This window comes from Lactuca sativa, chromosome 6, assembly GCF_002870075.4.
Source record: "Lactuca sativa cultivar Salinas chromosome 6, Lsat_Salinas_v11, whole genome shotgun sequence".
Taxonomy (NCBI): Eukaryota; Viridiplantae; Streptophyta; class Magnoliopsida; order Asterales; family Asteraceae; genus Lactuca; species Lactuca sativa.
In genome coordinates, this window is record NC_056628.2 from 42,549,866 (window position 1) to 42,621,954 (window position 72,089).

A 72,089-nucleotide genomic window follows, 5' to 3' on the forward strand; every position below is an offset into this window, starting at 1 on the left:
TTATATGTGCTATGTATGATATGTGGGCCGGAAGGCAATATGTTATGGGCCGGAAGGCGATTATGTTATGGGTCGGAAGGCGTTGTAATGAGGACCAGGAGGTCAGGGCCTGGAAAGGCGTATGTGTGTAAGTGTATATTGGGGAACTCACTAAGCAATTATGCTTACAGTTGTTGTGTATGTATGTATTTCAGGTACTAGCGAGGACCGTGGGAAGGCGCCGGCATGATCGATACACACTGAAGATTGTTTTAGGATCTTGGGAGTTTGAATAATTGTATTGACCGAATAATTAAACTATTTATGCCTTGTTTTAATGGAAAATATTATGTTTTAAAAATGAAAAATTTGTCTGAAAAATTTGAGTTGTTACATAAACTGTATATGAACTTTTTACCTATAAATATGTTGGGTAAAGATGGGTAGATGAAAGATGATATATATATATATGATGAGAGATGAAAGATGAAATATGAAATAGATGATAAGAGGCCTTGACTTTAAATATGATCCAGTCGTCTATCAGAGTATAGACGACAACCACAGACTATTCTAGACAGTCCAGTGGAACATTGGTAGACTAACAACCTGTAGGTATTTTTGAATGAAGTGCTACCAGGTGCACTACAACCCCTCATGGTTGTCTTACTGGCATATATTGCTAAGGAATCCCTTGAGCATTATTATCTATCCCGAAGATGATCCTCAGGATAGGTCCCTTGAATTAGATGCTTTAGGGACAGAGAGTGTGGATAACGGGAACGGGTATTCGTGTTGAATGATTTGATGAAAATAAAGAATTTGATTATTGTGGGTTGAAAACCCTATGTGCTCACCAGACTCCCAAGCCTGACCCACTCAATTTCTTGTATTACAGGTAGTGGCACAAGAGCATATGTGTGATGATTATACGAGAGATTTATCAATTATAGGCCATTAGAATAATAGATGTTTGTAAGACTTATGTTATTTCCGTTTATGCTTATGTATTGTATTGACGATAAAATCCCAACGTTTTTAATATAGTTAAAGTACATTTCTTCGGAAACACTTTGATAATATCGTTATCATATTTTGGGAACAAATTCCGCAATATTATTCTTCAAAAGGATACTCTGATTTTTAAATACACCATAAACAAATCGGTCTTTTTTGGCCGTGAAATTAGGGATGTCATAGACGTCGTTCCTCCGGTTGTTTGCCACGTGTCTGGTGCAGAATGGCCAACGCCCCCCCCCCCCCCTTTAGAAGGTATACACGTTTTGATGTTCTTTATATCCACACATAACTATCGATGAGCACTACAACTTTCATTTAGACTCCGTCGGTTAATTCTCACTTTACTTTAATTTTATACTTTTAAAGGGCTTAGACTATTAAAACCCGTATAAAAATCATAACTCTTTCATATGAACTCCGTTTTCGACTTTCTTTATATCGATGGGTTCATATTTACGAGATCTTCAACTCTCGTTTACATTGCTTTGACTAAAACTCAACCGATTTAAATTTTGATTTTGTGTCGCACATTGTTATACTAAAACTTCGAACAATCATAACTTCCTCATACAAAGTCAGATTTAAGTGTTCTATATATGCACGCTCTTGCTTTTACATTTACTACCACTTTCGTTTGAATTACTTAGGCTAATAATCAACATATCTGTGATTCGTATTTTACGACATACTTTTCCATATAGGACTGAACGCAAACCTTCAAACAATCGTAACTTCTTCACGCGAAGTCATATTTGAGCATTCCTTACACCTATGGAATCATCATTGTGACTACTACAACTTTATCAAGATTATATATCATGAATAATATTTTAACGAAAATGTTATTTCTATTGCTTAGTGAAAAATGATCTTTATAGTCTTGTAACGCGCACGGCTAACAATTATCCTATTCGATGATTAAATTATTCAATAACATGAATAAATTTTATTATAATTACTCAAATAATCTAGCGCTAACTTACAGACATTACTCATTTGACACGACATCATCCTTTTTATTGAGAAGACTTAGTATGGTACCCTCACTATAGTGTTGTGTAGGAATGCAATGCATCCAAACATTTTCCATAAGAAATTCAACGGGAACGCAAAAACATCTTAAAAAATATGGGGAAAAAAATAATAAGCACTTTAAAAAACAACAATAAACAAACGTTGTGACGGTAGACAACACCAGTTGGACAAGAAAACATCATTATCAGGCAAAACACACACACTGGGAAAATAATCACTTCATCCTTGATACGAACCTACCATTTTCGATCCCAAAACCACATGTATACAAAAATAAACCCTATAAACATAAGGAGTTATCTCATACAGAGGTAACCTCTTTTCAGACTATATCTACCTAAATTTTCCATATCTATCTCATCATATACTAACTTGACCGACAATATATTTCCACGATGTTTCTTGGAGTATGATGAACCTTGTTTTTTTTTTTCTTTAAGTGTTCTCAACTTCTGTTTAGGTTTATATCACCCAAAGACCTGGTCAAACCTTGTATTCCCTACCCGATTGCATCGTATGATATTAATTAGTTTGTTTTAATCTAGTTTTATTTGTTTATTCATATATAGTGTTGATTGTAATTAAACAAATATTTAAAACTTAATGATTCATTTAAATAATTTTTTGAGGAAGAAACTGCAATACAACAAAGATTTGGGTGTGATTCATTAGTATATAAAGTCCAAGGGTCAAACTTGTAAGAAGCAAACAAAGACGCAACTAAACAGAAACCATATAGATCGCCTAGGACTCTCCGTAACGCGTTTTCAAGATATCGATCTCACCAAATCGCACTTTCTCTCGCTCCATCTTCAAATCCGTTTTGATGGACCAAGAATCGGTTAGTTTTTCTTCTCTTTTCATTTTCAGATCTCGTAACAATTTTCATTCTTTCAACCATCTGAGATGATTTTTCAAAACTTTCTTAGATCTGCGTATGTTAGTTTTGATCCATTAGGTTTCTCGTGCTCTAATCTAGGGTTCTAAGCATGTTTTAACCGATGACTACACTCATGCTGAACATTCGTTTGTTTATCTCCAAATTGAGTTGATTTTATGTACTTAACCGATTCCCATCTTCTGCGATGCGTAATCGTTTCTGATTTAGCTAATTGATCTGTTGAAGCTGTGAGCCCTGTACTTGTAATGAATGCGAGCTCGAATAGTTCAATAGGGAGTAAAATTTGAGGTATTTTAAGTTGAAATGAAACTCCGATTTGCTATATCAATTCATTCGCATTATAATTGGAACCTGATAAGTGTGTTCTTGTTTAGATATTCAACGCTTTTAATTCAATTAAGTCTGGAACTTCTTCTGAATCTGTGATTATGCTTAATTCATGTTATATCCTGTTTCTTCCCTTCTTTCTTCTCATTTCTCCATCATAACAAGTGAATCTGCCTGTGCTAATCATTTTCTGGAGCTCTGATTCGCTGCTAAAACATCATAAAAACTGATGCTTGATCATTGTTTTCTCAAGGTTGTGGAAGCGAAGGGATTCAACCCAGGATTGATCGTTTTGCTTGTTGTGGGAGGACTACTGATAACGTTTCTTGTTGGAAACTATGTGCTTTACATGTATGCGCAGAAGACTTTACCTCCAAGAAAAAAGAAGCCAGTCTCCAAGAAGAAGTTGAAGAGGGAGAAACTGAAGCAAGGTGTTGCAGTTCCTGGAGAATAGATTATGAAAAGATTCGAACTATAATATGATCATGTTAGTGTCCAGTATCTTCTTCTTTGTTGTGAGATGTTTGCACTATTGTTAGTTTTGTTTGTGCTTTTCTAATGGTAATAATCACTTTATTACTTCTTTTTGTTTTGCCTCCTATTTTCCTTTCTCCTACATTTGAAAACTCAAATGTCATTACAAAATGGGTTTGGAAAGTGAGAATTGTTAAGTCAAAAGCATCTAAAAAGGTACCCTTTTGGGGACTTAGTTTTATGGTTGCCCAAAAAAAACCCTTTTATAACCATTGTTATGCTTTTAGTTTTTTGGACATACCTAAAATGGGTACCCAAAAAGTTTACCCTTTTAGTACTTAACTTAACTTTTGCTTAAATTGGGTTGAGTCTTGACACTAAGAAACAAAAAACAAATTCTGAAGATACCAATGAAACTTGAACAATTAGTTAAATAACAGGCTATGGAATTGGAAATTGTGGCTCGTTTGAAGATATTTTCGGTTCAAATATCTTCAAACGGGTTGGTAGTTAATGCAACGCTCTAAGTAAATTGGTCCTTAGCAAGATAAAGTAAAAGTGAAATACAAATTAAACAAATTTGTTTTCTTGAATCAAATAAAATTTGATTTGATTTGATTTTAAACTACGAAAAAATGAGTATTAAGAGCTAATTGCCTAAAAATACAAAATGATATCCGTGACTATGTGTTGGTTGTAATATCGTATTCATGTTTTATGTTGTGTTGTCAAATTTGTTGGGGTCATTTTCGGCTTACTAGTTGTACTACAATATGGTATTCATGGTTTATGTTGTCTTGTCATATTTGTCGGGGTCATTTTCGGCTTAGTAGTTATACTAGAAGGCATTGATAAATCTTGTGCTAATTCTTGTTATAATGTTTCCTTTTAGAAAAATTAAATATCGTTTTATTTTTCTTCTTGCTTATAAGTGTCTTAAAATATTATTAATTTTATCAAACTGTGACATTTGTTATCATTTATTTTACATAAAATAATGCAAACAATATTTCAATTCTAACATGCTAACATGCATCAGATTTACAACAAAAAAAAAAAAAACAAAGTATATTGTTTTTATAAGTCCATACATAGTTACGCAGCTAGTTCTTTATGGATGACAAAACTAATTCTTTTGAAAACAATATTCGTGGATCTAGGGGATATAACATTAACCCGTTGGACTCTATTGGGAGTTTCATTGCCTATAGTGCGAGACAACCAGATATATCAAATGCGAAAGGTATAAAACACATGTTGATTTTCAATGCATGCATTTTCGTATTTTGTCACTTTGCACGCGATGACTTTCAAAGCAGCATGTCTCGCTGTGAAACCCTAACTCCGCAAACCCATGAGAGGGGAGACCCCAGTAAGACCCACACAAGCGTGCTTCCCTCCCACCCATTCGAAGAGCAAAATGTCAGTCAACCTTGTGTGGATCTTCCATTGAACGGGTTAGTCAAAAAGTTCACAGCTGCTTCTTTCTTAACGGAAATATCGGCAAGCCAACAAACATCAAAGAGAACATCCGTAACCATATCATGTCGGTATTTGAAGTCTGGGAGCTCTCTACAATGAATCACATGTTCCCCAAAGGTGTTCAAACATGCCTTGCAGAAAACTAGACATATCTCGTCAAACGGGAATAGAGGAATCATGAGGCAATATTGAAGGATAGTATAGTATTCCACATGATACATATGATGTCCAAGACCATCAATAGGGATAGTTAGCAAGAAAATCCTAAGCATGAGGTGTTTGAAGACACTCAAAAACCGCTTTATGGGTAACAGACATGTCTAAGTCGACTTCCACATCCTTGACGATTTTGTTAAAAATGGCACACGTCAATGCTTTTTGGGATTTAGGGGGTGTCCTTATTAGTGAAATCTCTACAATTGAATCTTGGAATCGTATCACGAAGACGAGCCAAAGCACAAAGGTAATCAGAGTCCATCCATACATGCTATTGTCACATAAGATGTGATCTTGTAATGTCCAAGATTAGACCCCTCGAGGCTACAAATACATAGGAGGAAACCTCATTTAGTGAGTACAAACCCAAAACACCGAATCAAATAGGTAAAGAAGCCAATCCTCAATGGATGTCTACAAAGAAATGGCCACTACAAACCACAATATCCTTGATAGACCTGTGTAATCCTTTGTTAAAGAACAAAGTTGCCTCATCTATATGCTTAGGTTGGCATCTCCTTAAACAAAATAAATGTTTTGCAGTGTCCATACCTGATCAAAACTAAAGGAGCTTACTATGTGGGTCACATAGTTGTGGAAGAAGACTCATCAAATCAACAACATTGACAACTCTCTTCATGTCCATCTCACTAATAAACCTCGTGTCTCTACTACCGACCCCCTGTAACACTTGGTTCTTTGTGCTTTTCGATCTAGACCCTTGGGGAGTGGAAGATTTGGTGGATTTGGTCCTTAGGGGGCAAAAGTTTCAATTTTGGAAAAGATGGAGTACGATGGGCGTCCTCATGAAGAAGGATCGTGCATCTCTCCATGTATGCTAGGCGTACGTGGAGTATGCTTAGCGTATGTGGGCCGATTGGAAACCCTACTTTTAGGGGTTATACCCTATATAAGCCATAAGTTAGCCTCTTTTGGCTTTGGTTAACCAGCCTCCATACCCTTTCAAACCCTAATTCGTTCTTTGGCCTTTTGTGATGCTTTTAATCTCTTGAGAAGCTTTTGGTGGGTGTTGTGCATCTTGATGTAGTAGAAGAAGAAGCTTGAAGACTTTCTTTAGAAGAGAGCCTTGAGATCCAACTTAAGCACCTTCATTTCGTAGCTTGTGAGGTATAAAGTTCAAAGCTTGTCATCTTATTTCTTAGATCTAGTCTTTGGCTCATTTTTTTGTCATTTTAGGTCTCTTTGGTTGGTGGTTGTGTGATAAGGTCGTTTTTGGAGCTTATCCTTGTAGATCTGGACATATGAAGGATTTCTAAAGCATAAAGGTGCATACATTATGGTGTTTTTGGTCTCATGCATGTATTAAGTCATTTATTAAGCTCTTTTGAGCTCTAGAGACCCCATTAAGCAATGCATGCACATAAATTTGGCAACTTTATGTGATTAACCAACTTAAGGAAGTCAAATCTGAGCGTGGGTCGTGGTCTTAATCGATTAAGAGCTAAATTGGAAAAGTTAGCATAGCTGGTGAGTACACAGGATGTACAAGTATGTACGTTGCACGTACAATCCCTTTAAGATGTACGTTGAGCGTACAAGATGAGTATGCCCCGCGTACTCAACAGGTTGGATTTGGTTTGTTTTGGGCTTCGGTTTTGGGATAGGGTGGCCTTGGTTGTCTTGGGCCATTTTGGGCCTTCAGAATTCTATGGTTGGGTTGTTTAGATTTTGTTGGACTCCCTTGGGAGAAGGCCCATGAAAGGGATTGGGCCTAATTTCAAAAATTGGGTCATATTTGGGCTTTGGATGATTATTTTAGATTTTGGGCTTTTTGGATAATTGGATTGGGCCTTGGCCTTGGGCCAAGTTAAAGGAAGGGTAAAAAGGTCTTTTACCCTAATTTGGACTCCTAGTGTGAGTCAGGACCCAATTATTAATTTGATGTTATTTTGGTAATGGACAGTGCGGGACTTTTAGTCGATCCGCAGTCAGAGATTATCAATGGGTTTTAGCTGTCTGAGGTAAGTCTCCTTACTATATTATAGGTTGAAGGCACCAATGCTGGTCTATTGGCTTATTTATTATTGAAAGACCAAGGGGTGGTCCTTGGCACTGTATGAAAGACCCGGAGATGGCTCCTAGCAACTATGTATGCAAGACCAGGGTTCGGACATTGGCTGTTAAGTAGATAGTTAGTTGTAGATTGTATGCTAGTTGTCTTTGTGATGCTTGTATGGAAGACCGGGAGGTAGCTCCTAACACTTATTTGTAAGACCCAGGGTATTGACCCCGACTTGGCATTGAAAGACCATGATACGGCTCATGGCATAATGGCAAGACTATGGCTGGCAGATAACACTATCTCTATTACATGCATGTTATGTATGATATGTGGTATTTTGGGGAACTCACTAAGCTTGTGCTTACAATATGTTGTTTATGGTTTCAGGTACTTCCAGTTCAAAAGGGAAGGGCCCGACTTGATCGCAATGTATACACCATGTATTCCACAACTTAGTGATTTTGGGATTGTACTCTCATAACTATTTAATTATGATATATTTTTAAATGTTTGAGTAAAAGATAATTGATGTTTTGATCATATTGAAAATGAAAATTACTGTTGGATTAGTGTCTAAGTCCATAACTGTTTTGGTATGTACTTGACCCGATTATGAGCATGGTCCTTTTGGGTTGCCTTCACTATAGCAATATGTAGGATGATTTAAGGAGAGAAAGGTTTAAATATGATTTATTAATATATTATGAGAATAATATATATTAAAGGAGAAATCATATTGTTTAATTAATATTAGTCAAGAATTAATTGTTAATTAATTTTGTGGCTAAAAGAGATTAATTAAACTTAGGGGACTGAAGTTGTAATTATAAGATAATTATAATTGGGCTATGGATCACCAAATAATATATAGGTTGGACGAATTCTATGGGTAGCCCATTAGAAATCGTCCAAGGGATATGTTTAAGGAGTCCATGGGCTGCTTAGGGCCTAAGCAGTCAAATTAGGGTTTCCTAGTTGTAAACCCTAATAGCCTACATGTATATAAAGGGCCCCTATGCCCCAAAAACGTGAATAAGTCTTCCATTAGGGTTTCCAGCCGTTTTTGGTGCCTCCTTTTCTTCTCCTCTTCATCCAAGTTGCATATGGTGTTTGTGACTCCATTAGAGGTACTACACTTGTGGTACTTGCTTTCAAGAGCTAAGGAAATTCAAGGAACTAGTTGTTATTGCTATATAACAACAAAAGGTATGTATTCTAGCTTTATATATGAATTTCGAAAATTATAGTAGCATGCCAGGTTTCTTTTTGTGTTCATAAAGCTGTATAACTAATAGTGAAAACATAGATCCAATACTAGGGTTGCATGCACACATAGGATTGTTTGTATTAAACCCATCAGTGGTATCAGAGACATTGGTTTTTGTTTTCAATTAGCTTTTATTCAAATTTATGAACTTGACATATTAGGGTTTATGGCTAATGAACCCTAAAGGCTAGGTATTTTTCGCAATTAGGGTTGCTAAACCCTAGATGGCGATTTTTGCTAGGGTTTCCCAAATCCTTTCCTTAGCCTCCAAGATTTTGAAATCTAGGGTTTTCCAACCCTTGGATTTCGAAATTACCTCCTTCCCCAAGGTTAGATCCTAAATTTTAGGGATTTGGATAATCCCATATCTTGTAATTATCTTTTAATTGTTAAATATGGTAATTAAAGATCTTGAATTATCCCATCCCTTATTTTCGATATTTAGAGAAGGATTCAAGGGATTTGGATATCTTAGATGTATAATTGGTAATTATCCTCATGATCTAGATAATCCCTTGTGATTTAATAATTTAAATTAATTGTTTAATTTATGGTAATTATTAAATCAACAGTTTTAATATTTAAAATTTTAATTTTAATGTCTCAAATTCAAAAATTTTAAGTGAGATTAAAACCTAATTGTTTTGAAGAGTTTCAAAACTTGCCCTCAAGTTTTGGAATTTAAATTGTTGATTAAAAGTTAATTTTGAAAGTCTAAAATCCAAAACCCTGATTTTGAAAAGTTCAAATTAAACCCTTATGGTTTTATTAAATTAATTAAGTGTATAATTAAAAGAGATTTAATAAATCCATAATGATTTTGGTTAATTAAAAGTATAATTTAAACCACCTAGTATTTTAAAAGTGTAAAATACACCCTTATACTATATATAACATTAAAAGTTTAATATTATATATGTATAACAAAAAATTCAGTCTTACCGTTAGTAGGCCTCATTCACGAAGCTAGTCTATAAGGGGTGTTTAAGGAAATTGCCTATAAAATGGTGATTGAATGGGTATCCACTCTTACCCACCGCACTCTTGACTAGTGGAGGGTCGTTAGCCGAATGGGTAGGATAGGACAGAAACCTTCCATTATAAGTATAATGAAGTACAAAGTAACTAAATGCTTTTTCAAATTCCCAAATCATAGTTACTTTAGGCAAAAGGTGAAATTGTATGCTAACCCATGGAATTACACTTCGTACCCTTGTCAAACGTTAGTGGAGCGTGTGTGGTTAACCGGCACACTAATTTGGGGATGACATTAGTAGCGAAGGGTGACTCGATGTTTGTTATAGATCAATGGAGCGTGTGTGGCTAACCGGCACATTGATTAGGTGATAGTAACATTGGGTGCACCACGTGATTCGTATGGTTATTCACACCTTGTTTGTGATCCTCGGCATCCCAGTCACGAATAGTAGGGCATAATCGAGATTAAACATGCCATTGAAGAGTTCAATGAGTCTCAAAAGATCTAGGAGTTTCAATTCATTTAAAACTTAAACTTCTTTTTCGTTTTTCATGGTGGAAATTGGTAAATCGTCATTTACCTACCTTCAAATATTCTGCAACTAGATTATGGCATCCCTCTTCTAGGTTGTAGAGTATTGTGTTGGATCCTAGCTTGATGTTTCATTTGGGTGTTGCATCAAGAATTCTAATCAACTTAACTTGAATTTTCTCCCGTTTTGTAGATGTCTGAATCTTACAATAGTCTTCCCAAATCCTTTGGAACAAGCTTTCCAAATGAAGATGACGTTCCGAGATACGATCAAGGAAATGAGAGTCATACTTCACTTCCTCCACCTCCTCCAATTGTTCTCCCTGACCCACAAGTTCAAAGGCTTGAAAAGTTCAAGCTCACTCAATCCCTTTTGGCAAGTAAACACGAAGATGGGAAACCTGTGTGTGCGCACGTCTTAGAGATGAAAACACACATTGATAGGTTAAACATGTTGGGTGTCGAGATTTCAAGTGGGTTGGATTTTGACTGGGTTCTTCAGTCACTTCCTGAATCATATAGTAAGTTCGTTAGAAAGTACTATATGATGGACCACGACGTGACCCTAATTGATCTCACCTATTTGCTTATAGCTGCTGAATCAACAATGATTTGGCGTGCTGTTCAAGCAAATTTGTCTAGTGAATCAAACTCCCAAACTTCTATGGACACTGGCAACATTGGAAGTGCAGAAAGAACTAAGTCTGTGATTGTCCGATGTGCTGTGCCAAAGGAGTCCATTTGCTTTTATTGCCAAGAGAAGGGGCATTGGAGACGAAGCTGCCCAAAATTACCTGAGAGATCTAAGAGATGGGAGAGTCAAGTCGTTTGGCTCCACTTCAGGTAAAATCCATTATCTAACTCTTTTAAGTTCCTATTCTAGATTCTTAATGCATGATGTGATAAGATTGCATTTTGATGTTTTGTATGATCGAAGAAAAGAGAGGAAGCTTAAGGGAAGAAGTGAGCTGAATCTGATCGTGAAGAAATGGATTTCGATCGCATTACTTGAAGATTGGATTCTTGAGCTACTACTTGGAGTTAGAATAGATTGTTAAGAAATATGTAATAACATAGTTTTTCAATTGAGTTGAATTGTAAGGACAAAATTTTTCCGCAATAAAATGAATTTTGACTTTATCTTATTTATTTATCCTTGCAATGGCATGTATGAAAGAATTAATGTTTGAATGTTTCTATTATTAGCAATAATGGATTTGATTCTTAACTGTGTTATTTGTGGAAATGTCAAAATTTTACCAAATAGGGAGAGTTTCTCATCACCCAAGTTTCAATTGGACAGAAACTTGGAATCATGCAATGTGCATTGTATGAAGAATGAAAAACTTTCACATTTGGGAACCTTAGACTAATTCTTTGGCAAAGTGTCAATTGAAGGACTAGGAGATCGAGTACACTAGGTCGTACGTTGATCAAGTCTACCACAAGAGTGACAAAGATATTCGTCATGATTTACTAAAGTTTAGTAAATATGGTTATACTTATAAGATTAAGTATAATTCTAAGTTGATTGAAAGAGTTTCAATGAATAGTAGAACGAATAAAGAAGAATCAAGTAGGCAGAAAGATAAAAGTTTCTCTATTCTAAGAAGAAGGGAGAGTACCTTTTATTGTGTTTTATGATAAGTCTTTATGATTAAGAACCATGTCTCAATTGATCCTCTAAGTGAGTCTTAGTGCAATTGCATGTCTAAGAAGAGGAATTGAGAATTGTAGAAATGGTTAAATCAAAGAGTCAATCATACTTCGTTCCAATATCAAGTCTTAGAGTCAAGATTGTGACATTGAGTGAAAAGTCTTAAGTAGGTTTATAACACTCATCAAATGTGGAATTTGGAAAAGTTTTCTTATTCTTGCACATTTGAAATTGGTAAGTTGTGCTGTCTTGGATAAGACAAAGACCAACTAGGACCAATTGTGTGAAGTGTTTTGTCTTGATAAATGCTTCACTAACTATTGAATATTTGTTTGTCAAGAAATGTTTCTTGACAAGAGAATCTTATATGTCAAGAAGTCTGTGGGAGTCTTAATGGTCTTGAAAAGGTTTCAAGAACAAATCAAGAATAAACCTTATCGATCATCACTAGCACACGACTTGAGGTTTACAACCTATCGTGCTGACATTGTTTTGTTTCTGTGCCATTCCAATTGAGTTAATTGTGTATATGAGTTCTATGAGTTCTCATTTGAATACACACTAAAGCCTTAGTCGATGGAAAGTAAATTGATATGTAAGGACAAGTTACTAAACTACTTGGAAGGCGTGGTGGGCACTCGTGTTACCATAGGGCAAGAAATCAAGATTAAGAAAGTTCAGTCCATATGAGTTTGGATTTGTCGCAAACCTTGTTTTTGGCAAATTCACATGGATAGGAACTCATACACCATAAAATCTAAGTGTCATAAGATTCCCTCCTTCATGAAAATGACTGTGAGGAAATGCTTTCACTAAGAGAGATTTTAAGAAGATAGCAATTGTGAAAATTGTATTCTCAAATTCGATTATGGTTACGGCATCCCTTTCCATAGTTCGAATTGTGAGATTTGGCAATTAGTTTCAACATTTGGAACTTTGTAACATAAGTTATGAATTGTTTAAACACACATATGAGCTATCTAAGGCAAAGGTGTATAAGGTTAAGAAGCTTAGATAAAGGCTTATCGAAGCATCTGGTATTAGAAATATGGATTTCAGAGATTCAATAGGCATTGTTTTCTGAAAGTTCATTTGTTTTCTGAATACATGTCAAAGCTAGTGGGAGCATAAATGTTATGCTTATATGATAATCATCATGATAGTGGGAGCATAAGTGTTATGCTTGTATGATTGTTATGGCGAGTATTGCAAGTTAGCAATATTAATTATAGAAAAACAAAGATTCCATTTGCAAAGTTGCATGGGTTGAAAAGTTGTTTTGCTATAATTAAGGGAGAGAATATTAGACTCCGTTTCAAAATCTAAAGCTTAGATTAAGAAATTTTAATATTTTCAGTCCAAGGATACATTGTGTGTTCTTAAAATTCGATTATGATTACGGCATCCCTCTTCATAGTTCGAATTGTGAGAACATGACACATAAAATATTATGGCAAAAGATTGGTAAAGTATCATATCTTTATGTAAGACATTATGCATCGTGTCCCATACGCTTCGGGTATAGGATCGATTGTAAATGCTATAGTATTTTACCATTCTAAAATTTTCCAAATGTCTAGCGCATTAAGAGGGAAAAAGGAATAGAATTGGTTTTGACTGAAAGAATTTAACAACTATCAAAGGATGATCCAAAGTTCGCTGAGGATTGATCGTTTGTAAGTAGTTGAAAGTATGGTATTGGATGGACCATATCGACATTATTACGAATAGATAAGATTCTATTAAGAATGAGTTGTCATATGGCAAATGTGGAAATGTTTCCATATTGGGAGTTGGATATTGAGAGTCTATGCCTAGATTAGAAACTTTTATGCAAGAAGGATGTTCAAAGGAATGTACTTTGAATGTGAGACTTCACATCTATGGAATTGTCTTGTAACAATTTCTAAGAAAGCACTTTGTAATTTCATTAGCCAAGTCTTGGTGATTTTTGTGCTATGACTTTACGAAAGGATCGTTGCGTAAAATGTTAGAATCTAGCATATTATAGTAGTGGCAAGAACCTTGTGTTCCTACACTAATAATTAGGATTAAGGAATTGTGAAATGAGCATCATTGGAAAAGTTTTCAGGTGATCTATTTCACAAAGCATGGACCATAGGAAACAAAGTGTGCATGTTTAGAGCATGGGACAATTGTTGGTATGATTCAAGTAATGAGTTGATTATCCGAAACATTAAATGATAAATAATGAGTAATCAATATGGTGGATAAATAGAAGGGTTTTATTTACTCTCACAAGTTTGGGGCCATATAGGATTAAGTATTGTTGTCATGTTTCAATTTGCATGTTTTGACTTCCAGAATAACTAGGTTATTCAAACATCCACAGTTGGTCATACGTTGGGAGTAGGTATGAATAAAGACTGTCATGAATCTGTCTGTAGATTGTCTGAAGTGTTTAGACATGGCACAAGTTTGCTGCAGAGTTCGTGAATGCTTTGATAAGATTAAAGTATTGGATTAAACCCACGCTCACTTAGATCACTTCACGGTTTTATCACGAGTGATTAGTGAGACGATAATATTGTATATTCTTGAAACCGAGACGTGTGAGTTGTTATTTGTTGGTCAGTTACACATTGATAATAAGTAAACGCACCAGTAACTTGGTGTTATAAAACTTATTGTTGTGTGTGATTCGATCAGTAAATGCAAGCGAGCATTTGAGTCGAAGTTTATCCATTCCTTTTACCCAAAGTGGGATAAAAGCGATATATGTGGGCCTCTCGGTGATTTAGTGATGACATCTAAGCGCTTGGCCAAGCCGGGACTAAGTTGATGTGTTCAATTGTAGTCTGTTATCAGTCGTCATGAATCGGAAGTCGGGAAAAGGTATAGAGAGAATGATTGAAATTCATGTCTTTTGTCTATACGATATCTTGAGAATGGAGGAATATATAATCCCTTATCTAGAGGACACGCTATCTGATAAGATCAGAGTTGACAGCGGCTTTTGAAAGCTACGATTGCTAATCAGGTTTTGAAGTCATACGGAAAATAGTTATTAGACTTATCCAAGTGGGAGACTGTTGGATTAGTGTCTAAGTCCATAACTGTTTTGGTATGTACTTGACCCGATTATGAGCATGGTCCTTTTGGGTTGCCTTCACTATAGCAATATGTAGGATGATTTAAGGAGAGAAAGGTTTAAATATGATTTATTAATATATTATGAGAATGATATATATTAAAGGAGAAATCATATTGTTTAATTAATATTAGTCAAGAATTAATTGTTAATTAATTTTGTTGCTAAAAGAGATTAATTAAACTTAGGGGACTGAAGTTGTAATTATAAGATAATTATAATTGGGCTATGGATCACCAAATAATATATAGGTTGGACGAATTCTATGGGTAGCCCATTAGAAATCGTCCAAGGGATATGTTTAAGGAGTCCATGGGCTGCTTAGGGCCTAAGCAGTCAAATTAGGGTTTCCTAGTTGTAAACCCTAATAGCCTACATGTATATAAAGGGCCCCTATGCCCCAAAAACGTGAATAAGTCTTCCATTAGGGTTTCCAGCCGTTTTTGGTGCCTCCTTTTCTTCTCCTCTTCATCCAAGTTGCATATGGTGTTTGTGACTCCATTAGAGGTACTACACTTGTGGTACTTGCTTTCAAGAGCTAAGGAAATTCAAGGAACTAGTTGTTATTGCTATATAACAACAAAAGGTATGTATTCTAGCTTTATATATGAATTTCGAAAATTATAGTAGCATGCCAGGTTTCTTTTTGTGTTCATAAAGCTGTATAACTAATAGTGAAAACATAGATCCAATACTAGGGTTGCATGCACACATAGGATTGTTTGTATTAAACCCATCAAATTTTACCTTGGGGTTTTCGGGACGTTACACCCCTGGGAAAGAGCTTCACCCCCCAAAAAAAGGTTTCATTATATCTGCTGAGAATAAACTGGCACGACGCTTTCTATCATCACACGAGGGAAAAAATATTTGTTTTCTTAATATTCATGTAACATCTAGATTCCAAGGTATGAATTTTAAAAGTGTTTTGGAAAATTTGGTGACGTGGAAAAGTTTTCTTGAGGCGTGCGTTTTAAATGTGTGCCACGATGTGGCAATATGTTGGCCACGGTGTGGCAACCATTTTATGCAAAACCCTAACGTTTGGGCCTTAAGCCATATTTAAAGGAAGTAATGGCTAGGGTTTCTCGCACCCTCAGCCTCCATCACCTCCTAACGCCCCTTTGTCCAAACCCTAGCTCTCTTAAGGCTTTTGAGCTAACTTTTACAAGTTGTGGTAATTTTAAAGGAAGGAGAAGAAGATTTGGTGCTTAGCTCTTCCAAGCAACCCCTCGTCGTCTTTTTGTGTAGCTTCTGGACTTCTTGAAAGTCCTCAAACTCCCATATTTTTGTTGTATGCTTCTTAGTTATAGGTTTTATACCATATTTTTCCCCATTTGTAAAGATAGAGTGAGTAGAAGAGATAAAGTTTGCAACTTTTATGATCACTCTGAGTCCCAAGAGCATTATATCTCATAGATCTAGGATGGGATTGTTATTTGAGGACCTTGTATGGATTTTGGTCATATTGTGTCTTTTGACCTAGATTTAGGAAAGGACATGCATGGGGCATGCATGTCCACAAAGTTTTCATTTTTCGGGATCATTAGGGTCCCTAAAACCCTTCTGGAAGTTTTGGATTGAAGACCTTAAGAGTTAAGTGCTTAATGGTTGATTCCACACATTAAGTAAGGACCTTGGACTTGAGATCTTGGCTTAGAGGGATTTCATGATGGATAATTGTAACAACTCAATTTTCAAACAAATTTTTCTTTTTAAAAATATATTTATTTCCATTCATTTCAAGACATAATTAGTGTAAATATTCTGTCAAATACAAATAGTCAAAATCCCAAGATCATAAAGCAGTCTTCAGTGTGTATCGATCATGCCGGCGCCTTCCCACGGTCCTCGCTAGTACCTGAAATACATGCACAACAACTGTAAGCATAAATGCTTAGTGAGTTCCCCAATATACAACTTACGCACATACGCCTTTCCAGGCCCGACCTTCCGGTCCATGTGCCTCAGGGGACTTCCGTCCCTGCTGGGTAAACCTTCCGGTCCTACCCACGCCGACCTTCCGGTCCATCACACAACATATCGCCTTCCGGCCCATAACATATTGCCTTCCGGCCCATAATAAAATCGCCTTCCGGCCCATAACATACATAGCACATATAACAAATAACTTACCACATATAGCATACATATCACATATCATATCCGACCTTCCGGCCATACAGTCAAACCCTTCCGGGTACAGTATAGTGAGAAGACTCACCTCGTAAAAGCTGAACGCTAGCAGATCCCGAAATGACTCGTGCACAACCGACGAGCTACAACCTCCCTATAACATCACATATCTCATTAATACTTATATCTTCTAAGTGTGACTATCCCTAAGAAGTCAGACTTAGGTCAACTCTGGTCAACGGTCAACGGTCAACTCGACCGGACTCGGCGAGTACCATGGCGACTCGGCGAGTCTAGACGTCCTCCATCCTTCTGGGATTCCTTATCTACTCGTCGAGTATCCTCTTCGACCCGACGAGTTACTCCTGGGAGAATCGCGGGGCTACCCCGACTCCACTCGCCGAGTCTGAAGAACAACTCGGCGAGTCCCAGTAAATCTTCAAGCTACTCGCCGAGTCTGAAGAACAACTTGGCGAGTCCATGCCATGCAGACGAGCAACTGCTTCCTGAATTACGTATGGTCCCGAGATATACCACCATGGGACTTTCTGGACTTCTAAACATCTCATTACTGTGGGTATAAACATCTGGGTAGTAACATAATAACCCATCTAATCACTAAATGGGTTTTCATAAACCCTAGATTCATAAACACATCAAATAACAGAAGGGAATCCGAAATATTACCTGGAATATGCCCTCTCTGTGTCTCCAAACCGCAGAACTCGAATCCGTTGCTGTTCCTTTAGCCAAAACCCTTCTCCTCCTTGCTCAACAATTTCTTCAAGCCCTAATATCCTCCAATCTTGCTCTAGATGCCCACAGCCGTTTAGGGTTCCTCTCAATCGACTAAAGACGGACAATGACGGCCTATAAGAGCATTATATACGATCCAAAACCGAACGGTTAGGGTTTCTGCTGAACAGCGTCGACTCGCCGAGTCCATATCTGGACTCGTCGAGTCCAGTCGCGGACCCGCGACCAAGTCTGCGATCCTACTCGGCGAGTCTAGGCTCCAACTCGCCGAGTCCCCTCTCAACTCACCCCAAAAACATAATTAAACAATACCTGAGATTTCGGGCTGTTACAATAAAGTTGGAAACTTTATTCATTGAGACATTTGGAAGACTCATATTTGAGTTTTAGAGCCCATGAAATGGAAGGGAAATGGCTTAATTCATTAAGTTGTTGAACCTAGTTTCCACGACGTAGCGTTTGGCTGCCACGACGTTGCGATGGGGTGAGGTGTGCAATTATTGTGTCCCAATGATGCCACAACGTGGCCAATATGAGGCCAAAACGTGGCGGACCTCTGAAGTCAACTTTGGACAGTTGACTTTGACTGTTGACTTTTTGACCCAGGTTGACTGTTGGTAAAAGTGCTAGTTCTAGGGCATAGACTAAGGTTGGACCTTGTTTGATTGTTAGGTGTGTTACAACACCGATTTTGTAACATCCAAAATTTCGAACCAATTTAAACTTTTAAAACATATCAAGTTCATCAAAACATTACAACTTTGTTTTCAAAATATATTGATTATCAGAGTTTTTCCCAGAAACATAAACATAATAGGAGGAGCTGTACGATCATGCTTTTGTCTTGCCACGATCCTCTGATGTACCTAAAACAATAAGCTGAAACTGTAAGCCTGAAAGCTTAGTGAGTTACCCCCAAAATACCGATACACATACAGTCCACATAGCAATATCAGCATTAGCATAGAATATCAATAAAACAAAACAACAGATACTAGGTCTACAACTTAACAAGCTGGACTTCCCTGGGCCCTCAGTACGAGTCTGGAATGCCTACCGGGCCCTCAGCTCGTATCTGGAATGCCATCGAGCCCTCAATATGAGTCTGGAATTCCTAACGGGCACTCAGCTCGTATCTGGAATGCTCCCGAGTCCTCAGTATGAGTCCGGAATGCCTATCAGACCCTCAACTCATATCTGGCATACTCCCGAGTCCTCAGTATGAGTCTGGAATGCCTACCAGGCCCTCAGGTCATATTTGGCATACTCCCGAGTCCTCAGTATGAGTCTGGAATGCCTACCGGGCCCTCAGCTCACATCTGGAATACTCTAGGGTTTGTTGGCTACCGCATGGAGCAGTACAACCTCAACCCAACCCACATAACATATAACATAACTACTGAGCATGCACTAATCATATAACATCACAGGTAGTCCTATAGGTCTACCTAACTGGCATAACCACTAGCATGCAACACAAACTCATACTCAACATGAAACACTACTAGGATAACATATCCAATGGATCGGCCTTGGTGCCTTAGACCCCTTAGTATAGTGAGGATAACTCACCTTGCAACTGCCGAACCGAATCACAAGAGCACAATCCAGAAGCACCGCCTCAAACTCCAACACCTACATCCATCAATAATCATTGACATAAATATCCAAATTACCATAATACCCCTGAAGGTCAAAGTCAAAGTCAACCTTCCTGATTGACTCTACTCGCTGAGTCAACCCGTCGACTCGCCGAGTTCTCATATCCACAAAACTCTCATAGCACGACTTAACTCGCCGAGTCGCCCCAAGACTCGTCGAGTCCAATGATCTCTGAGTTCCATCCTGACCAAATCACTGAGTCCCCAACCGAATCACTAATCCAAGGCTTTAACTGAAAGAGGTTAGGTTATGTGAGCAGACTCGTCGAGTCCAAGAACAGACTCGCGGAGTTCACGACAATCTTCAATAGACTCGCCGAGTTGTTCTTCCAATTCGTCGAGTCCAAGCTTATCATCATAAGACTCGCCGAGTCACCCATGCGACTCGCCGAGTTACTACGCGACTCAATGTCTGATCTCTAGCCCGACTCGCCGAGTCATCTCCCAGACTTGTCGAGTCCATACGTGCATTCTCATAATCTCGAGTCACAGAGCTACTCCTTTGCTCCAAACAATAGATCTGGGTCTCTAGGGTCCATTAGCAACATAAAGTTGCCACCTTTACGTGCTTCTTGCTCCATAATACCAAAAACCAAGCTAGAAAGGGACTTAACTCTTGAGGAAGGGCTTTTGCATAACAACTAGAAAGGCTTTCTGCATCAATGATCCATATAGAACTCAGATCTGGAGTTTCAACTCCAGATCTAACTCATGCTTCAAGATCTCATCAATATTTCTCCAACCAAACCCTAAAACTCCATGAAAATGGAACTAGAAAGGAGAAGGCCAAGGACAACGATTTCTTACCTCCAAAATGATCTCCCACTGAAGTATAATCCGGATCTCTTCAAGTCTCCTTGATCCAAGCTTCTTGATCTTCAAGATCCCTTCACAAATCACTCCAATTTGCTTCCAAGTCTTCTCACAAACGAAATTAGGGCCTCTGGATCTCAAAAGGGTAGCAAAGAGGCTGAGGGTGGGTTATAATGTGCTTTATATACGGCACAACCCCTGGGATTAGGGTTTTCTCCCTTCAGCACCAACTCGTTAAGTACAAGTCGCCGACTCGGCGAGTTGGCCACTTAAACCCACGACAAATCCCGCTTCGACTCGGCGAGTAAGCATGCCTACTCGTCGAGTCCCTTTCCTTAATTTACAATTTAGCCCTTCAACAACACCTCTGGAATTTGGGGTGTCACAACTCTCCCCCACTTAAATTAGGCTTCGTCCTCGAAGCCTACTGAAATCTACGCTTCAGGACAAACCCCTTGCACTGCAGACTTCGATTTTCTCAATCAACTCATGCTCTTACAAACCCTACTTCTATATGTCTCTTGAAATGGCTTATTCGCACGTGGCATCCTTGCCACTATTCCAAGCCAACCATCGGTCTTTCAACTCCATAGCACTACATATCAGTCACATATCACCCGATGATACCATCCCTTCAAATCAGGAACACACCTTCGCGCCCTGCGAACGCTAGATACCACAAACACCCACTGAACTCTGTTAAGACACTAATCCGTCCTCCTTCGCCCATGATTGGCGATAACCCTGATTACTTGCAACCTGGAATGAACCCTGTTTTCCCCTATGATTCTATACCTCACGCGCTGACAGGATACCGCATCCTTCAGCTCCCATAGCCCATCAACCAAACATCTCGCGTAACCACTTGTACCTAGACCAATCAGCCTCGGGCTGTAATACCGGGCACGCCCATAACAGGTCCAGACTACTCCCGAGTCTGTTAACCTGCTGTCTCACCTTCCTCTGTCCAAATCTCCAATCTGAAACCACTATCCTCCTCCTCTTCCAAGGAGACTAAAAACATGTCTGCGCATCATCCAACATTGCCACAACCTCAACGGGCATCCTACCCGTAAGTTCTTCCATATATCTGGTACACCCCCAGTGCTTACTATCAATAACTTAAGTACTTTCGATCACCCATTTACACTACTGCTTTCCATTCAGAGGACCCACACTCCTTCCGGAGCTACGCACCTTTCTTTTCCAGGAAACCTACTCAACAACCCTTACTGCACTTACAAGTGCCACTGAGCTAAACTCCACTCTACACTATCTATGTAGAGCAACTGCTATTCCTGAACTCCCATATACTCCGATTCCGATCACATACTAACTAGGCCCACGCACGACCTCCAGCCAACTCCATCATCATGATCAATACTTAGGGCCACACCATCTCGATTACCATTGCATGGTGACATATTCACTCATTCTCCTCATATTGATCCACTAACACATACAGAGTCTTCAGCATGACTGGACCGCCTTTCCAGGCCTTCATCCTATCTGGACCACTCTCAGAACCTTCAACATGTCTGGACCGTTCCCTGAGATCATAATACCACTATGCATGATCCACCTATAGATCAAGTTGCTTATCCAAGCAAAATCCTGTAACCCTTGGTCGCACTCGACCCCATAATAGAATGATAGACGAACCTTAGATCCAACTTGCAAACTATAACCCAGACCTGGTCACACGTATATCGAATCAAATCTAATGTCATCATAAATACCCGCCGTTACACATGAAGAACCACTACCATGAACATAATTGGGAGTCCTTAACTTCACATTCACTCGCCACAAAGCCCATACTGGATCGAGACTGATCCGATTCTACCAATACAAAACTAGCCCGAGAAGACTTCCACAATTATCCCGAAGGTTACCGCCACACGAGTCTAATACAAATCAAAATTCTATTTCACCATTGGGGAGAAACATACCCCAAAGACTTTGGGAACATAAACACACTGCATAAGGGAATGGGTGGCACGATCCTAGCTTCGCAACTGTCGCCTCTTGAATCCCATTCGGAGAATTCCTGCTCCCTGAGGGTTCACAACTTAATGTCTGTCCGACCATTTTGGAAAACATAATCTGAGCAGCAACAGACAAAAACTTCAATGGCTGATGCTCAACCTGAGAATTACCAATTCTCCCCCACTTAGAACACTAACCACCACCCACTGGTGTGAAGCCCAACATAACTTAGGTGACAATCCCTGATGCTCGAATGATCCCACTCTCAAATCTTGAAGTCCAAAGATAGATGCTCTACTAATACTTCAACAACAAGTTGTTTCCCTTGGCGCTCTCATACGCCAATTAATAACGATTACTAAAAACCATTGAATCCTGACAATGTCGAATAACTATCCCATAGGACTCTGTCCGCAACCTCCCACATAATACCCTTCTTCCCAAAGTGCTCCGACAAATCTCCCACCCTCGGCTCTAGAAATACTATCATTCAGGGTCTCGCACCCTGACTTATTCACCAGCTCGATCATCCATATCTGAACTACAGTATCCGAAGCAACCTCTGCCCTAAACCGGGTTACAAACTACTCCCAATACATAGTCTCCAGTCCCCAAAAGTGCAATAGATCGTACAATCAATCCTTACAGCTCGATACAAGAGATCCAAGGCGAACCAAACCTCACAACATACTCATGCCACATCGACCCACCCACGCTTACTAGTGCTGAAATATTGTCGCCAATCCTAGTGACCAGCTAACCCGAGCTAGAACACAACCTGATCCTAGGGTCGCAAGCCTGCTCAATGCTCGGAGCTCGAACAACTGGAAGAGTATAATCCTTGCCCTAGGAAACAACATTCTTATCCATCTATTATCCATTCTACTTCCAGCTACAAAACTCTAACTGATCATAATCATCGCCCCCTTTCGGAGTCCCTACAACTCGAATCCCGGCCTCAAGCATGACCCCTGAAGCCTCAAACTAGGAAACTAATATATTAACTTCTCCCGCTCAACCCGCGGAGTGCATCAAGGATGGAACATTTCCCCAATCCCAAGTAATTGTAGCCCACTGCTCACCAAAATATGTCCCAGTGACAGGTCTCGGTACTGCAAGCTTGACCAACTCCTTTCTTCTGCCGCAGTTACAGCTATTGTAGCCGCCGCGACGACCGTCCCTGCAATGGTTGTATAGCGCTCGTCGAAATACTCAACCATGACGGTCTTGATAGACCCAAACATCTCCGACAATTTTCCCCGGACCATCTCGATCACCCCCTCCCGGATGATCTCGCTAACACAATCCTCTGACAATACTGACGTATCCTGACTAACAACTCTTGATCCTGACCTGGATTCAGTCTCAAAACGCCTTGTAATCACCATTCTGGCAATACACCAGAAAGATCTCGAATAACCAATATGCTAACAGGGAACCAACTCCCAACCAACCCTAGGGGTTGTGACTTCCTTGCTACGCATATGGGTCCTGTGCTTTCAGTAGTATGGGCCCCTACTACCTTCCACACCTACCCATATTTGTCTCAAGTATCACCACAACACCCTGACAATATACGTAAACATAGCGAGCACTCAATCCTCACTCCTAGAGGAATGTTGGATATCTCATAACTGGCCTCCCGGCCTCTCACAACCCACTTATCCATGAAACTTTCACCAACCCTGCAGCACTAGTGTATGCTAGCCATACAACCTCAACCCAACCCACATAACATATAACATAACTACTGAGCATGTAATAATCATATAACATCACAGGTAGTCCTACAGGTCTTCCTAACTGGCATAACCACTAGCATGCATCACAAACTCATACTCAACATGAAACACTACTAGGATAACATATCCAATGGGTAGGCCTTGGTGCCTTAGACCCCTTAGTATAGTGAGGATAACTCACCTTGCAACTGCCGAACCGAATCACAAGAGCACAATCCAGAAGCACCGCCTCAAACTCCAACACCTACATCCATCAATAATCATTGACATAAATATCCAAATTACCATAATACCCCTGAAGGTCAAAGTCAAAGTCAACCTTCCTGATTGACTCTACTCGCCGGGTCAACCCATCGACTCGCCGAGTTCTCATATCCAGAAAACTCTCATAGCACGACTTAACTCGCCGAGTCTCCCCAAGACTCGTCGAGTCCAACGATCTCTGAGTTTCATCCTGAACAACTCACTGAGTCCCCAACCGAATCACTAATCCAAGGCTTTAACTGAAAGAGGTTAGGTTATGCGAGCAGACTCGCCGAGTCCAAGAACAGACTGGCCGAGTTCACGACAATCTTCAATAGACTCGTCGAGTTGTTCTTCCAACTCGTCGAGTCCAAGCTCATCATCATAAGACTCGCCGAGTTACTATGCGAATCAATGTCTGATCTCTAGCCCGACTCGCCGAGTCATCTCCCAGACTTGCCGAGTCCATACGTGCATTCTCATAATCTCGAGTCACAGAGCTACTCCTTTGCTCCAAACAATAGATCTGGGTCTCTAGGGTCCATTAGCAACATACATTTGCCACCTTTACGTGCTTCTTGCCCCATAATACCAAAAACCAAGCTGGAAAGGGACTTAACTCTTGAGGAAGGGCTTTTGCATAACAACTAGAAAGGCTTTCTGCATCAATGATCCATATAGAACTCAGATCTGGAGTTTCAACTCCAGATCTAACTCATGCTTTAAGATCTCATCAATATTTCTCCAACCAAACCCTAAAACTCCATGAAAATGGAACTAGAAAGGAGAAGGCCAAGGACAACGATTTCTTACCTCCAAAATGATCTCCCACTGAAGTATAATCCGGATCTCTTCAAGTCTCCTTGATCCAAGCTTCTTGATCTTCAAGATCCCTTCACAAATCACTCCAATTTGCTTCCAAGTCTTCTCACAAACGAAATTAGGGCCTCTGGATCTCAAAAGGGTAGCAAAGAGGCTGAGGGTGGGTTATAATGTGCTTTATATACGGCACAACCCCTGGGATTAGGGTTTTCTCCCTTCAGCACCAACTCGTTAAGTACAAGTCGCCGACTCGGCGAGTTGGCCACTTAAACCCGCGACAAATCCCGCTTCGACTCGGCGAGTCAGCATGCCTACTCGTCGAGTCCCTTTCCTTAATTTACAATTTAAGCCCTTCAACAGCACCTCTGGAATTTGGAGTGTTAAAGGTTTCATGGCAGTTAGTTGTGGTTTATCTAACTTCGTGAGTCTTCTCACTATGATTTGTAAGATGTTACCTATCTTTGTGACTCTTGCACATGTATGTTGGGATGAGCCCATTTGCATGTTGGGATTGGCCTATTTACATGTTAGGTTGGGCCCATTTGTTATGCATATTTGGTTGGGCCCATTTGCATGTTGGGTGGGCCCATTTGTATGTTGGGCTGGGCCCATTTTATGTGGTATTTTAGGGAATCTCACTAAGCTTTGTGCTTACGGTTTTGTAGTTTAACATTTTTAGGTACTTCCAGTTCTAAAGGGAAGAGTCTGGCTTGACTACACAATGTCCCCCCTATGATTTTCCATATTGATGACTTTTGTTATACTCTGATATTTTAGATACATTTATATCATGTTTGATTTTGGAACAAATGTTGTATTAATTTGATGGCTTAAAAATTTAGAAAAAAATTATCAGCATTTTGGGATGTTACAATTTGGTATCAGAGCTTTGGTTTGAGGGATTCAGGCGCACTCTTGGGTGTGTTTGGACTCAAAATGAGGAATTGATAATATTTTAAAAAGTAAATGAATTTTCTAAAAAGGATTTTACAAAGAAAGGGGTGCGACGCGTGTAATCACCCGAGTTCAAGTAAGTGATTCCCAAAATACCAATACATAAGTATTATGTTTAGTATTTTATTATATGAATTGCATGTTAGAGTGGGTGAAGGATACATTCACGAATTGCATGCTAGAATTTTCTAATTTATGTGATTCCTGTAGCCTAGGGGGATTGAACGCTAAATATTACTTGGGATCTATATCAACAAAGTTAATTGCTAAGTGTATGCTTTAAAAATTGTATACAATTAGTATCATATAGCCATAGAATGTTTGATTTAGCCTTGTTTCCTGTTCCTTTTCTGGTTGTGGGCTTAGGGTAGAATCATTTATTCGACAGTCTATCTGATCCTGTTTTGTGTATAATTTTCATGCATAAGTAAACTCCCTTATAGATTTGATATTGGCCACTGTTGAGAAGGTCTCTTCATAGTAAACTCCCGGAGTTTGAGTGAAACCTTTTGCAACCAGTGGTGTCGTAAACGTGTGCACTTTCCCATCCAAGTTGGTCTTCTTCTTAAAGATCCACTTGCATCCGACCGTCTTACGACCTGGTACATTGTCAACCAAGTTCCAAACTTGATTGTCATACATGGACTGAATCTCTTTGTCCATTGCCTCTTTCCACTTCGCAGACTTTGGGCCCACCGTGGCTTCCTTGTAGTTGTTAGCTTCATCCATATTTATCAGTGTACTATCGCTGATAAAACTATCACCCTCAGTAGTTATATGTAAACCACATAATACGTGTGGAACACTAACTCTACTGAAACGTCTCAGAGGTAAGGACTTATCAATCGGTTCAACAGGAGTCTCCTACTCAGGTTGAGCGCTAGCGTTAAAGGTTCCTTCATCACTTGATTCTTGAAGCTCTTCAAGATTAATTTGCCTCCCACTATCCTCTTGGTGTATGAGTTCTCTCTTGCGAAAGACTCATCTCCATGCTACGAAGACCACGTTCTTACTAGGTCTGTAGAACAGATATCTAAAGGACTTCTGTGGATAGCTGATGAAAATACAACACTCACTACGAGGTTTGAGCTTGTCGTGAGTCTCTCGTCTTATGAAAGCCTCGCAACCCCAAACCTTGATATGTACCAACGAGGGAACCTTCCCTGTCCACATCTCGTGAGGTGTTTTGGCAACCTTCTTTGTTGGGACTAGATTAAGGATATGGGCGCAATCTCTAAGGCATACCCCCAAAATGAGATAGCTAACGAAGCTCGACTCATCATGGAACGAACCATGTCTAACAAGGTTCGATTGCGCCTCCAGTCACACCATAAAGTTGTAGTGTCCCAAGTGGCGTCTCCTGTGATAAAATTCCACATTCCTTAAGATAGTCGTGGAACTCGATACTAAGATAATCACCACCTTGATCAAATCGGATCATCTTTATCTTCCTGGACCAATTGCTTCTCCACTTCTTGCTTAAACCCTTTGAACTTTTCAAAAGTTTCTAACTTGTGCTTGATTAAGTAGATATATCGATATCTGCTATAATCATCGGTAAAAGTCATGTAGAAGCGATTTGTATCCCTTGTGGTGGATCTAAAGGGACCAAACACATCTATGTGTATGAGATCCAATAATCCATCACCTCTTTCACAAGAGCTACTGAATGGTGATTTAATCATCTTCCCAAGTAAACAAGATTCACACGCTTTATCCGACCTAAGGTCAAATGGCTCTAACACTCCATCCTTTTGGAGTTGGGCTATGCGTTTCTTGTTGACATGTCCAAGACGACAATGCCACAAGCATGCATTGTCCAAACCATTGGGCGAATCAATATACAACACATTATTTCCTAAGTTGTCTACAACCATCACAGTTTCATATATACCATTACAAGGCAATGCTTCAAAATAAAAAATACCTTTATAGAAAGCATTAATAGAACCAACTTCATTATTAAATGAAAATCTAAAACCTTGTCTATACAAACTGTGACAACCCGAAATTTCCATTTTGTACGAACATTAACTATTCAATAGAAGCTAGTCCAATTTCAATGAACTTCAGACTTTTCCGAATAAGTTTGTGTACATTAGGGTTTACGTTTAAGGAGATATCAGGAGAGTGGATGCTCATGGGCTTGTGAAACTTGAGCATTTCAAAACTTCATAATGTTAGAGTCCAATTCCAGAATAAAAATATTTTCTGCCAAAATATTTCAGGACTATAAATAGATTTTTGAACTAAATTCATTCATTATTCACATTTCCAACTAGAGAAAAACCATTTTCTCTCTCATGGATCTTCGGGTTTTCATCCCAAATCGTGAGTACACTTCCCTAGTTGTGTTATAATGCTTGTCTTATGCTTAATAACATAAATTACATGTCAAATATGTGAGATCCGGGAGTTTACCGCCCAAGAACGTTCTTGGGGAGTAAACTCCAAAATGAAGCTTTAAGGCTATCTAGTCCCATTTCCTTGTTAGGTAACTAGTTTAGGATAATATGTATGATCATTTGAGGCTAGAAATCAATCAAGAACACATAGCTTTGGGAGTTTACGGCCCAAGAGTTTCTTGGACCGTAAACACCAATTTCAAGGGCTTAAATGTGCCCTAATCACTCCCAAAGGCTTTAGACTTTAACCCTAATTTACTTCTAGCTAATATGGGGACATTAACACATCAAAAACACCCCTAAAAGGGAGTTTACGGCCAAGAAATGCTCTTGGGCTGTAAACACCAAGTAAGGGCACCAAAGTGTGCCTAGGGTCCCCCTTAGCCTTAAACAAAAGCCTAGAAATTATCCTACTTGTGCAAGAGACTTGAAAGAATTAAAACATCCATACCATGAGAGTTTACGGCCGTAAACTCTAAGGGATATGGTCTTTAGGCCGTAAACTCCTCAAAGGAGTATTATCTATGCCCTAAACTACCCAAAGGATTAAAACACCAAGCTAGGCTTATTCTAGAAATCATTTAGCACCTTAAAACACCCAAAACCACCAAGATTGGAGTTCACGGTCGTAAACTCAAGTGTTTACGATCATAAACTCCTTGGGTGGGGTTTATTGAGGAGTAAACACTTATACAAGGCCCTTTGGTACATTAAACCCCTTTTGCCTTGTCCCACAACAACTTAGATGCAACCATTAGGACCTATAACACTTATACAAAGTGTTTACATGTTCCTGAGTGTCCCAACTTATTTCATTAAGTTATTATTTGGCTAATTAGTTATATATATGCTCATTATATGATAACTAGGCTCGTGCGTGTGAACAAGTCTCAGTTTGCCACCTAGCACGGTATCCGACACTACAATCCAAACCACTCACCACAAGTGAGTTCATACCCCTTTAATTAACCTTTGAAATAATTTTAAATGTTTTAAATACTTTATGGGGGGATACAAGTTAAATACTTATAGATATTGCTTCAATCACATGTGATTACATCAATCACATGTGATTAATAACTAGAAAACCAATGATTTTATCACTGTTCAAACTGTTTTACAAACTCTTTTACTTATCAAATGCTTTTATTTAAACTTTGTTATACTTCTTATAAATTGCATGCCTATATATGTATAGATATATAAGCAATGTTTAAAGGGCTTAGGAAGGCCATCCACCCTATTTCCTTTTTCTCGATTTGGATGTGGTCTGGTGGGATTTCGGGTAGCCCTCCGAAGGTCGTTTCAATATTAATTATATATCAAATGTACATATATAGACATAAAAGTACTCCTTTATTCATACTTATCAGTACATCATTAGTAAGTTACCATCGGGGTAACACAGGATCATACTACTACAATTTCTAGATCAATGAGTCAGTTCATTCATGAGTCAATACTTATTACTACGAGTACATATACAACTATACTAGAGGAAGAACATATACAACTATACTAGAGGAAGAACATATACAACTATACTAGAGGAAGAACATATACAGCTATACTAGAGGGAGAACATATACAACTATACTAGAACAGTTTATTACAGTACATATACTAGAATACGTTCATTATTGTGATATGAATCGGAGCATGACTTAAATGCCATGGCCCGAGTTGTAGCCATAATGTCTTGAAGGGAGAGCGTGAGTTTGCGTATAGATCTATGTTGGATTGACTATCCTACACCTTGCTGCTAGCTACAGCCGGACCTACAGGTTTGCGGGTGCCAAACGTCATTCCGTTATTACGACCATTCGTATGTCGTTGTTACCAGTCGATAGTATGGTTCAATTAGTCACATGATACCTTAATATAAATCCGGTTTAAGGTAGTTAGTACAGCAGTAGTTCCTATAATACAACACTACAGTACTACAATGATTTACCCATTACATATATTTAGTGATTATTTCACTTAAACATTAATGTACAAACTATATTTTGTTAAATGATAGTTACACTTGGGAAATTACACACTTTTACAACAAACGAGCATACAAAACAGTTAAGCCTTGGTAGAAGGCTACTTTAATAGAAAATATAGGTTTTTCTGAGAGATTCAAACTTTTACAAACACTTACATACATTTTACAAACTTACACTTGAGACACGTTCAAACGTTTTGATAACAAACATCGACACTAAAATACTTATGGACTCACCAGCTTAATGCTGATAAACTCTTTCAAAATAACTTGTATTCTCAGGTCATCAGTAGACAGGTACCGAGGCCAGCTTTTGAGAAGATGGAGTGCATTCAAGACTCATCTTATTATTTTGATTTACATTATATTTTTGGTGTCTAAAACTGTACAGAACACGCTTGTATTAAAATTATATATTTAATGCAATGGATGATGTTGTTTGCTTATTTACATTTACTATGTTGTGATACTTTACATGACGTCCTCCGCCCCAGAACGTTTCCGCCGTTCTTGGTTTTTGGGTGTGACACAAACCATGAAAATAAATAATATTCCTCGTCATTTTTGACGAGTAGCAACAATCATTCAAATCTAATCCTAACCCACTATTAAGCACTAAAGAATAAACTTCAATCTTGGTGATAGGTGACACTCTCCTATTCCCTATGATCAAGTTCATCTTCCTATGTTCCACATCCCTACTTCTTCTTATACCATGCAAATCATAACAAATATGAAAACCACATCCTATATCAAGGACCCAAGAACTAGCATGTGATGAGTTATTAGATTGAATAGTGTAAATACCTGCAAAGGTGTGTTTATCTTCCCATCCTTGATATCCTGTAGATACTTTGGGTAACTTCGTTTCCAATGCCCTTTGTCGTGATAGTAGAAGCACTCTACATCCTGTTGATTAGATGAAGGAGTAGCAAAACCACCTTTGGATCCACTTGAAGAAGATCCATCATGAGACTTTACCTTGTGGCTCTTAGAGGGAGCTTTCCTCTTCTTCCCCTTCCCATGTCCAATTGCCAAGACAGGGGTAGCAGCAGTAGGAGTTGATGCAGCATCTTTGCCTTTCAAGCTAGTTTCAACATTTCTTAACAACCCTTGAAGTTTTCTCAAGGTCACCTCATTCTAGTTCAAATGATAAGTCGTCTTGAACTGGTCATAACAAGGAGGTAAAGAGTATAGGATAATATCAATGGCAATCTCTTCATCAAACTTGACATTCAACTTGAGTAAACGATCCACATATCTCTGCATTCTTTGCAAGTGGCTCGTGATGGACTTTCCATCCTTCATTTTAGTTGTTATTAACAAGGCAACAATCTCGTACCTTTCTTGATGCGCGATTTGATGATACTTTTCCATCAATTCTTGGCACATGTCATAAGGCCAGTAGTGTAACATCCATAAAATTCGAACCAATTTAAAACTTTTTAATTCATATACAACCATTAAATTATTACAATTTGTTTTCAAAATAGTTTAAAACATCAGAGTTCCCAAAAATCATAATTGTCAATTGAGGAAGTGTACGGTGACGCCTTCGCCTTTCCGCAGTCATCCACTGAACCTGAAACAATAAACTGAAACTGTAAGCCCGAAAGCTTAGTGAGTTACCCCCAAGATACCAACCTTGCATAACCACAATCATGTCATATCAACAAATACAGAGCAACCATGCATCTCGAGTCTGCAGTGTGACTGGTCCGCCCGCATCGGGCCTTCAATCCACCTGGTCCACTCTCTGAGTCTACAGTATGACTGGACCGCCCGCATCAGGCCTTCAGTCTGTCTTGTCCACTCTCCGAGCCTCGACACGTCTGGACCGCCCTCTCAGGCCTTCAGCCTATCCGGACCGCTCGCTGGGCCTTCGGCCTGACAATGTACCCTTCTGGGTCTGCAGTCTATCCGGTCCACCCTGGGTATGTTGGCCTACAGCACGAAGCAGGACCCGCCTCAACCCAACCCCCCATACCAAACAATCATGAGCACATAAACAGATAATCACAAAACAGTCCATATATGACAAACCGATCTAACATATCATATAGCTTAGCAACATCCTATCCAGGATACCGACCTAATAGGTCACTAACATAGTACCATCCTATATACCAGGATACTGAACTAAACCAGGTCACTAACATAGTACCGTCCTAATTACCAGGACGCCGATCTAACAGATCAATACGCAGATCAAATCAATACAAGTATACAGTCCGAGAAAGGGTCGGCCTTGGTGCCTTAGACCCTGTTGATATAGTGATGATAACTCACCTTGAAATGCCAATCTAAACTGAAGAAGCAAATTCCTGAACCACCGTCTCATCAAAAATCCTGAACTATCCAGAATAGCAAATAATGAGTCAACACACGAGAGTATAAATCTTGACCAAGAATCACTCATACAATAATAGCCAATTTGCTTTCCTCTAATTTGGGGCCAAGGCCCAAAACCAAACCCATGATCCAAGTCCATATAACAAGGCCCAACATTGGCCCAACTTTCCAAACTAGGCCCAACTACCTAATTAGGCCTACATCCAAGATCCAAGACCAAGAATTGGCCCAAAACACCTTACCCATAATGTCTAGCAAAGGTCCAAGTCTAACTAGTCCATAGACAGCCCAAACTCGAAGCCCAATATCAAAAACCCCCAACAGAGGACGTACGCTGGACGTACCCCTCTAGTACGTGGGGCGTACTTCGACTCATGTTGACTGGAAACGGGCCATTAACCCGGTAAGTGGGGTGTACTTCTACCTACGCGGGGCATACGCGAGTTGAACAAAAACTCTCGTAAGTGCTTAATGGCTTAAGCACTTAAGCCCAAACTTCAGATCCACCGACTAAATATTCCTAGGACTCACAAAGTCTCAAACTTTATCACTTTGGACGTTCAGAAAGCTCTTAATCTAAGGTCTTAATCCATTAAGACCTTCCTAATGCATTCATGGGACACCTAAGTCATTGGGACCTCATTTTTAACACTCATAACCCCTTCAAGAGCCTGAAAGGATAACTCATCTCGTCCAAATCATGACATGCACCGTTTTGGGACTTTTGGGGACAAGAATACTTCCATGAAGCTAAAATGACTAGATCTAACTCATACAAGAATAAAGTTTCAAGCTTTTTACCTCCTGAAGCTTCTAGAACACACTCCAACTTCATATCTTCAAGCCAATCTTCTTCTCCAACTTCTTGGTGCAATGCTTTTACCTCCAAGAGCTCAAAATACCCACCAAGCTTCTAGAACACACACCAACTTCAGATCTTCAAGCCAAATAGGCCCATTGGTGTGCACAGAAACAACTCAAGCCAAATAGGCTTACAGTCGCCTGAAGACAAGTTATCAACATGTACAAATGTAGAAAAATAAAGTTGTAGCCGGAGAAAAATTGGCTTTGACATTTTATCAAACATTTGCAGGGAAAAAGAAAAGGCTTTTGAAAATTCCACCTTCTTTCATTGAAACATCAATCCTGAAAACTCGAGAGCAAGAAAAGCAAGTTTAAATCATGAGGGAGATAACAGATTGATTTTTTAAATTATATAGATTATAAAAATCACCCTTCAACTTAGTAGCTTTTTACAAATAAATTTACATATTTTTGTTGTAATAACGTTATAAAATGTGCTAATACAAAATTAAAACCAAAGAAAATGTTATTATATTATTAATTTGAATTATTAGTTATTTTATTAAATCGACATTGTTAAATATATATATATATATATATATATATATATATATATATATATATATATATATATATATATATATATATATATATATATATATATATATATATTACACGTGCATTTGTTAAATAAAAAACTACAATATTAATAACCATTATATTTAGAAATCTTTTATAAAATAGAAATATTATACAAATAAAAGAGTTAAGGGGCCAAAATTGACACATAAAAGTTTGATACTATTTTAGTGTAAAAGATCACTGTAATGCAAAATTTAATGTTATACGAAATTTAATGTTATACTATTTATTTACATCAAAATGATGAAATAAATCAAATGTGTTGAAGATGAATTTATATAAAAATTGAGAAAAAAAAAGCAGAAAAGTTTTGAAATGTAGTTGTAGATGTTCTAAGATTCTCGAGTGCTTTAAGGTGTTGTGTATATTCGTCTTCATCTAAATAATTTTTCAAGCAGATGCGTATATACATCCATCGTAACTTAAGTCTTGTTCTCTATTATCATATAACCATGCCATCTGTGGCCAAAATCGAAAATTGGTGTTTCTTATCTTTCCATTGAACAACCAAATTTAGATATTTATAAGCCACCCCAAAATATCGTTCATAGTAGTAGGGGTTTTGCATTTCTTATTATAAATGGTAAATAAAACTTTAAAAAATCTTACTAAAATGGTTATGTGCCCAATGCGACCTCATGAAAATACTACAACTCTTGAAAATATTTTATAAAACTTTCTTTTTCATTAATGATGTCACTTGGGTCCATACTTCATAATCATTTCTAACTTCACACTATTTAAGTTACTAATCATTAGATAAATTTGTTAAGTAACAAGTGACTAATTAATAGGAATATAACGACCATGTGACATTATGGTTACATTTTTATGAATTTCTCACATATCATGGAAATGGTCGATTATTATCTATATCCTTTTCTCACGTTCTCAATCGAATTACAAGGTTCTTAATAAAAAACATAAATACTATAAAAAAAATACTAGCTAAGACAAAACCCTAATGACCCCATAAATATGTGAACTAATAACATATATGCTACCTTTTGAATCAGTGAATCGGTGAAAAGAATACTAGCTAAGACAAAACCCTACTGTACAATCTTGAATCAATGAAAAAATGCTACATTTTGGACCGGCTGTGTAACAATGGATTCTCATGGAATTGGAAATCAAACCCAACTGATGCGGGATTCATTCTAGAACTCCATGAATTTCACACTTTGTTCAACACATTAGACTTCAATCATGTCACCAAGTTTGGATTTCGTTTTATGTTTCAATCAGACGGAGTTTATAGGGTCAATATTTTGAGGCGCATGTTGGATGCAAAAATCAATCAATCTGTTGGACCCCAGATTTGTTGGTCAAAACTCATCCCTCTTAAGGTGAAATGCTTCATTTGGAGAGCTGTGTTGGATCGGATACCAGTAGTGGAGACATTAATATATAGGGGTATAAATGTCCAAAATCAAAATTGTCAACTATGTGGGACTTGCATTGAAACTACAAACCATCTTCTGGTAGAATGTGCTTATTCCAAAGATGTTTGGTACTGGATTCTGAAGTGGTGCGACATAAAAAACTTGCAAGCTCGAAAGGTGGAGGACATCATTATTTACGCTGCAACATGGGGGACTTGTCCCAGGAAAAAGAATATCCCGAATATGATATTTTATGCTACTTTATGGAACATTTGGATTACAAGAAATAGTAAGATTTTTAAGAACATTGTTGCTTGTCCAGCTAGAACCGCAGACTCAATCATATCTCAAACGTTCAAATGGAATAAATACAGAGGCAACAACTCGGGGAGTTGGGTGGAATGGAGCTATTCTCCTCTTTTAATTTAGTTGCTTTGTGTTTCTCTGTACTCTTATTTCTGTTCTTTCCCTGTTATCATCCCACTCATAGCATCTTGCTTTAATTGTGTTTTCTATTTTTATAATATTTTGTCGTTTCCAAAAAAAATAACATATAGGCTAACACGACCCACCTATGTTCTCCCTTGTTATAATGTTTTACCATACTAATCATTAGGTATGTCAAAATAATTTTGAGCGAAGGTCTGAGAACCGACATTGTGATGGAACTTTCTATACCTGGTATGTCTACACTTGCTTCTTGTAATAAGAATAAGTCATAACATTTTTGTAAATTGTTTCTTCCATCATATTGAGTTCCGTTTGAACTGACAAATTTATAATGTTAGCATAAAAGTGGTGGAGCCAGAACAAAAGTTCAGGGGTAGCATAGTTTTTCAACCCCTTTTTATATAATATGCCTTTTGGGTTCTAGTTAAACGGGTTCAGATTTTTGGGTTCGAAATTTTTGTATTTTTATAGCAAACTAGGTGTGAGACCCATGTATTACATGGGTTTATTTCAAAAAAAATTAAATATAAAATTTTAACAATTTGAAAACTTTAAATTTATAAGAAAAATAAGAAATTTTTTGAATTATTAAAATTAATGAGACTTTAATGCATTAGATACATTACATATATAAACCATTTCTAATATATATCTTACATATATATTACCTTATATATTAAATGTGGATTTTAATTTAATAAAATCAAAAATACAATAAAATGACAAGTGGAAAATAAATAAATTTAAAATTTCTAGAAAATGCCATGTGTCCAAATGAATGAGAAGAGGACATGTGGCAAAGTCATTTTCATTTATTAGGGTAGATTTTGAAACTACACATATTAGCAAACTTGATTTCAATAACATATATTAACTAACTTATAACCTTAAGTGCCTAATTAGTATTTATAAATTGTCTTTTGAAAATATTTCAACGGTACAACTAAAAACTTGATTTCCAGAAGGATATGGGGCTTCATGGAGAGGAAATAGTGGAGAGGAGATGAAAAGGTTAAGAATTTATTCCCTAAAATTTATCTTCTTGAAGCAAAAAAAGATTGCAAAGTCTCACAGCCAATTATGAAGGAGATGGCCTTGGATGTTCCCTTGGATGTTCGGTTCAAATGGGATTGGAAAAGACAGTTTAGAGCAAACACAAATATTTCAGCTATAAACTTGATTTCAAATTTCAAAAACAAATAATTACTAACTATTATAACTAAATAAACCTAATTGCTATTTTTTTAGTTTTTCTACACAATGGAAATTTGAAATAACCTAACAATAAACAATAAAATTGAGTTTTTTTTATTTGCCTACTTATTTCATTGTGCCAGTCGACCAAAGGGGAGCCCGTCGGATGTCGGACGATGGCGGCAATAGCAAGTCGACGACAAAAGCAGCAACAAATCGACATGAACCGTACGTAGGGGGACGAGCAAAGCAGTAGCGAATCTAGACCAAAAAATCACATGGTTCCCAAATTAAGTAAAGCCACTAAAAAAATCAACAAGTCTTGTGTGGGGTGTGGTCAGGTCGGGCCGTGTACCTTAACAAAACTGAACTAACCAGTTCAACCAGTTAAAACCGATCAGACACCACCGATTAAAAAATTTTAAAAACCGAATGAAAAATAATTGAAAAAAGTTGTACGTTTTAATGAAAAACTAGTTGATTATTAGTCTATTAATAAAGTGAATGAAGAGTAGCATTCTTTGGTGTGTGCACTTTTTTTATTAAAGTAATTTATTTATTTATTGATATTTTGAGAGTGCCGATTAAGAGTGGTTAACTTTTTGTTATTAATCTCATAATTTGAAATAACAAATTGAACCTAATAACTTATTATTATTTTTTTAAATGTTTTGTTAAGACATTCAAAAAAACAAAAAATAAAAAATAAAAAAATAAAAATTAAAAAAAGCAAGCTCAAGATAGATTATTTATTTTTTATAAGATAGTTCCTAATTCATATAGTGTAATTGAAATTGAAAATTTAGATATGTCCTAGGACCTACCTTGGGCCTTAGTAGATACGCCCCTCGAGCAGAGACACAATTCTTCTTTTGTTTCTTCTTCCGATTTTTGAAAAATAAGAGAATTTGGCTTCTACCTTATTTGTTTCATTAAACTTATTTGACATTTGGGCTTAAAAAATTTGGACTAATTAAATATATTGAACTATTTTAAACATTTTGGGTTTTTTTTGTGTTTGGATTTATAAGTTAGGAGTAACCCTGTTTTTTTATGGATAGCCCAAATTTTTTTTAGGATAACAACGCGTAAAAAAGGAAAAATTTTAGAAAATTTTATAGTTATGGACAAATTTTGACGGGTACCCCACGCTACTTCATAGCTCCGTCTATGGTTAACAACATATCTATTATGAAAAAAAATACATCATCTAAAAACGTTTTGAAAGTGAATTTTTAATTTATTTATTATGCTTGTATTAGGGGGTGTTCGTATATTTGAAGTGTTTATTGATTTATTGCGAGTAATAAACTAATTATTGTTTGGATCGAAAAATATTTAAACCATTTATTGAGTTAAATAAAGAGTTTTTGACAAGATACTTTCTACTTATTGACTTAAAAAAATAAGTTTCTTCATCGTTACATATATAAACACAATTTATTAAACACTAAAAAAGACTTATCAACTTATAAACACAAATATCAAACTGCATTTGATTTATTTACACACATATTACTATAAGTATGTAATATCTTTTCTAAAACACATTTAAAATAACAAATCTTGAATTCCATCTATTGTTTTATATACACTATAGAAGTAAATCATGTATGCAACAGTCTATTAGGATCTAGGTAAGAACCGACTGATCAACAAGAAGAAGCGTAGAGGACTAAAATTTGAACTTTATTAAACCCAACATTACTTGATTCATTTAAACAAACATCAATCACCTTGTGATTTATTTACACACATATTACTATAAGTATATAATATCTTTTCAAGAAACACATTTAAAGAAACAAATCTTGAATTCCATTCTCATTCACTTTTCAAGCTCCATGCCTACCCATGGTCTGCTCCCTAGGAGGGATCATAACCAGCATCGGTTGAGCCCCAAATCCAGGATGAGGAACCCTACGACGAATCTCACGCCCTTCTTGACAAAGAGCACAAGGATGACAACAAACATGAGTTGCAAAATCACAAGCTATTTCTGCTTGTTCTAGTTGTTCTTCATCCACATCACAACATCCACCACATGATTTGCTCATTGATTCCCAATTACCCTGTAAAAAAATCGTTAATTTCATGGGATTTTGTAGAAGATGTTAGCTAAAGACAAGATTTTTGAGAGATGAGAGTTGCCTGAAGGTTGAACTTTCTACGGATTGTTGTGCGAGTGGGATATGAGAACCATGGGGCCATGCAATTCCATCCGAAAAAGGAGTTCCCAATTAGGTATAAGCCAGTGTAAGGTAAGCAATGATTTGCGAAAGTTCCAGGAGTAGATCCAAGTCTTTCAACGTTGCTTCCGTAAATCACACAAGGGGCCACACTCCCAAGAAGACCTGTTGTTCAATTTCATAAGTATTATGATTTTGGAGATGTGGAATCCCTAATTTGACAAGAAAAAGATGTAGAAATGTAGAATCTGGAAGCTGAAATTGCTTATTTAGTTAGAAATATGCTCAGAAATGATATAGGTTTCATGTTCTTTGATTCACAGTTAGACTCATACAACTGCTTCAAGCTAATTCGAAATCCAGATGATCGAATAATAGAAACCCTAATTCTCAATAATTAGGAATCCACATCACGAGAAGAAATCGATTCGTTTTTCAGAGAAATGATAAGAAAGGGAAAGAGAAACTCACAGACTTCAAGATCGCTGCTACAGAACTCATCGTTACGACCTAGACACGCAAATAGACCCGAGTCCCATTGAGCCCTAGGCATCGGCTCTCCCATCACATTAGCACCGCCATTAGTCAATGGCAATCCGTCAGCAGTCCAGCCGTAAACAGCATGATGAAACCCTGATGCTACCGGAGGTGAAGACTGCTTCGTGTCCGCCGCCACAGCAGCTTTCTGTGAATTGGGGATCGGGGTTTTGGTGGTGGATTTCTTGTTATTTTCGTCGTTGATGGTTACGTTTGATTGTGGATCGTTGTTGGCGTCTAGATGAAGAGATTGATTTGCTAAAAGAGGGCTTGATTCCTCGTAATTGGCCATGATAGCGAATCCTGCAAATGGAAAATTTTAGGAGAGATCTGACGATGAACAGGCGTGAAGGTTTTGAGTACTTTTCCGACGTTTTCGGGTTATACGAACGTATCAAGATAATTGTACACGCTTAATATTATATTTGTTATTACAAAAATCCTATATCTTGACATTTTCACTCTTCAATTCTTATCTTTTGTTTTTTAAAATAAAGCTATCATATCATATCTCCATACTTCATAATTTAATAACCTATTTAATAAAATACTTTTTTTAAATTACGTGTCATTTTATTGCATTCTTCATCCAAAGTTAAATTACTTTTATACCCTCTAATTTTATTATCAGTTTTTATTTCCTTAAATCTCGCCAATAACGTGAATTCTGGATATCATTTTTGATTTCTTCCGGTATCATTCCCTTTCCATCATTAATTGTATTATCAAGCTTACATTGTATTTTTATTCAAGCAACATTTAGAGAGAGAAGAACCATCTCGATTCAGATGGATCTATAAAAAATTAGCTAAATCGATCGGAGGTAGCATGAAGATTGGAACTGTCACAAATATAGACAAAACTATGGCTCGAGCATATTCGTGATTGAGGTACGATTTACATGTTCTTGATTCTTTTGTTTCTTTTGCTTTAAGATTAAATCATGTTGTAAGATTAATGGATGAAGCTATTTCATATAAGAGAACTTCAGGATGTACCAATAAATAACCGGAAAAACAAAAGTAGGTCTTTTTTTATCTGATTACACGCAAATTGACTCAATAAAGTTCTAATTTCATCCATTTAGATACACATTGGTTAAATCTCTTCCTTATACTTGTTTTTTTTTTGGATTTCGTTTTTTTTAGATAGAGATGGAGAAAGAACCACTTCACCAACTTGTTCGTGTGAGGTGTGTACATAAACCCTAAGTTCAAGCTCTACAACAGTTGTCTGTATGTACAATATGTAATTGCTAAAAATTTAAGCACTAAAAAAATCCTACAATCATAAGTAGGAATGAGTTAGTCAAATTGCCAAACACTTGAAAGGGTAAAATCGTAATTATTTAAAAATGACATTCATATTCAAAAAGTGGGTATGTGATATTGAATATTGAGAATCAAGTAATCAGGTGTAATTAGATGTTGTGCCGATAGTGTTAGGATGAGTGTGTGGCAAATTTCGATTCTTTTAAGGAAGTAATAGATCGAATAAGGGCATATAGGTAACTTTGCTCTACTTTAACATGTATATCAGATCTGATCTGTACCTTGGGTTGAGCTTTTAACATGGGCAATTGGATATTTCTAAACCATTAAGTCCAAGGAAACTAGGTGTTCTATGCTAACTATAAAAAGGGTTGTATGTAATAAAATCGTAATCTATTTCCAACACTAACTAATGTTCTAAGGCCCACTTGTGGCCCACTTATGGCGCAATTTTCCAAATTGGTCCAAAACCCCTCCAATAGGTCTTACCCAAAAGCCCATAATTTCCTTAGTCCAAAAGCCTGTTTTCAGATGGCCTACCAAGGCCCAAAGCAACTAGGTCCATGAAATGGCCCAAACCAAGGCCCAAAACTGTGAAGCCCATTCTGACTGAGTACATAGGGCATACTCATTTGTACGATGCGCGTACAGGCTTGTTGGCATGTACGCTACACGTATATGCTTGTACGCCCAACATATTCCTCTATCAAGCTAACTTTTTCCATCAAGCACTTAATGCTTAGCCCAAAGGTCCAAACCATAGATCTGAGTCCTAATCAATGTCTAGACCCATAAAGTCACTGCCTTTGTGACTTTGCATGTCTCAAATGAATCCAAACTCAAAATATAACATTCTAATTTCATATAAATGGCCCTAACTCATGCATATATGAATCTTAACCTCAAAAAATGGCAATTTTATGACTCAAGGAGAAAAATTGTTGGGTTTTGAGCATTCTAACACTCCTAAGTGTACATGCAACCCTAAATACCTTGGATCTATGTTTTCTCTATTACACATACAAATATGAACATCCAGGGTATTATCCTAATCTAGCATACAAAATAATGAATATAACAAGATAGAATACATACCTCTTTGATGTAGTATGTCTTCATGAAGCTTGAGTGCCAAGTGCCTCAAGTGTGACACCTCAAATGGTTCACACAACACCAAATACACTTGGAATAACTTGAGAGAAATCTACACTTCATGAAATCAGCTAGCCATTCTTTTACACTCTAGTGCCCGCTTTTGGTCAAGAATAAGATGCATATATAGTTAGGGTCACACCATGTAAACCCTAATTGACATGGCCTTTCATTTCCATGATCCATGGGTACAAATACACCATGGAGCATCATATGGGTTTTAGCCCAACTAGATAATCCATGGAGCATTAGCCCACTATATAAGTATGGATGACTTGCACAATCAACCCATATATTTAATTAGTCTTCTTTTGATCACTTAATTAATCCTAGATTAATTCTTGATCAATACTAATTAAATAATCTTATTATTCTTATTATTAATATACTAGAACTTATAATATATTAATAACCATAAGTGTCTTATTTCTCTCATTTAGTCTACCCAAATGCATGATGCCATGCAACCCAAATGGACCATGTCGGGTCGGGTCAAGTCTTACCAATTATAGTTATGGACTTAGACATTAATCCAACAGTCTCCCACTTGGATAAGTCTAAAACTATTATTGTGTATGACTTCAAGAACCGACTGGCAATCGTAGCTCTCAAAAGCTTCTATCGAACTCTGAGCTTGTAGATGAACTCTGACCTTGTCAATGACTTGTCCATTAGATAACGGATCATATATTCCTCCATTCTAGATATCATATGGATTGAGACATGGATTATAATCATTCTCTCTGTCCATTTATTGTTTCCCGATTTCCGATTTATGACGACTGACTAATTGAACAAATCAAATCAGTCCTGGCCCGGCCAAGCACTTCCATTTGTCATCATCAAATCATCGAGGGGCCCACATATATCACTTTTATCCCAAAGGTAAAAGGAATGGATAAACTTCGACTCATATGGCTTGTTCTACTACTTGTTGAATCATACACAAAGGCACGTTTTATAACACCGAGTTACCGAATGCGTTTTCGTGCAATCAATGTACAACCAACTCATAGTAACAACTCATATCTCTAGGTTTGAAGAATATAAGATTTATCATTTCATGATCAATCGTGATAAAATCCATGAAGTGATTCCAATGAGCACGGGTTGAATCCAATACTCAGAACTTATGAGCACTCATGAGTGTTGTAGCCCTTTGTCCAACATCTTAGACCTCTACAAGCCAACCCATGACAGTCTTGATTCATATATACTTCCAACATATGACCGACTGTGGATGGTTTGAATAACTTAGTCATTCCGGAAGAATAACCTAGTTTATTCTGGAAGTCAAAACATGCAAAATGAAACACAAGAATAATTGAATCCAATATGGTATCAAAACCTATGAACATAAATAAAACACCTTTTATTTATCACCATATGATTACACATTATTCATTGTATACTGTTTCAGCTATCTTTATTCTTGAATTTAAAACAATAATTATCTTATGCTTCAAGCATGTACACTATGTTTTCTAAACACCAGTCATGCCATACACCAAGTATGCATACTATGTTTGTCTATGATCTTCACTTTGTGAATTAGATCAATTGAACATAACTCCCATGATCCTCTTTCACAGTCCCAAATCCTTACTGCAAATGCAAGAATTCCAAATTCATGCCATTTACTAAAATCTGTTAGACTCTAAACTTATATGCATTGATCTTCTTGTAATGATTACACACAAAGTCACAAGGACCTGACAACAAACATTACAAAGCATTCCAAAGGAGATCAGCTCCTTGGAAACACCCTTCTTGCATTAAGTTTCCTAATCTTACACAGATTGAATAATTTCTAACTTTGAAACATTTCTAGATTCCATTTTGACTATCACTTCTGAACAAGAGTTGCCTCCTTACAGATTATGTCAATATGGTCCTTCCAGAATTATCACTATACTTCCAACTGAGCAACCAATCTTTGGTAAACCTTAGATTGTCCTCGACAATTGTTTAATCCTTTTTAGTCATATCCAGTTCTAGACCTTTTCCCTTCTTAATGCCCCATGCATTTGGAAAATTTAGAAAGGATGAATATAGCACATGTAATCGATCCTATATCCGAAGCATATGGGACACGATTCATGATGTCTCACATAAAGACTAAACCGGTCTTCTGCTATAACATTTCCATTTCTATTTGCCAAGTTCTCATAATTCAGATTATGAAAAGGGAATGCTGTAATCATAATCGAATTTTAGAATGCAAATAATGGAACCATATACAGAATTTCCTTATGTTGAGCCATTCCAACATGAAATTCATATATATATCCTTGACTAAATATGATTAAAACCTCAATCTAAGCTTTTAGATTTGAGATGAAGTATAATTTCCTCTCCCTTAATTATAGCAAAACAACTCTTTCCCAATTGAAACTTTTGTTTTCCATAATTAACATTGCTAACTTGCAATACTTATCATAATTATCATGCTCCCACTAACATGATGATTATTAGCATAACACTTATGCTCCCACTAGCATTGACATGTACTCAAAAATCAGCTCGACTTTTAGAAATCAATACTTTATTGACTTTCTTACCAAAGTTCAGATTTCTGATACTAGATTGCTTTGATAAAACTTTATCATAATCATACACCTTATCTTAGATAGCTCACAGGTGTGTCTAAACAATTTTTAAGAACTATGAAAAGGGATGTCATAATCATAGTCTCAATTGTTTAGACCTTTGCCACTTCTCACAAGTCCATGTTAGTGTGCTGGTAAACCACACACGCTCCACTAACGACTTTGAGAATGCAAATATCACAATTGCTATCTAGCTAAAATCTACTTAGTGAATGTGTTTCCTCACCATCATTTTCATGAATCGGAGAGACACCTTATGACACTTAGATTTAATGGTGTATGTGTTCTTATCCATGTGAATTGTCAAAACCATAGTCACAAGACAAGGATAATGACAAATCCAAACTCATATGGACTGAACTCAATCTTAATTTCTTGCCACCTGGCAGCTCAAGGGCCTGCCATTGCTTCCAGGTTGTAGTGCACCTAATTGAGAACTCTAAGAACTCATATGCAAAGCCAACTTTAACTGGAATGGGCACAGAATATGTCAACACGATAGGTTATAAACCTCAAGTCATGTGCTAGTGAAGAACTTCAGGTTTTATTCTTGATTAGTTCTTGAGACTTTCAAGACCTTTAAGACTCCCACTATCCTCTTGACATATAAGACTTTCTTGTCAGATATTCAAGAAATAGTGTGGATTCTAATCAAGACAAACACTTCACAAAATTGGCCTAAGTTGGTCTTTGTTTTATCCAAAACATCACAACTTACCAATTTCAAATGTAAAAGAGTAGAAAACGTTTACTCTTACATTTAAAGAGTGTTTTAAACCTTCTTTAAGACATGTCACTCAAGTTACAATCTTGGAGTATGACTCTAAGAATTGTTTTTGGAACGAAGTATGAATCATCTTCTTGATTTAACCATTTCAACAATTCATGACTCCTCTTCTTAGTCATAAGAATGCACTAAGATGACTTTAGAGGACCAATTGTAATATGGTATCTTAATCATTAAGATGATCATAAACATGATACTAAAGTACTCTCCCATCTTTTCAGATTTGAGAAACTTTTATCCTTCTGCCTAATTTGATTCTTCTTATTCGCTCTGCCTTACATTGGAACCTTTCCCAATGTCTCAGACTTACACTTAAGCTTGTAAGTATAACCATATTTACTAAGCTTTAGTAAATTATGACGAATAATCTTATCGATCTTTTGTGGTGGACTTGACCAGTGCACAAGAATGTGTACTCGATCCCTTAGTCCTTCACTTGACTTACACATCCATGTGAACAAGTAATTAGTCTTAATTTTCCCAATGCTTGAAAGTTCTCATTCATCATGCTATACAACTTGCATGATTCCAAGTTCCGGTCCAATTGAAACTTGGGTGATGAGAATCTTTCCTTATTTGGAAAATTTAGATATTACCACAAATGAAAGAATCAATTTCATATTTCCACTCTTGTTATTAATGGAATCATATCAGCAACAATTTTTCCTCAAATGCCATTGTAAGGATATTTTAAAATAAATAAAATCATCATTTTTCCTTTTATTTTAAAAACTTTGCGGAAAAACTGTCCTTACAATCCATATGAAAACTTGTTGTTATCTATTCCTAAGCAATAGCTCATAACTCCTAAGAAGTAGCTCAAGAATCCGATCTTCAACCTATGCGATAGAAATCCATCTACGCGATCAGATTCAGCATATTCTTTCTTTAAGTTTCTTTACTTTTCTTTGATTCTTAAAACATCAACATGTGACCCAGTCACATCATGTATCAAGAATCTCATAATAGAAACTTAGCAGAGTTAGATAGTGGATTTTACCTGAAGTATAGTCAAACATCCTTAGGTAAAATTAGTAGCTTTGCAACCAATGCCCCTTCCTTTGACAATATAAACATATGGACCCTTTGGTAATGGTACACAGGACTATCACAGACTTAGCTTTTCTCTTTACCATTTTGTCAACTAAGTTGACTATGGCCGACCCCTTTTCATTGGGAAGAGAATGCTTTTTCTGGATTTCCGGTGTCACCATTGTCAATGTCCATCAAGTTTTAGGAAGTTGATCTTAGCAAATAGATGAGATCATTAAGGGTCTTGTCATAGTCTGTTTCATAGGTGTCCCAAAGGAACTCACTATGTGACTTAGAAAGTGATTGAACCACCAACTTTCTCAAGACTTTGACACCCAACTCTCCCAGCTTGTCAATATGTGACTACATCTCCAAGATGTGACCATACCTAGACCTTGCCTTGCCAATAGGGCTTGAGTGACCTTAAACTTTTCAAGACCTTGTGGGTTAGGGAGAATAATTGGAGGAGGTGAAAGAAGTATGATTTCCATGGGACATCATCTTCATTTAGGAAAGCTTGTTTTAAGAGATTTGGGAAGATCATAAATGTCTAGACCAGACATCTTTTTGGGAGATATTCAAGATAGTTGATTTAAAATCCTTAATATAACACCCAATATGAAATAATAAGGCTAGGACCCACCACAATACTTATATAACTCGAAAGAGGGATGCCGTAATCCAAGCTATAAAATATTTGAAGGTAGGTGAATGACGATTCACCAATTTCCACCAAGAGAAACGGAATATATTATTAGGTTTTAATTGGTTTTGAAACTCCTAGATCTTTTAGATTCATTGAACTGTTCAATGGCATGTTTCAATCTCGAGTGTGCCCTTCAGGTTTTGTGACTGGGATGCCGAGGATCACAAAACAAGGTGTGAAGTAACCATGCAAATTACTTGGTACCCTTAAGTGTTTACCCCTCAATCGATGTGCCGGTTAACCACACATGCTCCATCGATACTATGATAAACATTAAGTTACCCTTTGCCTACCTTGTTAAATACGAGTTAGTGTGCCGGTTAACCACACACGTTCCACTAACTGACTTAAACAAAGTGCAAAGTGTAATTTCATGGATTAGCACCTTATTTACATTTTCCTAAGTAACTAAGATTGAGTATTATTAAGAGTTTAGTTACTTAGTATTTATCATTAATACTTTTAATGAAGGGAGAATTATAGTCCTTGTCCTACCCGTTCGGCTAACGACCCTCCACCGGTCAAGGAAACGGTGGGTGAGAGTGAACACCCATTAAACTGCCATTTTATAGGCAGTAACCTTATACCCCCTTATAGACCGGCTTCGTGAATGAGGCCTACTAACGGTAAGATTGACTTTACTCTTATACATATATATATATATATATATATATATATATATATATATATATATATATATATATATATATATATATATATATATATATATTATTAACTTATAATATTATAAAGTATAAGGGTTGAATTTTAACTTTTAAAATTCTAAGGGCTAACTTGGAATTAAAGTATTCATAAGTGAAAACTTTTCAAATTCCAAAACTTGAGGGAAAGTTTTGAAACTATTCAAAACTAATTAATTCCATAACTTATGTGTTTAAAGTAGTTTTAATCCAAAAACTCTTCAAGTTCCATAACTTGAGGACTAGTTATGGAAGACTTTAAACTAATAAAAGAATTATCTTTTCTTTATTTTATAACTTATGGAATTAATTAAGGTTACACTTTATTTATTTATTTATTATTTAATGAAGAGACTCTTGGTCCTCCATAACTTGAGGACAAGTTATGGAGTCATAAAACCATTTAATTAGAACTAGACTCTTCATTTTGTAACCTTTGCCAACTTTTATGAGTTTTATGAAACTTAAATGTGATTTTTCATATAACTTGAGGACAAGTTACAAAAACACATTTTAGAATCAACTCTTAGATTAATTTGGATTGAAAACAACTATTTCACTCAACTTTTCTATTAATCTAAGCAACTCATGAGAACAAGATAATTCAAATCAAACTTTTTCATGTAATTAGTCTAAGCCTTAAACTAATACAAAACATGAATCTATTGACAATTATCTCTTTGCAATTGGATTAGCATGAACATTACCACATCAAAACAAGTTTATAAGTCCAATAACAACTTAGGGTAATGTTCCTAGTCCAATTTCAGCCAAAAAGTCGAATTTATGTTGTCTGGGGGTCCAACTCGTCGAGTGCACGAACCAACTCGGCGAGTTGGATGCATTTTGCCTTGGGCTCGGCGAGTCTGCTGGGCAGACAACATCAAAACTCGATTTTTTCAGCTACTTTTGCAAGTATAACAAGAAAACAAGCCTAGGCTCTGATACCACTGTTGGGTTTTGAGTATTCTAACACTCCTAAGTGTACATGCAACCCTAAATACCTTGGATCTATGTTTTCTCTATTATACATACAAATATGAACATCCAAGGTATTATCCTAATCTAGCATACAAAATAATGAATATAACAAGATAGAATACATACCTCTTTGATGTAGTATGTCTTCATGAAGCTTGAGTGCCAAATGCCTCAAGTGTGACACCTCAAATGGTTCACACAACACCAAATACACTTGGAATATCTTGAGAGAAATCTACACTTCATGAAATCGGCTAGCCCTTCTTTTACACGCTAGTGCCCGATTTTGGTCAAGAATAAGATGCATATATAGTTAGGGTTACACCATGTAAACCCTAATTGACATGGCCTTTCATTTCCATGATCCATGGGTACAAATACACCATGGAGCATCCATGGAGCATCATATGGGTTTTAGCCCAACTAGATAATCCATGGAGCATTAGCCCACTATATAAGTATTGATGACTAGCACAATCAACCTATATATTTAATTAGTCTTCTTTTGATCACTTAATTAATCCTAGATTAATTCTTGATCAATACTAATTAAATATTATTATTATTCTTATTATTAATATACTAGAAATTATAATATATTAATAACCATAAGTGTCTTATTTCTCTCATTTAGTCTACCCAAATGCATGATGCCATGCAACCCAAATGGACCATGTCGGGTCGGGTCAAGTCTTACCAATTATAGTTATGGACTTAGACATTAATCCAACAAAAATAACACCAAGACTGGCAACTCTAAGCTTTAGAAACGATATGAACTCATAAGATCTCATCAATGGGACCAAAAGGGTCCATAAACCCAAACCAAAAGAGATCTAAGCTAAGAAGCATCAAGTTCAAGACTTTATACCTCAAATGAGTGCCAAATTATGATGGGGTTCCGGATCTATAAGCCTTCATTCTTCTAATGAAGCTTCAAGGATGGACACCTTCCTTCAAAGCACCAAAATACACCTTAAAATGGCCTTCTAAGCTCAAAAACACACAAGTATGGAATTAGGGTTTGAGTGTAGGGTAAGGAGGACAAGGAGGCTGATAAATGAGGGTTTCAAGTCCATAAGGATGCTTAAATAGTGGCCAACCCCGAAAATTAGGGTTTTCATTAAACCTTGCATATGCCCCGCGTACACCTCCGAAAACCCGATCAATACCCTCGCATGAGTATGCTAAGGCGGGCATGTTAGCTGCACCTGATCCCACATCACCTAGGAAGGAGAACTAAGCATTCCTGTAGCACCTGGTTCTTGGTACGTAAAATTTATCTAAGTATTTTACATTTTTAGCCTTGGACTCGGCGAGTTGTAGGCCCAACTCGGCGAGTTGTAGGCCTGACTCGCCGAGTGGAGACGGGTTTGGGTGCACGTTTAAGTTGGCGACTCGGCGAGTCCACATTCTGGACTCGACGAGTCCCCGCTGTCTGATGAAACCCTAAATTTCAAGGGTTTGCACCCTATTTAAACCAACCTTATGCGTCCCAACCTCGCCCTCTTCACCCTCAGAGCTCCCAACATCGTTCAAACCCTTATTCCTTGTGAGATTGAAGTGATTTGGTGTGTTTCTTGAAGATTTTGAGAAGAAAGAGGAGTAGATCAAGAAGAGAAGGAGGAGGCCAGGCATCCTTGTGTTATCTCAGTGATTTCCTTGAGGTATAACTCAGTTTCCCCCTGTTTTCATGCTTATAGTCCCTTATAGCTCCATTAAAGTCCTCATTGAGCTATTTCCAAGCTTGATCACGATTTAGGGTTTGTAATAAGTTGATTAACCCTTAGATCTAGGCATGATTGAGCTCCAGGAGCTCAGATCTACTGCCTTTATGGAGCCATATTGCATGAAAGCCCTAGATCTACTCTTTTAGTGCATTTTGAGCCCTAAAACCTTCATTGGTGTTTATTTACACGTAAAGTTGGAAACTCTACGTGTTAATCAGGCCCTATAAACCCAGATCTATGTATGGTATGAGCTGGATTCAAGCAGAATCGAGTATATAGTATTTGCATATGGCAGACTTGGCGAGTCGTTCATCGGACTCGGCGAGTCAAGTCGCGAGTCCCCGAGTTTTCCCCTTTTTGTGTTTGCGGAGTGGAATAGTGATTCATGGGGTGTGACTCAGTGAGTCGGAAGCCAGACTCACCCATGAAGGAACTCGGCAAGTCAATGCCCTGACTCGACGAGTTCAAGGCAATCTTCTTGCCTCAAGAACAGACTCGGCGAGTTGTTCATACAACTCAACGAGTCTCAGCATAGCATGTTCTTCGGATGAAGATGAACTCGACGAGTTGTTCATACAACTCAGCGAGTAGGATGAAGGACTATCAGACCTTGGATTAGAAGGAAAACTCATCGAGTTAATGCCTAACTCGACGAGTAGAGACAAGGTTATGGTCAGACAAAGGGATAGGGACTCGGCGAGTTGGCAGGCCAACTCGGCGAGCCGGGTCAACCGGAAGTTGACTTTGACTTTGACTCTTGGCTTGGTTAGGGGTAAATGGTCATTTTACCCTGAGGCCGATTAGCAGTAATTGACTGAGTGTTTTGTGGGGATTATAGCCGGAGGACTTCCAGGGCAGCAACAACAGAAGACAGTCAGTTCCCACGCAGATCAGCAGCTACATTGAGATGAGTTACCTTCCAGTAGCGGTGGGTCTACGGCCACAATGCCGACCCATCAGTAGGAGTTTTATGTTAGATGATTGTCTTTTTGATATCATCTAGGTTTGCTACTACCTAATATGTTATATGTGTTGGAATAGTGTCTAAGGCTACAACTATATTAGGCAAGTATTTGACCCAATTATGCATGGTCCTTTTGGGTTGCCTTCACCATAGCAACTTGACAGGATGATTTATAATGAGAGAAGAAATATTATTAATATATTATGAGTATAATATAAGGAATAATAATAATATTGTTATTTGATTAATATAAGTCATAAATTAATTAGGAATTAATTTGGTGACTTAAAGAGATTAATTAAATAAAAGGGCATAAACTGTCAATTGTATGATAGTTGTACTTTGGGCTGTAATCCCTTAAGGATAAGGGGTGGACGGTTTTAGGGGCTTTGGATAGACCTAGAAATCGTCCAAGGCTTATCATAATGAGATTGGATTGCTTAGGGCCTAAGTTATCCAATTAGGGTTTAAGGGTGAAACCCTAGGAGCCTCACAAGTATAAATAGACCCATGGGGTCAAGGAAATCGACACTCTTGCCTTTGGAAGAACCCTGGCCGAATTCTTTCCCTCTCCCCTCTCTCTCTGATCATCCTCTTGCTAAGTTGGTGTTTGTAAGCCATTAGAGGAGTGACAATTGTGACTCTAAGCTTCAAGGACAAGAAGATTCAAGCAATCAACTTAAGGTAATCTTCTGGATCTGTTTTTCTTATGTTATTACCTAGATCTATTGTTCAAAAGTCTTGGATACAATGCATGTTCAATTAGAGAAACCTAGATCCAAGCATTAGGGTTTCTATGTGCACATAAGAATGTTCTTATGGCTCAAACCCATCAGTGGTATCAGAGCCTTGATTGGTTTCTATTGAATTGATGCATTGGTTGCTTGATTGTTGATTGCAAAATTCGATTTTTGTCTTCTGCCTGATGAACTCGGCGAGTTCCATAGTGGACTCGGCGAGTAGGCCTCAACTCGGCGAGTCCATTGTGGTACTCGGCGAGTTCGAGCGTCAGAAAGAGTTAGTTTCGGGATTTCTTGCTGTTTATCTTATGGAAACTTGCCTTTATCTTAATGGGTCAATATAGATCCGATTTTAATATATATATATTTGAGTATAGTCTTGACCTAATTAAAGATATTTATCAATTAATTAAATAATAATTTCCTTATGTGATAATTGATTGATTATTTTAATTAAATTGGTAAATTGTTTTGCAATAAACATTTAAATAAATCAAATAAAGATAATTATGAGATTAAATGGTTAATTTGAATTATTTGTTATTTGATCCCTTATGTTTTGAAAAGTTTAAAACTTGTCCTCAAGTTTTGAAATTTATATTTTGTGATTAAAAGTTTAATTTAGACAATTTAAATTTCAAACCCTAGAATTTTACAAGTTTAAAATTCAACCCTATTACTAATATAATATTACAAGATTAATATATATGTATAATTAAAATGCTAGTCTTACTGTTAGTAGGCCTCATTTACGAAGCCGGTCTATAAGGTGGGTATAAGGTTGCGGCCTATAAAATGGCTCTTAATGGGTGTACACTCACACCCACCGCTTGTTTGATCGGTGGAGGGTCATTAGCCGAACGGGTAGGATAGGGCAACCTCATCTCCTTATTAAAAGTATAATATGAAATACAAAGTAACTACATGTTTTTCAAAATTCCCAATCCTAGTTACTTTAGGAAAAGTGAATTGATGCAATCCCATGAAATTACACTTTGCACCCTTGCTAAGAAGTTAGTGGAGCGTGTGTGGTTTACCGGCATACTAATTGGTTCTAAGCAAAGGTGGCAAAGGGTGATTCATTGTTTATCATAGTTCGATGGAGCGTGTGTGGTTTACCAGCACATCGAATAGGTGATTGTTACAATGAAGGCACCGTGTAGATTTGCATGGTTATTCACACCCACTTTGTGATCCTCGGTATCCCAGTCACAAACGAGAGGGGCATATCGAGATTTAAACATGCCATTGAAAAGTTCAATGAATCTCATCCAAACCTAGGAATTCTCAATACATTTAGAACTTAAAGTTATGTTTTCATGGTGGAGAATTAGTGAATCGTCATTCACTTACCTTCAAATTATTTGCATGTTGGATTACGGTATCCCTTTTCTAATATGTAAATATTGTTGTTGGATCCTAGCCCTAATTTTTCTTATTGGGTGATAATTAGGGATTCGAATTCTAATCTATCTTTGTCCTTTCTATTTGTAGATGTCGAACGCAAACAACGCTGCTGCTAGTTCATTCACATTGATGAGCCTTTGCCAAAAGGTGACTTTCGATGGGACGAACTTTAGCGAATGGATAAGATACATTTGCACGATTGCTCGCTTCGAGGACAAGGAGTATGTCCTCGATGAGAAGCTCGAGAAGATCAATCCAGAAATCGCTACTCTGGCTGAAATGACTGCTTTTGAGACTCATGAACGTGATGCGACGAAGGTTCATTGCATCATGATAGCCACAATGAACGCCGAATTCCAAAAATCCTACGAGGACATGTATCCGTATGAAATGCACCAAGACTTATTGGAGAGATACCATCAAAACGCGAGGCAGGAACGTTACGAGATCTTCACTAATATGATCTCCACTAAAATGGGTCATGGAGAATCTCTAACCGTGCACCTGCAAAAGATGCAAAGGTATGTCGATCGTCTTCTCAAGTTGAATGTTGACTTTGGGGAAGACTTGGCTATCGACATGGTGCTTCACTCCTTGCCTCCGTGTTACAATCAATTTAGGATGACCTACCACATGAACAAGGAGGAGGTCACCCTAAGTAAGCTCCAAGGTTTCCTTAGGGTTGCTGAGAGCAACCTCAAGGACAAGTCTATTGCACCAACTCCCAATCCACCAGCTGCTCCTGTTTTGGCAATTGGGCAAGGTAGGGGTAAGAAGAGGAAGGCTCCGTCTAAGAGCTACCGCAAGGGAAAGTCCCGAGATGGTTCCTCTTCTAGTGGGACCAAAGTTGATCCTGCTAAGCCCAACCCTAACCCAAAGGAGGCAGAGTGCCACCATTGCCACAAAATAGGGCATTGGAAGAGAAGCTGCCCAGAATACCTGCAAGCTATCAGGGAAGGAAAGATCAAGCCGTCTTTCGCAGGTATATACACAATTAAATCTAATGATTCATCTCATGCTATTTCTTGGGTCCTAGATACCGGGTGGTTACCATATTTGTTCTGAATTGCAGGGACTAATAAGAATTAGGGATGTGGAGCATGGAAGAATAAATCTAATCATGGGGAACAGAAGATCGTCGCCTATGACCAAGATTGGAGTGTATTCTTTAGTGCTTAGTAATGGTTTATGTTTAGATTTAAATAATTGTTGCTACTCGCCAGAAATGGCAAGAAACATAATTTCGTTTCATGGTTTGTTTAGACAAGGATTTAGATTTTCTTTTAATAATGAGAATGGTTCAATTTATGCTTATCTAAATGGTGTCTTATATTTTGAAGCAATGCCATGTAATGGAATTTATGAAACTGTTATGATTGTAGATAACCTAGGAAATGATGTTTTGTGCATGGATTCTTCCAGTAGTATGGATAAAGCATCCTTGTGGCATTGTCGTCTTGGACATGTCAACAAGAAGCGCATAGCCCAACTCCAAAAGGATGGAGTGTTGGAGTCATTCGACCTTAGGGAAGATGACACGTGCGAATCTTGTTTACTTGGAAAGATGACCAAGTCACCCTTCACCGACACTTGTGAGAGGGGTGAGGGTTTATTGGATCTCATATATATCGATGTATGTGGGCCCTTTAGATCCACCACAAAGGATGGAAACCGCTTCTATGTGACTTTCACCGATGATTATAGTAGATATGGGTATATTTACTTAATCAAGCACAAGTCTGAAACATTTGAAAAGTTCAAAGAGTTCAAGAATGAAGTGGAGAATCAATTGGGCAGGAAAATCAAGATGCTTCGATCCGATCGGGGATGAGAGTACCTAAGTCTTGAATTCCACGACTATCTCAAGGAATGTGGAATAGTTTCGCAATTGACGCCACCTAGGACACCGCAGTTAAATGGTGTGGCAGAAAGGCGCAATCGAACCTTGTTAGACATGGTTCGTCCTATGATAAGTCGTGCTTCACTACCTATCTCATTTTGGGGGTATGCCTTAGAGACTGCCGCCCATATCCTTAACCGAGTCCCTACAAAGAAGGTTGCCAAAACACCTCACGAGATGTGGACAGGGAAATCTCCCTCGTTAGCACATATCAAGGTTTGGGGTTGTGAGGCTTTCATAAGACGAGATACTCACGACAAGCTCGAACCTCGTAGTGAGCGATGTATTTTCATCAGCTACCCGCATAAATCCTTTGGATATATCTTCTATAGACCGAAGGACAATATTGTCTTCGTTGCGGGAGAGGAGTTTTCCGAGAGCGAAAACTCATAAGCCAAGGAGACAGTGGGAGGAAAATCAAACTTGAAGAGATTTAAGAATCGAATGATGAAGGAACCTCTACCGCTGGCGCTCAACCTGAGGAGGAAACTCCGGTTGAACTGATTGACGAGTCTTTACCTCTTAGACGTTCCGAAAGAGTTAGAGTTCAACCCCATTTTTATGGTTTTCATATTACTACCGAGGGGGACACGTATATTAGTGATGGTACACTAATAAATTTAGATGAACCTAATAGCTATAAGGAAGCCATGGCAGGCCCGGAGTCTGCAAAATGGAAGGAGGCAATGGACAGCGAGATCCAATCCATGTATGACAACCAAGTTTGGAATTTAATTGATAATGTGCCCGGACGTAAGACCGTTGGGTGCAAATGGATCTTCAAGAAGAAGACCGACGTGGATGGAAACGTACACACATATAAGGCGCGATTGGTTGCGAAGGGCTTTACTCAAACTCCCGGAGTTGACTATGATGAGACCTTCTCACCAGTTGCGAAAATAAAGTCTATTAGAGTAATGCTAGCAATTGCCGCATTTCATGATTATGAGATTTGGCAAATGGATGTCAAGACTGCTTTCCTTAATGGGAAGTTGGTTGAGGATGTTTACATGGCTCAGCCAGAGGGTTTCGTTGATCCAAAGCATCCAAATAGAGTGTGTAAGCTTGAGAAGTCCATTTATGGACTTAAGCAAGCGTCTCGCAGATGGAATCTTTGCTTCGATGAGAAAGTCAAAGAGTTTGGATTTGTACGAAGCGAAGATGAATCATGTGTATATGTCAAAGCCAGTGGGAGTATAGTAAGCTTCCTCGTTCTGTATGTCGATGACATACTACTCATAGGAAACGATGTCCCGACTCTGCAGGAGGTTAAGTCCTGGCTCGGGAAGTGCTTCGCTATGAAGGACCTCGGAGAGGCTTCCTATATTCTGGGAATAAGGATAGTGAGAGAACGAAGTAAGAGACTAATAGGACTTAGTCAGAACACTTACTTAGATAAAGTACTGAAATGTTTTAGTATGGAAAACTCGAAGAAGGGAGAATTACCGATACAAAGTAATGCCAAGTTGAGTAAGACTCAAAGTCCGAGTACCGAAGCTGAAATAGCTGAAATGAGCCGAGTCCCATACGCTTCCGCAGTTGGCTCAATCATGTATGTTATGACTTGTACTTGCCCTGATGTAGCCTTTGTTTTGAGCATGGTTAGTAGATATCAAGGGAACCATGGCAGAGCCCATTGGATTGCGGTCAAGAATATCCTTAAGTACCTTCGGAGGACGAAGGAATGGTTTTTTAGTCCTCGGAGGGAGTGATGACTTGAAGGTGCGAGGGTATAGTGACGCCAGTTTTCAGACTGACAGAGACAACTACCGTTCGTAGTCGGGCTGGGTCTTTACCCTGAATGGAGGAGCAGTAACTTGGAAAAGTTCCAAGCAGGAAACCGTAGCTGATTCAACGTGCGAATCAGAGTACATTGCAGCGAGCGAAGCGTCGAAGGAGGCAATATGGTTGAAGAACTTCATCGGTGATCTTGGAGTTGTACCTGCCATAAAGGAGCCTATGGAAATTTTCTGTGATAATGAAGGAGCAGTTGCCTTGACCAAGGAACCGAGGGATCATGGTAGATCTCGACATATCGACAGAAAATATCACTTTATTAGACATCGAGTAGAAGAAGGACAACTCGTGGTTAAGAGGATATCATCAGAAGATAACCCAGCAGATCCGCTTACGAAGGGACTGAGCAGGGTTAAGCACTTGCAGCATGCTAGGAGTATTGGGCTGAAAGATGATATTAGTATAGATTAGATAGTATTAGAAACGTGTAATAGATAAATGTAATTAACATTTGATGATTAAATAAATGAGTGTTATTTATGAGTAATGTTACTGTCTTATGTTACTTGTTTAGCTATTGTTTCACTTTGCATGTTTTGACTTCCAGAATAATTGAGTTTATTAAGAATAATCGAATTATTCAAATTGTCCACAATCGTTCATATGTTGGAAGTAGGTATGAATGAAGATTGTCATGAATTGGTGTGTAGATTGTCTAAATGGTATTAGACATAGCAAAAGTTTGCTGCAACGTTCATGAGTGCTTATGAACTAGTTTTGAGCATTGGAACAAATCCACGCTTGTTGGAATCACCTTATGGAATGTGATAAAAAGGGTGATCGCAAGACGTTAATATCATATGGTCTTAAAACCTAGATATATGGTTTGTTATTTGTTAATTGGTTGTACATTGATAATGCGAAACCGCATCAGTAACTTGATGTTATAAAACGCATTGTTGTGTATAGTTGATTAATGAATAAGTAAATGCATATAAGTCGAAGTTTATCAATTACTTTTATCCTAAGAGGGTAAAAGCGATATCTCGGCCGCTCGATGATTTGATTTGACTTATGTGTCGGGCCCGGTCAGAACTAAATTGATGTGTTCGATTAAGTTCTGTGTCGAATAAATCTGAGATCGAGAAACCAACTGCTGGATAATAGATTCCATAGAATTGTCCACATGATATTTAAACAGAGGACTGTACGATCCCTTATCTAAAGGACATATTGATAAGATCAGAGTTTGACAGCGTCTTTGAGAGCTACGATTGCTAATCGGATTATACTTGTGTATATAGTTACTAGACTTATCCAAGTGGGAGACTGTTGGAATAGTGTCTAAGGCTGCAACTATATTAGGCAAGTATTTGACCCGATTATGTATGGTTCTTTTGGGTTGCCTTCACCATAGCAACTTGACAGGATGATTTATAATGAGAGAAGAAATATTATTAATATATTATGAGTATAATATAAGGAATAATAATATTGTTATTTGATTAATATAAGTCATAAATTACTTAGGAATTAATTTGGTGACTTAAAGAGATTAATTAAATAAAAGGGCATAAACTGTCAATTGTATGGTAGTTGTACTTTGGGCTGTAATCCCTTAAGGAAAAGGGGTGGACGGTTTTGGGGGCTTTGGATAGACCTAGAAATCGTGCAAGGCTTATCATAAGGAGATTGGATTGCTTAGGGCCTAAGTTATCCAATTAGGGTTTAAGGGTGAAACCCTAGGAGCCTCACAAGTATAAATAGACCCATGGGGTCAAGGAAATCGGCACTCTTGCCTTTGGAAGAACCCTGGCCGACTTCTTGCCCACTCCCCTCTCTCTCTGATCATCCTGTTGCTAAGTTGGTGTTTGTAAGTCATTAGAGGAGTGACAATTGTGACTCTAAGCTTCAAGGACAAGAAGATTCAAGCAAGCAACTTAAGGTAATCTTTTGGATATGTTTTTCTTATGTTATTACCTAGATCTATTGTTCAAAAGTCTTGGATACAATGCATGTTCAATTAGAGAAACCTAGATCCAAGCATTAGGGTTTGTATGTGCACATAGGAATGTTCTTATGGCTCAAACCCATCAATATGTTGGCATGATATGTATATGTGATAGTAGTAGAGTTCGGTTGTTAGGACCAAAGGGTAGGTTAGACACCCCATATATGTCTGACAGTATGTGATGATATGATTATATGCTGGCTTGATATGTTATATGTGATAGTGGTAGTAGGAGGGGAATAGTTCCCAAGTTCAGTCGTTAGAACCGAAGGGTAGATCGGACACCCCCAGATGTGTCCGGTAATATGTTATGTTATGATATATGTGATAGTAGCAGTAGGGGTGAAATAGTCCCCGAGGATCGCTTGTTATGACCGATGGGTAGTCAGCACCCCAGAATGGCTTGACATGGGTAGTCAGCACCCCAGAACGGCTTGACACGGGTAGGTCGGCACCCTAGAATGGCCGTACCGGGTAGGTCGGGCACCCCATAATTGCCCGACAGTATGTATGATATGTGATTGTATGGTATGTGGTGGGATTGGGGGAACTCACTAAGCTTCATGATTATAGTTTTTAGTTTTGGTTTCAGGTACCTCTTCTTCAAAGGGAAAGGAGCCGGCATGGTAGCGACACATCACACACACACTTTGTATTCCGTACTATGAGATCTTCTTGGGGATTTGTACTCTGACATTATTATGTTTTATAAAATGGTTTTCAGACACGCAACATCTTTTATGAAATGATATGATCAGTGAATGTTTTATTTCTAATGTTTTGCAAAGTGTATGTTTTTAAATGAAATTTTTGGCTCGTATTTTTGGGACGTTACAATTCCTTAAAAGGGTGTGGATACCTTCTCTGTTACAACGTGTTTCAAAGTCGTGAGGGCAGCAGATTCCATAAGAACTATGCAATTATGTGTGCCCGGGCGAGAGCAATCCAGGGATGGGTGACCCCTTGGGAAGTTTTCATGCCAGGAGCCCAAAGCGGACAATATTATGATACGTTCCACAAGGGGATGTTACAAATGGTATCAGAGACAGGGTACGGGTTGATGTGTTCGACGGGTACGTCAAAACCTATAATAGGATGGGGGTGAAGACGGACATGTTAGTTGCACCTGATCCTACATCGACTGGGAAGGAGAACTATGCATTCCTAAAAAGGGTGTGGATACCTTGCTTTTCACAACGTGTTTTAAAGTCGTGAGGGTAGCAGATCCCATAAGAAATTTGAAGATAAGCGTGCTCGGGAGGGAGTAGTACCAGGATGGGTGACCCCCTGGGAAGTCCTCGTGCTGAGTGGCCCAAAGCAGACAATATTGTGATACGTGCCAAAGGGAGATGTTATAAATGGTATCAGAGCTGGGGCACGAGTCGATGCGTTCGACGGAGACGTCAAAACCTATAATGGGGGGTGAAGGCGGGCATGTTAGATGAGAAGGAGAACTAAGCATTCCTTCAAAGAGTGTGGATACCTTTTCTGTTATAATGCGTTTTAATGTCGTGAGGGCATTAGATCCCATAAGAAATCTACAGTTAAGCGTGCTTGGGCGAGAACAATCCAGGGATGGGTGACCCCCTATGAAGTTTTCGAGCTGGGAGCCTGAAGAAGACGATATTGTGATACGTGCCAAAGGGGATTGTTACACACTTGGTATGCCCCTCGTACTCGCTTCACCACTTGTACGCTAAGCGTACGTTGTTGTACTCCCCGCGTACAACTCAAGGGTCAAAATGAGACAAATTTAATAATGAAAGGTCAAATAAGAAACTTACTTAGATTCAAGTGTTACAATAACACTAGAACCCGAAGCTAACGAACCCACTTTTTTTTCTTTATTTCTTCCAACGGGCCTACGAAGAGGTTGTTCGTCTTAAAGATCAATCGGGTCATTGTTGATGTTGATGTGTGTTCGTGCGTCTGATTGTTGGGAAGTTGCATCAGGGTTTCTTGATCGTTATGAACCAGAAGAGGTTTGTGAAGTTCCTTCTGTTTGCTCTTCCCATTTTGGAGCATCTTTCAATTTTAGGCACGGTTTCACATATGGAAAAACATTGCGGGCTGACAATTTTTTTTCCAAATTGATCTAAGGACACCTTAAAGACATCGAAATCGTTTGAATCGCTTTTGCGTATGTTTTGGAGGTTGTTGTAAATTTCTCTGAATTTCGTGTATTTTAGTCTAATATCGCACCACTTCGAGATAATTTGGTCGGGATTTCGACTTTCACTTCCTGTTATCTCATAAATATGATTTGAAATTTCTCCTAAAAAACCTAAACGTTTGTGCATCTCCTTCAATTGGGTGTCAGGAAGCTGATAACCATGCCTCCGCTAAATTCTCTTCTTCCTCTTTTGTTTATGGTACCCTTTCTTATCTATTGGGTTGGGCTGTTTTTTTTTCTTTTTTTTGGTTGAGGTGGTGGTGGTGAAGGTTGTGTTTTCGAAACAAAATCTGGCGAATGAGGGGGTTGTGAAAGTGGTGGTTGTGATTGTTGTGGTTGTGATGCTTGTGGTTAGAATTGTTGTTGATAGGTCGGGAAATGTTGATATTGTTGTTGGAAAAGTAGTGTTTTTTGGATAGTGGAACCGATTTGAAGCAAATTCACAAAACCACCTTGAGGTGATTCCATGGTCGGGAATTTGTGAGGGGTTGTATATAACGCAAAATCGTTATCAAATTTGTGTTTTCGAAAGTTGGGGTGAGGGGTATTTTGGTTGGGATCCATGGTTTTTGGTTGTCAAAAAGTTGTGTGTAATTATGTAATAGAGAAAGAAAAAAATGGTGTAAAAAATGAGGTTGTATAGTTAAGTATTTATAGGTAAAATTGTTATGTAAAAAGAATTAAATTTTTTCAAAACTTTACCATTGGAATGGCTAGTCAAACATTCAAAAGAAGAAGAGCCCTTGTTGGGCGTTTCTATTCGTTGTGTGCAACACGAATTATCACAAAAATAGGTGACCACGAACCATCCGGATGGTGTGCACGAGCATTGTTCATGGCCACCTAGACCACGACTGGGTTCGTGGTCCGTATACCAGTTGGCCTAAATGTGCTCTCCAAACTCATACTCATGATTTAAGAACATGGTAAATTTTAAATATGTATTACACATTTACTTCTCCGTAATTTGTAGTTAACGATGTTGTTATGATTAGTGATTTAGCTTGATAAATCAAAAAAAAGAATCATGATGCAAACCCTTTTCTTCTGAAATATTGGCTTATGTAATTTGCTTTCTTTAATAAAAGCAAATTGGTTCATTTAGTGGGTAAAATGGGTTCATGAAATACATTGCTATATGGTTTCCGCGTTTTGCAATTCCTCGGTTTTAGTTGTCGTTGGACTAAGAGATCTTTTCTTTTCATGTGGGCTTAAAGCCTTAAACTATCACGAATTAAGAACCACATAAATCTGTATTATTAATTTAATTCATTTTTTTTAAATTTTTTTGTGATTGGTAAGTTTATATTAGTTGATTGTTTACACAGTACTCAATTAAATATTTTTAATACTCATCCGTTGGCCATTGTTTTTATACATTTTAGATTCCATTATTTTGTTGGTTTGTTATAACTCGTAGGAATCATCATTACAAAATTAGTTCAATTTTTATAACAACAATTCATGATTAATAATCAATTATTTTAAATAAATAATTTTAAATAACCTATTAATTAAGAGATTTATCAAAATTTTAAAGTTCGTTATAACTTCTAATGTAACATATAATTAAAAAAATAAATGTTTCTATAAAAGTTTAAAATCAATTATTTAAAACCTAAACGTCTTTAATTGTGATAGTGATTTGACTAATATATCTCTTTGACGTATGACATAATATTAATGTGTAGTTTTGAATGACACATGACAAAAAAAGATTAAAACTATTCTTTTATTAGTATAGAGATTTAATCCCAACATAAATTGTCTTCAATGTTAACACATCAAATTCCAACAAATAAGTCTTACATCAAATTTTGACATTTAATTAAGAATATAATTTTATATAATCATATTTTGGCATTTATCACAACAAAATAATTTAAAATTTAATTAAATAGCAATTAAACCAATCAAAAGGCTTGTACTAATAAACACCCTTTAAAACTTCAAACCATCACACTAAAAATAAGAAAGAAAATAATTCCAACAATATAATTTAAACTGCACAAATAAATGTTAAAAGAAAAACAGCCAAATTATTGCTCTAAAATGGTTTAAGTTGATCACTATGTGTTCAATGATCAATAAAATGCTTATTTTTCAAACTTTTGGTTTATCAATGCCCGATTTCTTCATCCATGAAACTTCTTCACCTAAAATAAATAAAAATAAGAAGATTCATCCGCTTATTAAAGATTAAAAATGAGCTGAGAGTTATTTTCTAGATATTGGTTACCTATTTTCGGGATAGTATGAGTATATATACAATGATTTTGATTACAAATTTTGATTCTTAGGATCAAAACAAACATCAATAAATAATCAAAATTTTGCATATCTAACTATCATTTATGCTTTATGGATTTATATGTTATCATTCTTTAGGTCGCAATAACTCCTTTCTATTTTTAATGCATCTAGTTGGTTGTTCAAGTGGGGACGTAATCATAATTCCTTTCCATTTTTAATGCATCTAGGGTTTCTGCTTCATAGTTCATACCTCTTTTGTGGCGTTTTCAGTTGATAGCGTTTTGGAACGAGAATGCGACGCCTTGTGATGTTTCATCGGACCACCGTTAGTATTGACGCCGCCGGATTCGTTCGGCGGAGGCATGTAAGAGTGAGTCTCCGGTCCCCTGTAATCGATCTCGTAAATCTCCGAATTCACTTTTGCGATAGGCAACTTCAACCGACCTACACATATCCGAATACACAATCAAAACTATCACTCAACTCGAACGAATCATGAAGAACTTAAGCAATAAGATTAAGATACGAACGCCTGTTTCTAAGCTGCTTTAACTCTTCGTAAACGTTTGAAACAATCAAATTGCAGAACTATATATAAATAATAGCGTAAGCTTACGAGACACAAAATCGAATCTCTGGAGGTGAAGCGAAGTTCATTCAAACACAAAACCAAAAATATTAAACAACACAGCGATTGTGAAATGCTCTGATATGGAGATATAATTTTATACAGTATGAATCGATGAAAAACTAAACTCGTAGAAAAAAGCTGTGCGACTGTGTGTGAGAGAGAGAGAGAGCTGAGCGCATGAAATGTGATCGAAGCTTAAGCAAACCGAACATACCTCTGGAGAAAGCAGGCATGGCGAAGAGGAGGAAGAGCAAGAAAACAGTTGTGAAGCGATTTTTGAGGTCCATTGGAGAGAGAGAGAGAGAGAGAGAGAGAGAGAGAGAGAGAGAGAGAGGTGGTATTTAATGTATAGGGACGGCGGATCACGGAAGAAACGTGGCGGTGGTCAGGGGGTGATGCGCGTTAGCATTTGAAAGCGACGCCATCTTCACAGCCTTATGCTGCCTGGTTGCCTGCTGAGGTGTAATTCATTCAGAAACCAGCACAACTGGACCAGCAAAAAATGTTGGAACTTGGGAGTGCACTTTTTTAAATGCGATCCCCCGTTTCCTGTTGGAGGTGAAAAATTCACCCAAAAAAAAACTATAAAATTGGTATATGTGTGGTTTAGGATAAGCAAAATAGACACCTAACAATTATGAGTGAACAAAAAATACTCGTTGAAATCAAACGAATAGGAACGGGAACTAATTGGGAACCGAATATGTAATTTGGTTCGGTTCTTGGTTTCTCCATGTAGACCATATCCATACATGTGGTTCATAATTTTTATTTTTTTATTTTTTATTTTTTTTTTTTTTTTTTTTATCACAGATTGGTTCGGTCGAGGACACCTAACAATTAGGAGGGAACAAAATACTTGTTTGAACCCAATCGAACCAGAAGCAAATAGTTAATGCAATTTTGTTCTAAGTTTTTTGGTTCCTTGTTTCGGTCCGGATCCAGTTATGGACCGTAAAAGTAGGGGTAAGCAAAACACTCGTTGGGACCATACCGAACCCGAATCGATTAACGATCAAAATATGCGATTTGGCTCAATTCTCGGTTTGTCTCTATAAATCCAGTTCTTGCTTTCTCGGTTCTGGAACCGAGCTCATCCCTAGCATGGTTTGCTATTTTCTTTGTATTATATCTTAATTGTTTAAATTTTGTAAATAATTTTCTTTGGTAGAGTTTGTTGTAATTTTGGTATTTGTTTTCTTAAATATCTTTTTATAATTTTTTTAATATATTTCAATAATATTGTCATTAATTAATAAAAATGGACTCACATCCCTCACCCTTTAAGTAAGGACTAGAAGTGTCAATTTGATCAAACTTTCCAAAACTATTATTGACCCGGTCAAAAGACTAGTTTGTTAGATTTATGATGAAATATGCTATACTTTGGAAGTTTTCTTAAAAGTTTATGGCAAATAGTGTCATAACATGGAAATAAGAAACTAGAAAGGTTATTCTTACCGATCATATGTATAAAAGTATGTAGCTAGTTTGTAAGGTTATTCTTTGCCAATTAATCATAGATATAAAAGCATGTAACTAATCTCTTCCCCATTGCGAGAGAGAAAGAGAAAGATAGATTTGAGAGGGAAGGCTTTCTCATGGCGATTTAGAGAAAAAGATAGTAATTTAGTGTAGGTTTTAAAGGAAAATAGGAAATATATACTTAACTCAACCATTAGAGGCTCTAGAAGGTATAAGCTCACCTTATCTTTCCAACTCCTTATGTTAGGGTTTGATTCTCAGATTGAATTCGAAAATTTGAATTAATAATGAAGTTCTAGAAGATATCTGAGTGTTGAATCAATCTTAGATTATGATTCTAATATTAAGCTTTGTATTTAAGAGCTTGATTCATCATTTGGTTGAGTTTTGGGTTTTCAAACCCTAGTTATGATGAGAGATGTAACATCCCAAAATTCATGACAAAAAAATTTATTTTTAATTACGTAATTATAAAAACCAGTAGTTTGAAAACATCAATAGTGTCATCTCATATCATAATCAAAACCAATATCCAAAACATGTTATAAGAAAACAACATTAGAGTACAACTACCAAAGATATTATGTGCGGAAAATCATAGTGTGATGTGTTGCGATCATGCCAACTCCTTTCCTTTCGAAGTAGAAGTACCTGAAACCAAAACTGAAAACCGTAAGCACGAAGCTTAGTGAGTTCCCCCATCATACCACATACCATACAATAACATACTGTCTAGCATATCCATGACAAAAAAAATTTATTTTTAATTACGTAATTATAAAAACTAGTAGTCTGAAAACATCAATAGTGTCATCTCATATCATAATCAAAACCAATATCCAAAACATGTTATAAGAAAACAACATTAGAGTACAACTACCAAAGATATCATGTGCGGAAAATCATAGTGTGATGTGTTGCGATCATGCCAACTCCTTTCATTTCGAAGTAGAAGTACCTGAAACCAAAACTGAAAACCGTTAGCACGAAGCTTAGTGAGTTCCCCCATCATACCACATACCATACAATAACATACTGTCTAGCATATCTGTCACACCCCCAAACCTGAACGGCGGAAACGTTCGGGGGCGGATGACTTCATGTGGTAACGTAACAAATGAATACATAGTAAAGAAAGCAATACAACCATCATATATATAATTGAAAGTTTACATTTGTCAAGAGTTACATGTTCAAAACCAATTACAATATGATGTCAAAATACGAGATTAAACTGGCGCCGCAGCATCCCTTCATCAAAAGCAAAATGAATACCTGAAATTTACTGATTTCCTGGGACATACAAGTAAATTTTGAAAGAGTAGATCAACATTTAAGCTGGTGAGTTTCATAAGTATTTAAATGACAATGTTTGAATGAAATGAAATGTTTTGTCTTTGTTTGTTTGTGTTTAGAAAATCCTATATTTTCTACTAGTATAATAGTAGCCTTCACTCAAGACCAATGTTTGTTTGAAATGAAATGTTTTGTCTTTGTTTGTTTGTGTTTAGAAAATCCTATATTTTCTACTAGTATAATAGTAGCCTTCACTCAAGACCAATGTTTGTTTCTAAAATGTATGTAAGTGTAAAATAACCAATGAGTTTGAAAACCTTGTAAATCAATGCATTTTTAATACCCCTTGTGAGTTTTATAACCATACTATTGACTCGGAATGCCTAGACACAACGTTCTTCAGGCGTTGGAATGTTATGACGTTTGTCACCTCAAACGGTGGACTGCAGCTAACAGTCAGGGCGCGGGTTGTCAAGCCCGTATAGATCTATACACAAACACCACGCTCCCCCTCCAAGGGATTCTGGTATATAATACAGGACTTGAAATGTGTACTCGAACGTACATGAAGTTAGTGTCTCACAAAACCGTGGTATAAAAACAGATCTACTTGTTAACATGTTACGTTTGTTCTTGTATACGAAAGTAAACTTCTTGAAATTCATGTTTCTAGTACATAAGTGTTAGAAATTTGTTCGTAAAACTATACCTATTATAGTTTTCTAAAAGTGTGTCTTGTTTGTTTAGAAATACCTAGAAAAGGAATCACTTGTTTATGAAAGCATAGATTTTTGGTGTAGAGTCTATGATAGACAAGAATAATCTAAGAAAAGTTTAGTTTATACGTGCATTTCAACAAATTTATATTTCAAAAGATAGAATGCTATTTTAACATATGTTATATATATATGAAAGTTCCTTTAAAGGTTTATAAATCGCATGTGATTTGGATATATAACAGCATATAAAAGAGTTTCTTTATGTAACACACGACAATACTCGTGTGTTTTACTTGTAATCCCCCCCTTGAAAGCATATAAAAGAATTTATAAAATATTTAAAAGGTAAATTAAGGGGTATGAACTCACTTGAAAGTTTGAAGATAGCGAGATGGAAAACTGGGCAGAGTTTCGTCTCGGGAAACGGATTTTTCTCGGGATTCTCGGGAATCTCGGGAGTAAAATCGACCCTCGGGACTTGAGCAAAAAGACCAGAGCTTCGGGTTTGAAAGGGCACGGAAAACGAGGCAAGATTGTGAGAGAGAGGAGAAAAATGAGCCCTTTTCTCGGAAGCCCTCGCATCCTATTTATAGGAAGGCTGGACTGCCTCGGTACGCGGGGCGTACGCTCGTACGCAGCGCGTACGCGTACGTCATGCATGACCGAACCCTCGACTGCCTCGGCTTCGGATGGGACGGGTTGCTGGGGAGGCGGGTCGGATGAGACGGCGGGTCGGACGGGTCGGACGGGTCAGATAGGGCGACGTGGACGATCAGAGGCCAAGTCTCTCGGGTACGCAGGGTGTATAGGGGTACGCAGCGCGTACCTCGGATGAGGACGCTGACTCCTCTTCGGATAAGGTCCGAATTTTGAATTAAATAAATATATAATTTATTTAATAAACTTCAAAAATTCATATATTCTTCATACGAACTCCGTTTTCGATGGTCTTTATATCCACGCGTAGGTGAGACTATGCTCTACAACTTTCGTTTAGACTCCGACGGAAAATTCCGAAATTATTTTTTTATTATTTATTTTAAACTCATCGTGTTTAAGGAATTTCTTTGAAAATTCATAACTTCTTTATCTGATGTCGGTTTTTGCCAGACTTTTTACCGCTGGAATACCATTGCCGAGACCTTCGATTCTCGTTTAGGTCATTCCGGCCAAAAGTCGCTTGATCTCCGATTCGAGTTTTTAGCTGTCTGTTGCTAAGTCGAACTTGGAAAAATCATAACTTCGCTATATGAAGTCGGATTTGGGCGTTCTTTTCACGTACGATCATGGTTCAAAGACATTTAAACATAGAAGGAAATTAAATAGAACTATTTGTACATTTTATTATGAAAGTATATTTTATTACTCAAAAGTGGTTACAATACTTGACCCTTTTTGGTCATTACAAAGAGTTGAAATATCGGGTTGTCACAATATCGGGTGCTGGCCTACCCCTTCAGTCACTGTCAACCGATTACCACCGAGCATATATGGGTGCCGTCCTACCCCTTCGGTCTCTTTCAACCGGATACTGCCTAGCATACATGGGTGCTGGCCTACCCCTTCGGTCTCTTTCAACCGGATACTGCCTAGCATATCTGGGTGTTGGCCTACCCCTTCGGTCTCTTTCAACAGTTTACGGGGTCTATTTCACCCCTACCACTGCCACATAATATCCTAGAATATAAGCACATAAATCACTTATTACCTAGCATATATGGGTGCTGGCCAACCCCTTCGGTCTCTTTCGACCGGTTACGGGGTCTACTTCACCCCTACCACTACCACGTAATAACATAGCATACAAGCACATAAATCTCAACAGATAGTAGCATACTAGACAATTATCACAAATACAATCATCTCTACTGTAACAACTACTAGTGGGACTCCTCAATACAACTCATCGAGTCCTTCTGTGAACTCCTCGAGTTCCTCAGTCTGTTAATTCTTCTTAATGCTTTAAGCCAATATTCTTCAGATCTACACCCTATACTCTAGCTCTAGACTGAAAATGTCCCTTGAAGGGTAAAGTTTCCAACTTTACCCATTAATACCTTTTCTAAAGGGATTAAGCTCAAACCCTAACCCCAAAAGGCCAAAGTTATAATTCAAACATCACCAAAACTACAAGATAGACCATGAGGTCATAGATCTGGACTCTAGGGACTGAAAGATCACGTAAAGTTCCAGCTTTCTCTACATGAATGGCCATTAGAAACTCCAAAAGGCCAAAATGATGGTCTAAAGGTTGCATGTGACTTCCATGGCCATAAAGTTGGCACCTTTATGCCATAAACGCCCCTCAAGACCCTAAATCGGAAGTGTTAACCCATTTGGGACGTCCAAATCCTGAGGACCATGATATTTGGACCAAAACCAAGCAAAATAACCCTAAGAGAAGATCTAAACAACTACAAGGAAAGGTTCAAACTTTATACTAGAAAAGTGTCATGGATGAGACAAGGATTTTGGATCTATAAGCTCCTTCTTGAGTCTTCAAGCTTTTCCTTCTTCCAATGGCTTCAACACACACCAAAAACACCCAAAATGGCTCACAATCACTCAAAGTAGCTTTAGGGTTTTGAGATTTCGGGTTAGGACAGTGGAAGCTGGAAATGAGACTAGCATGAAAGGTTTAAGGTGTTTAAATAGGGTGCAAAACTTTGAATTTAGCGTTTCTTTTCACCCAGCCAACTCGTCGAGTTGATACCTCCCAACTCGTCGAGTTGGTCACCAAAACCTGCGGTCCGAAACATCTCTACTCGATGAGTTTGGGGCCTCCAACTCGTGGAGTTTCTATTTAAAAATGAATAATTATTAGTTAAATACATACAAGGTACCAGGCGTTACAATTCTCCCCCACCTGTCTCAGACTTCGTCCTCGATGTCTGTTGTCTCAAATAATCCCGGATAGTGCTCCCTCATCTCCTCCTCTGACTCCCACGTCCATTCTGACCCCTAGCGGTGCAACCACTGCACCTTCACTAACTGCATAACCTTGTTCCTCAAGGATTTTGTCTTCCGATCCAGAATCGCCACTGGCTTCTCAACATAGTTCAGGCGGTCGTCCACCTGAATATCCTCTAAGGGCACAACTGCGAAGTCATCTACTAAGCATTTTTGCAACTGGGAGACATGAAAAGTTTTTTGGATCTGACTGAGCTCAGGTGGCAGATCCAATCGACACGCCACCCAACCCACCCGGGCCAAAACACTAAACGGACCAATGTACCTGGGGCCCAAATTTCCACTCTTCCTGAATCGGATGACACCTTTCCAAGGTGACACCTTCAGGAGAACCATATCCCCCACCTGAAACTCCAGGTCCGATCGGCGCTTGTCGGCATAGCTCTTTTTTCCGACTCTGAGCAGTCTATAGCCTGCTCCGGACCTGCTGGATCTTCTCAGTAGTCTTGAGTACCACTTCGGTACTCCCCATGACTCTCTCACCGACGTCGCCCTAACAAATTGGGGTCTTACATTTCCTCTCGTAGAGAATCTCGAATGGAGGTTGGTCTATGCTAGTGTGATAACTGTTGTTATATGAAAATTCCGCTAACGGAAGATACGCATCCTAACTCCCACCAAAATCAAATACGCATGCACGCAACATATCCTCTAGAGTCTGAATCGTCCTCTTACCCTGCCCATTTTTCTGTGGGTGGAAAGTTGTACTGAAATGGAGACGAGTACCCATCTCGTCATGGAACCGCTTCCAAAACCTGGAAGTA

The 72,089-nt window shown here is 37.8% G+C and overlaps 3 protein-coding genes across 3 annotated transcripts; 1 reads left to right on the forward strand and 2 right to left on the reverse strand.

Annotated features, from left to right (window-relative positions):
- Nucleotides 1-2,740: 2,740 nt before the first annotated feature.
- LOC111893089 (DNA-binding protein S1FA2) lies at nucleotides 2,741-3,841 on the forward strand. The gene is made up of 2 exons (XM_023889167.3): nucleotides 2,741-2,875; nucleotides 3,516-3,841. Exons 1-2 carry the CDS (start codon nucleotides 2,861-2,863, stop codon nucleotides 3,714-3,716), a joined length of 216 nt encoding a protein of 71 aa, XP_023744935.1. The 5' UTR covers nucleotides 2,741-2,860; the 3' UTR covers nucleotides 3,717-3,841.
- A 35,173-nt stretch (nucleotides 3,842-39,014) lies between these two features.
- Nucleotides 39,015-40,506, reverse strand: LOC111893063 (cell number regulator 8). Its single transcript, XM_023889140.3, has 3 exons — nucleotides 40,005-40,506; nucleotides 39,496-39,698; nucleotides 39,015-39,416 (listed from the first exon to the last, which is right to left on the reverse strand). The coding sequence occupies exons 1-3, from the start codon at nucleotides 40,360-40,362 to the stop codon at nucleotides 39,180-39,182; spliced, it is 798 nt and encodes a 265-aa protein (XP_023744908.1). The 5' UTR covers nucleotides 40,363-40,506; the 3' UTR covers nucleotides 39,015-39,179.
- A 23,387-nt stretch (nucleotides 40,507-63,893) lies between these two features.
- LOC111893118 (uncharacterized) lies at nucleotides 63,894-65,392 on the reverse strand. Its single transcript, XM_023889192.3, has 3 exons — nucleotides 65,070-65,392; nucleotides 64,475-64,668; nucleotides 63,894-64,127 (listed from the first exon to the last, which is right to left on the reverse strand). The coding sequence occupies exons 1-3, from the start codon at nucleotides 65,140-65,142 to the stop codon at nucleotides 64,107-64,109; spliced, it is 288 nt and encodes a 95-aa protein (XP_023744960.1). The 5' UTR covers nucleotides 65,143-65,392; the 3' UTR covers nucleotides 63,894-64,106.
- Nucleotides 65,393-72,089: the final 6,697 nt, after the last annotated feature.

Bases quoted from the DNA above. Each gene is read 5' to 3' on its own strand.
- LOC111893063 (XM_023889140.3), bottom strand. From the start codon at position 40,362: ATGGCCAATTACGAGGAATCAAGCCCTCTTTTAGCAAATCAATCTCTT. The intron at 39,699-40,004 runs GTGAGTTTCTCT...ATTGAACAACAG, and splicing joins TAGCAGCGATCTTGAAGTCT to GTCTTCTTGGGAGTGTGGCC. The intron at 39,417-39,495 runs GCAACTCTCATC...ATTTTTTTACAG, and splicing joins GTAGAAAGTTCAACCTTCAG to GGTAATTGGGAATCAATGAG.
- LOC111893118 (XM_023889192.3), bottom strand. From the start codon at position 65,142: ATGGACCTCAAAAATCGCTTCACAACTGTTTTCTTGCTCTTCCTCCTC. The intron at 64,669-65,069 runs GTATGTTCGGTT...GGATATGTGTAG, and splicing joins CATGCCTGCTTTCTCCAGAG to GTCGGTTGAAGTTGCCTATC. The intron at 64,128-64,474 runs GTATGAACTATG...TATTTATTTTAG, and splicing joins CTGAAAACGCCACAAAAGAG to GTGAAGAAGTTTCATGGATG.